General features: G+C 45.8%; 1 protein-coding gene and 1 long non-coding RNA gene across 2 annotated transcripts; one reads left to right on the forward strand and one right to left on the reverse strand.

Annotated features, from left to right (window-relative positions):
- Positions 1 to 8,491: 8,491 nt before the first annotated feature.
- Positions 8,492 to 36,155, reverse strand: RUBCNL (rubicon like autophagy enhancer). Its single transcript, XM_086711854.1, has 13 exons — positions 35,576 to 36,155; positions 32,422 to 32,504; positions 31,475 to 31,685; positions 26,871 to 26,972; positions 26,331 to 26,391; positions 25,618 to 25,750; positions 23,779 to 23,924; positions 22,244 to 22,308; positions 15,197 to 15,435; positions 14,161 to 14,222; positions 11,370 to 11,523; positions 10,642 to 10,732; positions 8,492 to 9,414 (listed from the first exon to the last, which is right to left on the reverse strand). The coding sequence occupies exons 1-13, from the start codon at positions 36,087 to 36,089 to the stop codon at positions 9,302 to 9,304; spliced, it is 1,974 nt and encodes a 657-aa protein (XP_086567980.1). The 5' UTR covers positions 36,090 to 36,155; the 3' UTR covers positions 8,492 to 9,301.
- Positions 36,156 to 46,559: 10,404 nt separating this feature from the next.
- LOC147584771 (uncharacterized) lies at positions 46,560 to 56,993 on the forward strand. Its single transcript, XR_015253192.1, has 2 exons — positions 46,560 to 47,067; positions 54,593 to 56,993. It is a non-coding gene; the product is annotated as an uncharacterized LOC147584771 (long non-coding RNA).
- The last annotated feature ends 15,096 nt before the right edge of the window (positions 56,994 to 72,089 follow it).

Here is a 72,089-nt window from a genome sequence, read left to right on the forward strand (position 1 = left end):
GCTGAACGCCCCTGAACACGTGTGGGGTGTCTTGAGAGAAGATGACATTTGAGTGGCACTTCACAGGCTTCAAATGCTTTCACATACAGGGTCTCGATCATACTTCACCACAACCTCTACAGGGGAGATTGACGAAAGGTGCACAGGTCTAGCAAGCAACAAAACTTGAATTATATTCCCACGGCAGGAGAAGTATTTATTTTTTGTACATCTGGGTCCCGGGAAGAGGGTGCTCTGAGTGAAAATTTGTTGGAGACTAAACTGTATATGATGAGAGTGTCCACATTTAGAGTCTGGAATGTGATTACTAATCCACTTCTGTCAGGTACTAAAACACACCTGTTTCCCAGGACGAGGTATGCACACTGACCTTACGTTTGCCTCCGAGGCTACTTAATGACCTTTTCCATAACAACATATCTTCTCAGTGACTTGCTGACTTGAAGTCTAGGTGGAGAAAAGTGACATATTTGTAGGCACCCTCTTACCGGGAGCCAGGTGTTCAAAAAACAGATATCCAACACTTTGAACGTTGGCCAGTCCCGGCTTTGACAGTGAAGGAAGGTTGGCTGGGAAGTGACTCTCTGTGTTGACCATGGCCACCAAGAGTGGCCCCCTGGATAGAATGACTGGTCAAGAAGGTGGTGTGTACCCCGGAAGGCTGGCCGGGGCGTAGTCAAAGTGTCACGTTAGCTCACAGAAAGCCAACAGTCATTTCCATGGGCTTTGAGAGTAGAAGCCACAAGTGTCAGTTTCTTACAAGCTTTGGCGTCAGAAGAGAGTAGTGTTCTAAGTTACGTCTCTATAGAGCTTTACGTTTAGCAGCTTTCACTTACATTCTCTTGATGCCCAAACCAACCCCACAAGGTGGATATGCTACCTCACTTTCTAGATAGAGAAGAAAAGACTCAGAGAAGTGAAAGGCCCTGGTCAATGTCGCACAACTTGAAAGCATCTGAGCCAGCCTTCAGATGTAGGTTTCCCACCTTAATCCTCCGCTTTGCATTCTCATCATGCCCATGGGCCAATCACCCTCACGTTCCAAAGACAAGTTGTCCGATGTAAAGGAAATTCTTAGGGGGTCGTGGGGGGCAGAAACATGGTTGTAGTGCAGATGTGATTTTTTTTAATGTTTATTTTTGAGAGAGAGAGAGAGAGAGAGGGGCACAAGTAGAGGAGGGGCAGAGAGAGAGACACAATCCGAAGCAGGCTCCAGGCTCCGAGCTGTCAGCACAGAGCCCGATGCGGGGCTCAAACTCACAAGCCATGAGATCATGACCTGAGCCGAAGTCAGATGCTTAACTGACTTAGGCGCCCCTAGACGTGATTTGCCAAATGATACATATTCTATATGGTAAAGTTTACAAAAGAAATTTTTTCTAATCTCACTCTACAGAGATATTCACCATTAAATAAATGTGGTGAATTTAATTCTAGTCTAGTGATTTTCCATTTTTACACATTGTTAAAATAAAGTTGTAAAAAAATATACACAGGGATGCTCCTGAGGGACAGACTAAGATGAAAACAACGAGATGATTATTGAATTCGGTAACAAAGATATTACTAGTGACCTTGACAGTTTGGGTGGAATTGTTGAAATAGAAACTCTATTGATTAAGTAGAGGAGAAAACAGGAGATGTGGAAATAAAGAAAAAAAATAAAGACTCTTCTTTCAAAAATGGGGCTGTGAAAAAGAACATGGAAGTGAAAATGGAGATGAATGTGAGGTCAAAAAATTTTTCCCTTCTGTTTATTCATTTATTTTTTGATATAAGGGATACTAGAGGCTAGTGGGTGATTTAGAGGCAGTAGACTAGCTTTTGCCATCTGTGTGATGAAACTGTCCCCCACCTGCTGATCCACTTGGCAACAGGCATCAGGGCTTCTTGTATTAGTCAGGGAAGACTGGGTTATGCTGCCGTAACAAGCATCACCAAATCTCAGTAACTGAATAAAATAAAAGTTCAGTTTCAATCATGCCAAGTCTAATGCAGATGCCATGATTATGAGTAGATCTCCTTCAAACAACCACTCAGGGGGCTAGGCTTTTTCCATTGTGTGGCTCTTCCATCATGCAGTCCTTTGCTTCCAGACAGCCAGAGAGGAACGTGGGAGGGAAAAGCCAAGGAGGACGTTTAGGGCTAGACTGGAAGTACTGTACATCGCCTCCACTTGTACTTCAATCCACATTGGCTCACCCAGGTGACACGTAGTTTAACTGCATGCCCGTGAAGAGGAAAGCCAGATGTTGGTGGATACGCCACAAGCCGTAGACACACCTTCCTTCTCGTTTTCTTGCAGCCCCATGGTGGATGGAGACCATTATCTGTTAACTTGATGTAATAAAGATTGTCTACCAGCTACTAATAAGCCATTTCCTGTTGGATGGTGACAAAGAAGCTGTCCTGCAGGGCCTTCCGCCTTCAGTGGGAAGGCAGTGTGCTCTTGTTGGACACTTGTGGAATCCATAGTAAGCAGAGGACAGGGGAAAGGGTTCCGATCTATAGTGAAGCCCTTCGCCAAAGGCATCTTTATGTGTCTGGCAATAGTACTTGCTCAATAAATGACCTATGGAAGGTCTTCATTCGTTTGTTTTTTAAGGTTGAAGTGTGCTCAAGTGGATGGGACAGAGGATGAGATCAATGTCAGAGGGGTAGGGAGGTGGCAGAAGGGGACGTGTCCCAAGCGGGCAATTAGAAGCTTCTCTACCTTTGCCTGGGGAGGTGATGGGACAGCTCTGTGAGTGGAAAGACAGTGCACGGGCCCCTGACTCTGGACACCAGGTCTGCTGATCTAATGCTTCCACACAGCACCTCCACACCCCAGGTTCCTCTTCTTACTGAAAGAACCTTGCAGACATGTCGGGGAGGAGCTGGGCGTTCAGTCCTGCACCAGGTCTCAGCTGGTTTCACATCAGCAAACACCACGCACGGAAAGCCTCGGTCACGAACCTTCTCGGTTGTCTCCAAAAAGGGATGAGGTCGAGAATTAACACCGTTTCATTTGTCAACATCCTTTAGGAGCACGCTTCCTTAAAACGAACATTGAAGGATCTCTCTCTCTGAATAAACAATTCCCCAACTGGTATGAAAAGGGGAATGGGGGTTTCCCTTCCACTTCACTGGAAACTAAAACAGTGCTTTCATGAGTGAGGCTGCGGTGGGTAGAATGCGCACACAATTGGAAAACCTCAGCACAACACAGAAAAACCGCCTCTTACACTTCCTCTCGGCTAGGGGCAGCTCTCCTCGTCAAGAGGACTAAAAATCCCAGAGATTGACCATAGAGCTTAGACAAATTCTGTACCTTCCTCTGCACTTCACCTCTCGTGCCGGGGCTGCCCCTCACCCTCGTCTTGCTGTGTTCCTGCCTCCATGCTGCTGCCCTTCCTGCACCCCCCTGCCTGGGGTCACTGGGCCCTTAGATCTGGGAGCCTGAGGCCCCGCTGTGGCCTTCCTCTGGCTCTGTCCCTCCCTACAGGTGATGGAACAAAGACCCAGGGGACATGTCCTTCCAAGGCCCGCCCCTCCTTTCAGATGGTGCTCTGGGCACCCCAGAATTTCCTGCCTTGTGGCCCCAGACCACTTACAGAGGACAGTCAGGACCTTTCCCTTGGGCCAGTCTCCTGAAGTTGAACTATGCTGTCCCCACCAGGAGCTCGGAGCAGCAGCTTGCGGGATGAAGCCAGAGACAGGATGAGAAAAAGGGCAGGTCGCAGCTAGCTCTGAGCCATCATGCTCCAGAGCACCAAGAGTCTCAGGCTTGTTTGTTTGTTTTATTTATAGAGTATGAGCAGGGGAGTGGCAGAGAGAGAGGGAGAGAGAGAGAATCCCAAGCAGGCTCTGCACTGACAGCTCAGAGCCTGATGCAGGGCTCGAACTCGCCAACTGTGAGATCATGACCTGAGCTGAAACCAAGAGTCAAACTCTCAACGGACTGTGCCACCCAGGCGCCCCATGGAGTCTCAAGTTTGAATCCAACCCTGCCTTCCTGGGTCCTGATGAAGGCATATTCATCACAGTAGGAGGATAAAATGAATCTTGTGCAATTTTTACGTAGTTAGCGATCTGGTATGTGGGCCTGAGGTTTGCTTTCTGGCACAGGCTCTGCAAATGTTAGCAGAGGCCTTCCTCTCGTACCTCCCGCCCAGACTCCTCAGTTTCCAACACATTGCCCGCGGCCTCAGTGTCTCCTGTGTTCTTCCCATGGCTGGGGTTCACGGGAGATGTGTGAGGCCCATTTGGGCCAGGGCAGGGCAGGATCCCATCTTTATCTGAAATGTTGAATTTCGTTCATCGTGAATTTTTTCACATTAAGTTTCTAAACTATTGATGATCTTTCTCGAGTCTTGAGTTTTCGGGTTCCTTTGAATTTTATGCCTGAGATGAATTCCTTGTTCTCCTCACCCCAGTTCTTCCGCACGTCTTCAAGCATCTTCCCTTTCCCATTTCTTCCATGGAAGCCCTTGTTCGGAACGTCATCACGACAGCTGGTCAGTGGACAATTCCTGGGCTCCCATCCATCCTCAACCCGGACCCAGCATTATCTTCCTATGTGGAGGTTCAGTGGTGAGCCTCTCTCTCTCAAAATCCTTCAGGGGCGCCCCAGGGGCTCAGTCGATTAAGCATCTGACCTCAGCTCAGGTTGTGATCTCATGGTTCATGAGTTCAAGCCCCACATTACGCTCTGTGCTGACAGTGTGAAGCCTGCTTGGGATTCTCTCTCTCTCCCTCTCTCTCCCTCTCCCTCTCTCTCTCTGCGCCCCCCCCCCCCTTGCACACACATGCTGTCTCTCAAAATAAATACATAAACTTTTTTTAAAAAAAGGGGGGGTGCCTAGGTCACTCTGTTGGGTCAGCGTCTGACTTCAGCTCCGGTCACGATCTCGCGGTCCGTGAGTTCGAGCCCCGCGTCGGGCTCTGTGCTGACAGCTCAGAGCCTGGAGCCTGCTTCAGATTCTGTGTCTCCCTCTCTCTCTGCCCCTTCCCCACTCGTGCTCTGCCTCCCCAAAATGAATGAATGTTTCAAAAATTCTTTCAAAGCTTCCCTGCCTCCTGTAGAATCCAAAGCCCATCATGCCCACTGGTCTCACGTTCTCTAGGCTCCACGTTCTGGGTCCTGCTAGCCTTTCTGGCTTCATCCTTAGGTAAATCCCTCAGTTTTGTGTTCGTGTACTCGCCCTTCCTCAGAGAAGTCTCTGGGCTGCTCTTCCTCTCCTGGGGCCTCTTCCCACCCTCCCGTTCACTGTGGAGTCTGCCTGAGCCTTCTGGATCAGTCTCCACGAGCGCTCGTGGTGTCCCAAGTGGATCCTGCCACTCCTGCAGTGTTTTGACTACACCTGCTCTCTGACTGCGATTTACCTGTCGCCCTGCCCCTGCTGGCCTCCCTAGGGGCGACTGTGGGCACCTTGACCGCTGAGTCTGCGCTGTGTTCCCCACCCCCAGGGCTGCGGACCGTGCTGCCAACTTCCTCTTCAGCGTGCACTCAGCCTGTAGCTACAGTTCATACTTTGACAAATACTCTGCTTATCTCCTTCGCAGCCTTTGCAATGGATCTTTCTCCACAGCGACATGGATCTTCTCCTCTGCCTGATGGTTACCCCAGAGATGCCTCAGACTTGAGCTGAAGTTGGAGCCCTGTTCTAGACGGACACTCTTAGCATCTTCAGCAAAGGGCTACAAAAGTGACCTGTTTTGGCCACAGCCAAAGTTATTCCCTAGGACACCACAACGACCTTTTATGTCACAAGTCCCTCTCACCCTCTGAGGTCCCCCACAGGGGACTGGGATGGGGCAGAGCCACTAGAACGTGTCCCGTTAGACACAGACGCCCATGAGTGTGGCCAGCAATGAGCCCCAATCCGCCTCTAGCCCCGGGAAGACAAGGGGGAGAGGAGGGGCTCGTAATCAAAGCCTCACTCAAGATTTGTCTGAAGGTATATTCCAACGTATGTTAAATCTGAAAATCAAGACGGATTAATTTGCTTTTTAACCTTAGGTATCAGCCACTTCCCTCACCCACCCCACCATGATTCAGACTAGCACCTTCCAAACTCGTGGCACCTAAGGGTGGCCGTTCTCTCCAAAGCTCTAGAGCAGAAGTAGGAAAGGTGGAGGCAGTGCTCGGTCGTCATCGCTCTGTTTGGGGATCTCTGTCTGTCCAGACGCCCACCGACCTACAGATGGTATGGTTTCCATGCCATCGTTATCTTTCAGAGTCCATTCTCTGTGTCTTGATGCCTGAAGGTCAGAGGTCCAGACTGGATGACGCCTCTCTGGCACCAGGAAGCGTGCCACTTAATCACCATCTAGCCCTCCTAACAACGCCAAACGTTGGTGCGTCGGCTTCCTAGGGCTGCGCCGACAAATGACCACAAACCAAGTGGGTTAAAACAATGGGCGTTCATTTTCTCACGGTTCTGGATGCTAGACGTTCAGAGTCAAGGTGTGGGTAGGGCTGGTTCCTTCGTGCGGCCGCGAGGGAGGACCTTACAGACTTACAGACACGTGGCCCCATGTCTCCTTCACGCGACGTCCTCCCTGTGATTTCTGTGTGTCTATCTCTGTCCAAACTTCCCTTTTCTCGTAAGAACACCCATCATTAGATTAGGGTCCCCTAACCCAGGAGGACCTCATCTTAACTACATCGTCAAACACCCATTTCCAAAGAAGGTCACATCATAGGTTACCTGGACTGAGAACTTCAACGTGGCTTTTTGCGGGGGGGCCGGGGGGGGGTATTGCTCTAATCCTCAGACTAAACTGAGATACAGAGTAACTTCCACAAAGGTACACAGAAAATAGGTGGTATAACTCAGTATTTAATCTGTCTAGATCTAATTATTACCACTTAATAATTGCTTGTACCAGGCCCTCTGCTGGGTGCTTCATTTTCATTTCTAATCCTCCTATCAACTGTATAGATTTATCATCCCCCATTTTACAAACAGAGGCACAGATCGTCGAAGTATCTCTCCCAGAGCCACATGAAGACAAAGCGGCAGACCTGGGACTCAATCCAATAATTCTCACCCAAGCCAACCCACGAGTACATCTTTGAGATGACTCATCCCTCCTCGCTCCACATCCTCTGGTGTAACTCCCTGCCTGCAGCTGAGAGCCACGACTGTAAGTGACACGTTACTGGAATTCTTCGAGCAACGGCGTAAAGGCCAAAGTAATCACTGGGATCCCAGCACTGCCACTCAAGGCGTCACGGCGGATGACAGCCTGATGAGAAAGACCAAGTCCTCATCTTCCTTCTGGCGGCCAGGGAAGAGTTACGTGGAAAAACTAGGACAATGAGTAAATCCTATTAAAAAGCAACATATTTCACAGTGAATCGCTTTCCTGCAGACTGCTGCCCGTGTGTGGAGGTGGCTTCTTTGTTCTAACAGGCACCTTGCGGGGAAAACCCGTCTAATACCACGTGGGGAGGAACCACATCTCAGCCAAGCCCATAGAATGGTTATGTATATTGCCTCGATATGCCTCAAAATAAAAAGTCAAAAGCATCACTTCCTGGCAGCTGCCGTGCCCTCTTCCTCAACATCAAAGATGTGTCTCCCACACATACACATACCAGTGCCTTACAAACACAGCAGCCCGAACACAGAGCCCTTCAAGCAATGCATAAGCCACAGAAACTTCCTCAAATCAACGCAAGAGACTGAGAAGGCACTCAGCCCCGTGCCACGAACTGAGGCTTGGACAGCACTTACCAGTTAGAAATTGGTTTCTTTCGCTTGTATCGTCTCCAAAAGATACCACATAGGTAGGGGCTAGGATCACGGGCTCTGGAGGCAGGCAGACTCGAGAGCCAACTCCAGCTGTCCCATGCACTACCTGTGGGTTGTTCCTCTTCTCTCAGCCTGTTTTCTTACTTGTGAAATGAAGATACTGACATGAATCTCACAGACAGGTGATATTAACATACCATGGGGGATCCTTGACTCCCAAGAGGCAATATAAACTATGGGCAGGAATAAAACACTGCTTTAAATTTGACCTTGTTTATCTCATCCCATGGACCTAAGTTTCTATTTAAAAGAGACCTAGCTTAAATAATGAGTGGGCGCACAGCTCTGGATGCATCTGGGATGGGAAAACAAGTGACAGAAGGAGAAGATACCAGATTGGTGGGAGACACTCATTTCTTTCATGTGCTCGATATTATCCCACTGAATACCACACACACACACACACACACACACACACACACACACACACGCACGCACGCACTGGATGGGATTAGGGGAGGACCAGTACCACTCTACTGCCTGCCTGTACTGTTTGAGAAGTTCATCTGAATACGTGTAGTTAGGGCACATGAACCCCAGGGGATATGACACTTGTGCTCCAGGCTGAAGATGTTCCAGGAAGGAATCCAGGCCCAGGGTCCTTCTCAAGTAGGAGAAAGAATGTAGCAGGTAAAACAAAAAAAACAGACTCCCATGTCTCAAGAAAGCAGAGTGATCCCTTTAACCTCTTAAGGTGATGTCTGTGGTTTTAATGTTATTACTAGTATTTTACTAGTAATTACTAGTGTTTTAATGTTATTACAGTATTTTCTGCAAACACTTTATGTTCAGTGTCATATGTATGAGGCTACATCCTAAAGGGCAGGTGTGAAGTTCTACTCATCCATGCCTCCCTTGACTTGGTGTGGGGAAGAGAGATAACAAAGGTGTGCACTTCTGAGAGCGCCACGTCCAGGTGACTGCATCAAGCAGGGCCTCCGGGCACAGCTCCGCAACTCAAGCTCATCTCGAAATAGATTTAACTGCAGAAACAACGTACACTCTCCATACGAACCCTGGAATGAGCCAAGTCTGTAACACTGATACAATTACAAAATGGCATTTAAGGCGGGAAAAACTTCCGAGCAAATAGATTGTGGGTCGCACTTTTGTTCATTGGAAGTACCAATCCATTTCACAATACAAGCTTTACAGGAAGAGGAACGGAGTCATCTGTCTTGTCAGTGATAATTCATAAAAAAAAAATAGGATCCTATATTAGGTATACACAACCACTCGAATACAATTTAGGAAGTATCCGAAAAACTCTTTAAAAAAAACAGTAGCAGCAAAAACATTGAACGTGTGTAAACAAAACCACCAGTAACAAGTTAATGCTTAATAACAAACAATCTGCATTCTTTTGAAAACATTAAATATATGTAATATCGGCCCTTCTTAATATACAATACTCAAAATCTAAAACAACATTATCAATAATAGACACAAATTGGTGTTACGAGGCATATTGAAGAGTCTTTTTCACAATGCTCGGGGCATCATGATGCCGCAGAGGGTAAACTTTCCAAAAGTCTTCTCCTAGCTGTGATCCTCGCACACCGGGGGCACCCAGACGACTGGAAACACCGCTTGTGAAAGCAGGCTCTACACCCTATGAGCACAGGGGACAGCTATCAGCAAAGGGGCTGTCTTGCTCGCTCACATATGTACAGATGGTCATCCCCATCCCGGGGAGAGAGGTGGTCTGAACCCAGAAACCAGAGTCATCCGACAAGAAATGAGGCAGGTTGAAACTAAGCGATTATGAAGTCCCCACTAAGTCATGGACCTGAGGCTGAGAGAGCCTGATGCTATAGTGCCCCCAGATCTGCCCAAGGACTGTTCCCTCAGCTGCTGACAGCTGAGGAGGTGGCCCTCACTGGAAATGGCCCTAACTGGAGAGAGCTGCCTCCCTCAAGGTCATCTCTGCATGCGGACACTGGCTCGCATCCGGTGGGTGACTGGTCAACCCTGGGTTTAAAGGCTTGGCTGGTCCCTGACCGACTATGTGACAACAGTGAAGGCCACCCTGCTCCAGAGTGCCCTGAGATGTGCTAAGCCTTCAAGGCCACCATATCCAGCTCAACTTGTCCCTCTGCCAAGCACTGTGGACTTCACACTCCCACGGGTGCTGAGCCTGACACGCCCCAGTGAGCCTTCTGCTTGCAAACCTGTGGCTGGGAGTTTGTCTGCTGGGGAGCCTCTCCTGCGATACAGCCTAATGATTCTGCCTAACAGGTTAGTGGAGACAGCACTGGAGGGGGTCAAAGAGGAGGAGCAGCTCTTACCAAGGGTAAAGGCAGAATGCATTGCCAGATTGCTCCCATGAAACGGTTTAGAGATCACGGGACTTCCTGGAGGGTTAACACATACAGTAAAACGGAGGTCTAAAAATCTCTTCTGTGAAGAGCCAGATAGCAAATGCATTAGGTCTTTTGGGCTACACGGTCTCCACAACAACTCCACAATCTGCCAGTGCAGCGCAAAAGAAGCCAGAGACAGCACCTCAGCCTTAGGCATGATTGTGATCCAATCCCATAACTGGGGCAGTGGCTGTGGAGTGCTTGCCCTGGTGTCAAAGAAGTGGGGCACGGGCCAAAGGGGAACCACTCTTCTCTCCAAACGCTGTACAGGAAGGCCTCACCCTTCATCCCTGCCCCACCCACACACTCCTCCCCATGCACCCCAAATTCCATTAGCTCCCATCCAACATACAAGCACACACCAGCACCATATACTTCAAACAACACTGGGCTTAAATTATTAAGTTGCCCTTAAGTTAATTTTGTTTCAGTTATTAAGCTGTTAGTAAGCTTACGTTATGAAGCTATGAAGATACCTGAACATCTTCTACACGTTTCGGTCTGAAATGGGAAGATGACCGCGGCACTCTGACAAAATTCACAAATGAAGCCCTTTCCTTGACACAGCTGTAAGAGAAGGAGCCGGAGGGTTACCATCCTCATTGGCAATGTTTCTTTTGATGGAGAAGCCAGGTTCCTACTTTTGCACAATTTTATACACGTCAGTTTTTAAGTGTCTGTAATTGCAGCCTCTAGAAGGAACAGGAGGCTATCTCACGCTATAGTAAATGGATTCGAACGGAACATGCGCACGGGTGTGTTGCACGGAGAAATGTCGCATCGAGGTAGTTTGAGGCACCGGGAAAGGTCATGATTTTACATGTGTGCTTTTAAATGATCTGCTTTTGTTTCTGAGGGCTGCACTACAATTCTTGAATTCATGTGGACACAGAGCTCTTGTGGCACTGGATCCCGAGTCCACATGGCTGTTACTTGGCACGTCAGGGCAGACGGGAGTCAAGGAAGGCCCCAAGCAGGGCTTGGTTCCCTAGGAAGGCACTTGGCTCAGGCCTGCATCCCAGCCCTGCCACCTGCCAGGGCTGTCACCGAATCGCTCTGAACCTCATCTCTCATCTGGGAAGGGCGGTCCCAGCACTTTCCGCAGGATTTGTGGGGTTAAAGGGGTGACATGTAGAACACCCGCCACAGGTTCTGATGTGGAAGGGACAGCTTGGGGACACACCAGTTCCAGGTGAACCCTTACCTCACAGCCGGCCACATGTGCGAGGGAAGCTTTTAGAATGTCCTTGAGCAAGGGCACCAGCAGCTTTTTCTTGACCCTGACCAGATCGTCCAGGGAGAACAGGTGGAGCTCATTAGTCAAGTGCCTCGGCACCTGCTCAAACTCCTTTAATGTGCTGCCAGAGAGGAAACAAAGAGTAATTCAGGCACCCACCCACACAGCGGTGGGGACACAAGGGGGGGGTGGGCAGGCAGTTGTTTCTGGCATTCACACTTCATTTTTTTGAGCTCAATTAAAAAAAAAAAAAAGCCCAAGAGCAAGTTAGCCTTACTCACCACCTTACATTTTGCAAGTCTGTTTGGAAGCCAGGAACTTAAAATTCTACAAAAGCGCATTTCAGAAAGCTGAACCAGCAGAAAAACACGCCTCTCGCAGCCTGCCCATGGGCAGGGTTTCGCTGAGCGAAAGACAACTGCAAATCTATTTTTCGAGAGGTGAAAACGTGTACTGAGGTAACAAGCGCTACCTTGTTCATTTCAGCTCAATTTCAACCATCAGCAGGTGGACCCTTGTCCCAGCCAGCAGGAGAATCACCGCTCACAGGCAGGTGTGGGACTCCCCTCATCCACGAGTCCAGCACACAGCCTAAGGCTCGAGCATCCAACTGTGAGCCGATCACAGCCTCCTGTGTGTCCCAAGGACACTCAGAACTGAACGTAACTTTCTCCGACTCCTACTCATCTCCTTCTGAATTTCCTAAATCAGTCGGTGGCATCACCATGCACTGCATTCCCAGGCCAGCCGCTGCCTACCCTGGATTTGACATTCCAGTAACGCCAGGCTGTGTTGAATTCTCCATGCAGCCGGGGGTGCTGGCCCCCACGGCTTCCTCTTCCCGGGGGATCCCTGACCCTTCTTCAGTCCCACTCGTTCTTCAAGCTCAGGCTTAGGAAGCCTCGTGGTCCTCTTCCCCACCCCACCCCTTCAGACACCTTTTCTGCATCCTCAGGGCACCCTGCGTATGTGTTTAACACACAAGATCTGTTTGTGCTTTTTCCCTGGTCTTAGCATGAGACCTTATCTGAAGCAGAGAAAAGAAAATTTCAAGAAATTTTTGTAGACAGTAATAATGGTGAGTATTGTTACATATAACAATATGTTACAGACAAGAAAACTGAGAGCCTGAGAAGTAATTAACCTGTCACACCAAGGCCATGAGGTAGGTACAGGTTAGGCCCAATGACTACCGGAGACATGCTCCTCCCCAAGAAATTTAATTCAAAAGCAATACGTTATCATTAAATAAAGATCAGAAACTGAACGAAGCTTTAAAACAAAACAGTATTTTAGAGACTATGATCCCACCTACTATAACAAATCATCTTAACCCCTTGAATAACAACCTCTTTTTCCACTTAAAAAATTCTATCTCTGTCAATGAATTCATGCCCATACCTCTATGGCCATGGCTTCCAGAAATTCCAGCTCTAGAAATTAATCCTAAGGACATATTTATGGACGTGCACAGAGATTCAGCTAAAACCTAGTTTTTTAATAACACAAGACATTAAGAACCTATCTAAATATCCATTAGGTATTAAAATCTACTGGGTTTAATATCTATAAGGATATTAAAAATCTATTTTAACATTAAGACATTAAAATCTATTAGATAAAAAAATCTATGAATAAGAGAATAATACTTAAATCAACACCACGTCCTAGTATAGAATACTATACAACCAATGACAGTTCGACATGCTCCTCTATTGGGGGTTTTTATTTTTTTTTTAAATTTTTTTTTTTCAACGTTTATTTTTGGGACAGAGAGAGACAGAGCATGAATGGGGGAGGGGCAGAGAGAGAGGGAGACACAGAATCGGAAACAGGCTCCAGGCTCTGAGCCATCAGCCCAGAGCCCGACGCGGGGCTAGAACTCACGGACCGCGAGATCGTGACCCGGCTGAAGTCGGACGCTTAACCGACTGCGCCACCCAGGCGCTTTTTTTTTTTTTTTTAATTTTTTTTTTTTTTTTATTGGGGGTTTTTAAAAGGCCATTGATAACACCCATGCTCATAGCAACACTATTCACATCAGCTAGAAGGTGGATGGAAGCAACGTTTCTGGTGATGAATGCGTAAACAAAATGTGGCAGATACATACAATGGAATCTTTTTCAGCCCTTAAAAAGGAAGGGAGTCCTGACACATGCTGCAACACAGGTGCTACCTCAAGGGCATTCTGCTGGGTGCGATAAGCCAGTCACACAAGGAAAGATACTGTATGACTGTACTATCATGAGGTACCCGTGGTTATCAACTTCATAGAGACAGTAAGTAGGATGGTGGTTGCCAGGTGCTACAGGGGCGGGGTGGGAGGGGGGAAGAGAGAGTTACTGCTCAATGGATGTAGAATTTCAGTTTCTCAAGATACAAAAAGTTCTGTGCACGGATGGCAGTGACGGTTGCAGAAGAATGTGCATGTACTTAAGGGCACGGAATTGTGCCCTTAAAATGGTTAAGATGGTGTATTTGGTTACGTGTATTTTATCACAATTGAAAACTAGAGTTATTTCATCCCTGTACTGGCCAATTCTTCTCACACGTTACATTCACTGCTAGTGAGCCAGAAGGTTTAGTGACTTTAACAATACGGTCTGCATCACCAAGGGGAGACCGAAGTAGGTGCTGTGCTAAGGGGCCCTGTGGACTGGGGGAGCTGGGACCAGTTGGCACACGGGACTGGCAGGTATGTGGGGGCGCCCAGCCCTCCTGGACCCAGGCCTGGCCTGTCCCAGCCAAACACTAGTACCTTTCAGCAAACCTGCAGGTCCTCAACAGCTTCTTGATATGAAAAAGTTGCTCCCGGGTTTCCTAAAGGAAGACACCAAACGGGGGGGGGGAAATGTTAATGTGATAAATGACACAGAAAATGTAGAAGTTAAGTCTAACTGTTATTTCTCACTTTGAAAGGCTACAACTCTATAAAATAAGTCTTTGAAGTAAACAGTCAATATAGCAGGGGTTCGTGGCTGAGTCCAGAGATCCGCAGAGGGCCCAGGATGGACCCAACTATTGTGGGGCCTGAAGCTTACATAACCGTTGGGGGCCCTCTTTGAGGAGAACACAAAACTATGCACAAAAGATGGAGATCCTGCCATTTGTGACAACATGGGTGAACCTGGGGGGCATTAGGCTAAGTGAAATAAGGCAGACACAGAAAGGAAAAAGCTGCATGGGCCTCACTTCTATGTGGAATCTTAAAAGGTCAAATACACAGAAGCAGAGAGTTGTTGAACAGAAGCTACCGGGGCGGGGTGGGGGGTGGGGAGGTGGGGCAAATGGGAAGACATCGGTCAAAGGGAACGAAGTTGGGGTTCTGTCGGATGAGTAAGTCTAGAGATCTAATAGATGGTATGATGACTAGAGTTAATCATAAGTGTATTGAATACTGGAAACTTCCTGAGAGAGTAAATTTCAGGTGCTCCCACCATACACACTCACACACAAAAGGTGGCTGCAAGGAGATAGATAGGTTAATTAGCTTGAGCGGTAATTATTTCACTTGTATTTGTATATCAAATTATCATGCTGTATACCTGAAATATAAACAATTTTATTTTGAAAATAATAAACAAATTTTAAAAGCTACGTGTACGTGCAGAACTATGCATAAATATAAAATGTGGTACGGGGTCTTGGAAAAGGCCCTGAAGCTGACGCTCCATCCGCTGGTGGTAAACCCTCCCCTTGGAGGGTCTGTCTGGGTGCCCTGAGACAGTGGCATCTGCCATCACAGGGCCCTCCGAGCCTCTGGCCCGGCCTCCCCCGCAGAGGCAGCCGCTCACCCTCACTCTGTCTAGTTCCTTGGCCTTGGCATACAGGCTGTGGCCAACGCTCAGCAAATTGAAAACCGGCTGGTGCCATAGGCCGTCCAGCAGCCGTTTGGAGAAATTGCTGACGTAGTACTTCCTGAAGTCCCACAAGGTGAGGATCCGGGCAGGGATGCAGGTCTCCGCGTAGGAGTGACAGCAGTCACAGAAGTACTTCCCCAGGTATTCGCAGTACCGCAGCCGCTTCACAAACTCTGCAGGGCACACGGGAGGGTGAGCACACGGGACGTGAGTGCAGCTCGCCTGGGCTGGCAACGTACCCTCCTCCACCCCTACTTCCCCTTCCCACCCCACGTTCAAGACTGCTGGGTTTGTGCCGCGAGCACCATACTCCACCTCACGGCACCTGGGAAAGATCCGGTGGGGACTGAAGGCCGTGGGGACTGGAGGCCACGCATTACGGCCGCTCATGAGCTTTGCTTTGTGGAAACAGTTGTCAGAAAAACAGAAACCTCCCCGAACACTCCTGAATTTGGAAGATGGGCATTGTAAACTGCGGTGGAGCCAAAAGAACATGAGATTCGGAGTGCGGAAATCTGGTGGGAGTCCAGACTCTGTCTCCCTCTGGCAGGCGGACTGAGGGCTGGCCGGAATCCTTTCAAGCTAGCTGTCCTGAGGCCATAAGAAGCCAACTCAGAACCAGATGCCAGGATATCTCACATAATGAAAAGTGCTTTGTAAATTGTAAAGCACAATATGTACACAGTTAGGGAGTGACACCCAAAAAAACTTCCTGGATAAATCAGCGAGAAAAAAAAAAAACACACAAAAATGCACAAAGGATGGGAATAGGCGATACAGGGAAACACGGAATGCAAATAGCCAGTAACAACGTTGAGAAACGACCTCGGTAACAAAGACATGTGTGTTAGCAGAGCGAACTCCTTGGTTTTGCATCAGACTGTCACAAATTTAGAGCATCCAGAGCAGTGAGGTGCCGGGGCGGGCACTCACAGGGCTGACAGGAGGCTACTGTTTAGGAGGAAAGTTCCATGATACACTTTAATTCTTCAACATGTGGCAGGAATCCTACTTCTGTGACACCAGACAGAAATGCTAACATGCACACGTGGAGACATAGAAAAGTGTTCATTATAGCACATTTATAGTGGAGGGGGTAGCAATCTAAATACACATTAAGAAGCAACTAGTTAAGGAAGTATGATGCACTCCACAGTGAAATGCCAGAGAGCCTACAAAATACATTTTAGCCCATGGGTAGTGAGCGCCCAGTTACAAATATGTATAATGTGATCTTGATTTTGTTTTGAAAAATACACAGGCACCGTCCAAGAGGATCCCCACCAAAAAGCCGATAGTGACTACTTCTGGGGGCGGTGGGGGAGAAGGGTTTTTGTTCTTCACATTTTTTGAATTTGGTAAAATGAACACACGTGGCTTTCAGAAATATAGCTAGCAAAATACACTGACAAGCAAAAAGCACAGAGACAAATGCAATACATACTTGGGTGCCTACCACCCAGTTAAAGAAGGCAACAATTCAGTTAAGTCTCCTGTGCGTCCCTCCCTCGATATCGAGTCTAAGATGAGCAAGTCTGATATTTACATGCGCCATTTAACTCATGGGTTTCTTTGTCATTTAAATACCATAAGGCATCATAGACATATTAGATGATACATCTTGTGAAGATTAAGTGAAACTGTGGATGGGAAAGCAGCCACCACAGAACCTGGCACACTGCAGATTCTACATCCAGCTTCCTTAAATACCAGCTTCAAAAACAAACAAGGCCACTTATGTCTTCATGAAATGTTGCCTGAAGGATACTTTATACACTATGTGCTTTCCACGAGTTAGGTACATGATTATTCCTATTTGCTTCTGCACGTGTATGTCCAAAAAATAAAGAAAGAACGAAAAATAAATAAGGCCCGAGTGACGGCAGGAGCAAATGTTTATCGAACGCTTACTCCGTGTCTTACGCTGGTTAAATGTCTTACATACACTGTGTCGTTCTCTGCTCAAAACTTTAAGAGGCAGGGACTATTACTTTCCCTATTTCGCTGATGAGAGCACAGCCGGTGAAGTTAAGTCACATGCCAGAGACACACAAACAGTAAGCAGGCGAGTGGGATTCCCCCTCACATCTGGCCTGACGCTCTAGCTTTTGGCCATTATATCCCACTCTTCCTCTGCTGCATTGGATGAGGGCAAGGGCGAAGAGCGAATAATGCCTTTGCGCCTGCCCAAATTATTCCTCTGACCCAGGTCACACCCAGGGTGATTCTTAATGATTCTTATTATTTACAATAGTTTATGTTCTACAAAGTTGCCTTGAATACCGAATTAGTGAGTACTGAAGGGAGTCCCAGAGTAAAATACAGGGCTAGATTCCTGTGAGCCTCTAGTAACAATATTTTTGCCAACTGATCAATATATAATCTTGTTTTTTGTGTGTTTTCTGATTAATGATACCTTATTTAATGTATTTTGTTAGGGCACCTGGGTGGCTCAGTCGACTAAGCGTCTGATTCCTGATTTCAGCTAAAGTCATGATCTCACGGTTCATGAAATCGAGCCTCCGCATCAGGCTCTGTGCTGACAGCGTGAAGCCTGCTTGGGATTTTCTCCCCCTCTCTCTTTGCCCCTTTCTCACTCCTGCGCACGTGTGCTCTCTCTCTTAAAATAAACTTAAAAAATATACATTTTTTTTTATTTATATCGTTGAATTCAGGGCCAACAGCACTATAACTCATGCCTGAATGAAGCTTATCTGATGCATGTACATTTTCCATAAAGCAAATCACAACCTTCTTGGGCTTAGTAACACTACACAGCAGTTTAGCACTACACGTGGGGGGTGTTTTAAACAGCGAAATCACCGACAAAAAAAGGCAAAAGTGTAAAAAAAGAAATGGGCGGGGGTTGCTAAATAAACCACAAGAAGACCTTGTTTACAGTACGAGAGATAAAAAAGAAGGCAGGGGCGCCTGGGTGGCGCAGTCGGTTAAGCGTCCGACTTCAGCCAGGTCACGATCTTGCGGTCCGGGAGTTCGAGCCCCGCGTCGGGCTCTGGGCTGATGGCTCAGAGCCTGGAGCCTGTTTCCGATTCTGTGTCTCCCTCTCTCTCTGCCCCTCCCCCGTTCATGCTCTGTCTCTCTCTGTCCCAAAAATAAATAAACGTTGAAAAAAAAAAATTTAAAAAAAAAAAAAAAAAAAAAGAAGGCAGAGCATCACCTTCTTCAGCTTCGGACGCAAACGTGTGCTTCGGCGCAACTCAAATTTCGGGCGACTCAAAGTTTTGGTGTTTTGTGCATATCCGTGCTTGACTATGAAAACACCATGAGTCATGATTTTGTGGTCACAAATAAATTTCATCGAGTAGATGATTTTGCAAATATGGAATCACAAATACTCAGGTTCAACTATAAATACGTGTGTACAGACGTCCCTCTGGGGTTGATGAATTATCATTAAGACCTTAAGAGCTCATGTTTATGTCTGACTTCTCAAATTTGAAATCTGGAGAAGTCTTTTGCATCGTGTGTACTTCCCGCCCTGGATTAAGATTTCTGATTTGGCAGATAATGAGTATTACTTCGCTTGTGATGGGGCCTTGATACATTTTATATAAAATGGGCAAAATGAGGTATACTCTGACCCTTCCACTCACCATTTCTGATCAAACTTAGCAAAATGGGAAGAGGAGGGGGGCAGAAGGGGACAGTACATGTTCCTTATGTAATTCATCCTCCCCTAACATCTACTTTCCCAACATTTCAATACCTAGTCGCTCACTCATCAAATTTCATTGAATATATACTAAGCACTACTGTATCCATACAGAATCAATTACGTCTACCTCTCTTGGTTTCTTCAGTCCGTTCATTCAAACAGAGCAAAACAACGTATCCTAAACCAGTGGTTCTGGGCCAGGAGTAATTTTTTTCTCCCTAAGAACATTCGGAGATATCTGGGGACAGTTTCACGGAGCCACTGGCGACCTCTCGTGATGCTACTGGATGCCCTACAATGCACAGGACGGCCCTGGATGACAAAGTCAGTGGTCCTGAGGTTGAGAAATCCTGCTCTAAACCAGATCTGCTCTCAGCTGAGGAAAAGGCAAGGTCACAGAAAAATAAGTAAGAAAGAAAAATTCCAGAATAGTGTTGTCCCACAGAACTTTCTGTGAGGATGGAAATGTTCTAAGCCCGTGCCCTCCAACAGACTAGTTACTAGCCCCATGACACTACTGAGCACTTGCAATGTAGCTAGCGTGCTTGAGGAACTGGATTTTTAACTTTATTTATTCACTCATTTATAAATTTTTAAAATATATTTACTTATTGATTTTTATTTTCTTTTTGATGTTTATTTTTGAGAGAGAAAAAGAGACAGGGCACGAGCCTGGGGAGGGGCAGAGAGAGAGAGGGAGGGAGACACAGAATCTGAAGCAGGCTCCAGGCTCTGAGCTGTCAGCACAGAGCCTGACGTGGGACTTGAACCCATGAACGGCAACATCATGGCCTGAACCAAAATCGGATGCTTAACCGACTGAGCCACCCAGGTGTTGCTGGATTTTTAACTTTAATTAAGCAGTTGAGCGACTGACTCTTGATTTCAGCTCAGTTCTTGATCTTGTGGTTTGTGAGTTCGAGCTCCACACTGGGCTCCGTGCTGACAGTGTGGAGCCTGCTTGGGATTTTCTCTCTCTCTCTCTCTCTCTCTCTCTCTCTCTCTCGCTCTCTCTCTCTCTCCCTGTCTCTCTCTCAAAATAAATAAACTTCCAAAAAAAACCATTTAATTAATTTAAATTAAATTTTAAATAGCCACATGAGCTAGTGACTACCATGTTGGATAGTGCAGTTCTAGAATAAAGTGGCTAAAGAGAAATGATAGCTAAACACAATGTATTAAACATGGTTAGAGTCTGGATGGAAAAATTAGCTATAATGACATCTTGAGAATAGCAGGTGAATATGGACTGGTATGAGAGAATATTAGAGAGTTGTTATTAAGTTTCCTTGGTGTGCTGTTCATCATCCTTACTTTTAAAACATGCTGAAGCATTAAAGGGTAAAACATCATGTTGTCCGTTCACTTTTCAAATGGTTCAGTGTGTGTGAAATTGGAGGAGACGAAGGAGACCTGACAACTAAATGCCATGTGCAATTCTAGGTCATTGGTAAAATCTGAATGAAGTCTGTGGTTGAGTTCATAGAAGTGTACCAATGCTAAGTTCTTAGTTTTAATGATCATATTCTCATTTTTATAAGATGTTAACATTAGGAAAAGCTGGGTGAAGGAAATACGTAATGCCCCTGTACCATTTTTGCAACTCTTCTGTAAGTCTAAATATATCTTAAAATAAAGAGTCAAAATATATCCTAAGAACTATATAGGAAGCTCGTAGGAAAAGTCCAAAATTGCCTACATTGGCTGATAATGTATCTACTCTCTGTGCCCTGGGTACCTCTTCAGCATGTGTTCTCCTGTCCTCATTACTCTCCAGTCACACAGGACTTCTCTGCCATCGCTGCAGGCCCTTTGCTCATGGTGACCCCTAACCCTTCCCAACACACACACACACACACACACACACACACACACACACACACACACGCGCGCTTCTGGGGCCCATCACTTCCCTGCAGAACTTCTCACTCCCAGCCCCACGAGCCCAGATTCAGTTCCTGTGCTGTAAATCCCACAACACTCTTGACTTTCTATTTTGTTGCAAACGTTGCTGATGTCTACGCTTTCCTGTAAGCAGGCTCCATGGGTGAAGGACCACGATCATGTCACCAGGGCAGGCATACATCTCCACAGTTGAACAAGCTTAGAAAATACTTAAAAAGTTGGTGGAATCACAGTCACATGTTCATAGTTTCTGACTTATGCTCTCAATCATGCAGATACCGAGGCACCAGGATATAGTGGTTAACCAAATAGACGTGGTCCCTACTAAACTAGCCGGGAGGCTGAGTCACTTAAAGAAAACTAGTTATAACTGTGAAGAATAGCGGGCCCAGAATCCCAGACAGATTTCTGTTTTCTATTTTTATTTCTTGAGGGGGAGGTCCCCAAAGTCTTTTTCTTTCCAACACTTTCCATCAAAGGCCAAGGGACCCTTTCCAGCAAAGCTTCTCTTCCCTGCCTTCCACAGGTCAGGCCTATGGCTACCCTCAGAAGCAGAACAAGAGATTCCTAGTCTGGAGTGGGCAATTTGCATTTCTGCCTGGAAGAAGCCTGATCTTCTAGGCTTTGGCTCACCCAGGAATGATCCCCTCAGGCCACCTCCTCAAACCCTCTCAGAGGAGTTTGGCTAGCTCCTTGATAGGCCATTCAATCATTCAACAAGTTTCTTTTAAGGAACAACCATGCACCAGGTGCTCTTGTAGGAGCAGGGGATAAAGCAGTGAATGAAACAGACAACACGTCTGTCCTCAGGGAACTTAGAATCTAGACAGGGACACAGACAATGATAAGAAAAACCAGTAAAATCTGAAAGAATATTTTAGCAAGATAAGTACTGGAATAAAAATCAAAAGGAAGGGTAATGTAGAGTACACATGGATGTTGGTGGCCAGGAGTGTGGCAAGGCAGACAGTTTCAAAAGGGCAGCCAGAGAAAACCTCATTAATTTTTGAATGAAGATGTGAGGGAAGTAAGGGAACCAGCCACGCGGATGTCATTCTAAGGGGAAAAAACCACAGATGAAAATCCGTAAGTCAGCAGTGAGCCTGCCTCCTTGAAGGAAAAGCCGGGAGGCCATGTTGCTGGAGCTGAGTGCCCTAGGGGATGAGGCCGAGAGGTAACAGGCCCACCAATAACCTTATAAGGCCCACTTATAGCCTTGTAAGTTACGATGGCTTCTTGGCAGAAGAGACGGCAACTCTCTTGAGTTAGATAAGAATTATGAAGTTCCTAGAACAACTCCTCATCAAAGGCATCTCTCATAAAAACAATGCGCTCTCCAACTTTGCTCCCCTTTGCCCCGTGACCGAACACTAAGCAGGTAATGCATTGTCCATACTTACTAGGTTCTATTGGAGTTCCACAGCCAGCACATAAAAAATTCTGGGCTGCTACCACGAGATCCCTCCTGAGTACAGAAAATGATGACGGTTACATTACAGAAATGGCCGACGGAGCATTTCTCAACTGATTAGAAAAGAAATTGACATCATGGTACTTGGCTTGGAGCCTTAATTTTGTCACTTTTCATCTGGAGAAAAAATAGGATTATTTGATAGAGTTTTTTATTCTAGAGTTGAGATTGGTGGGTCTTCTAAAAGCCCCAGCTACCACCAAAGCAGAAGTCAGTCTCATGAATAACTCTTCCGCAATGGGATCTTTAGAGACTTCTCGCTGTGAGGGCACAGGTTCCTTATCAGACAGAACTTAAGACATATAATGCATTGGAGAAAGTTCAGGGAGACGAAACACCAAGAAGTAATGCACTTGGGAAATTGACAAATGGATCCAAAGAAATTCAGATGAGTAAGAGGTAATAGAAGACAGAAGTATCGGACGTTTCTGGTGAGAGACAGTCTACTGGAGGGTTTTCTATTGAACTATTGATTTCACAACTTCACGTGTGATTTGGAAATACGAAGAAAGTTATAAAATTTTATTACAGTTTGGGGTCGGCCAAAAAGATCGAGGTAAAAATGTACAGAACCCTACCCATGTCCCTTAGAGAGGACATAGGGAAATGCTAGAGAGGAGTCACCCCTTGCTAAGGAAAGTGACCCCTTGCAAGTCCTGGAGAAGGAGCTCTTCTGCCCAAGCCGCCCCAGAGACCTTCCTGGCATTCTCTTAAAAGAAAACGTAACAGAGAGCCTAGAAGGCACTTCCATGGGACACGGGCAATCACCTTCACCATCCCTTCTTTACACTGTAGTTTGGGTGCCACATTAAATACAAGCCAAGAGGAATGGAAAGACTGTAACTGGTTAAAAAATGTCCCCCTGTCGGGGTCCCTGGACGCCTCAGTTGGTTAAGCGTCCGACTCTTGGCTTCAGCTCAGGTCATGATCCCACGGGTCTGTGGGTTCCAGCCCTGCATCGAGCTCCATGCTGACAGCGTGGAGCCTGCTTGGGATTCTCTCTCCCCACCTCTCTCTCTGTCCCTCTCCTGCTCACACTCTCTCTCTCTCGCTTAAAATAAAATAAATAAACTTTATAAATAAATAAATAAATAAATAAATAAATACATTTGTTGTATATGGTTTTTAAGGTTCAATATTAGCTACTTAAAGAATATCCCCTTTAAACCTACTTGATTTTTAATTGCTATATAATGTACATAACTAAGGACATAGTTAAACTCTCAACTTGTCAAACTTACCCCCAAGCCCCCCAAAACCCATGATAAACAGGGTGCTAAGAAGCTAATTCAGAAAAATATGCCCAACTTTTCCTATTCCTAAAACAAAACTTCCTTTGTCCCCTGGTGTGTTATTTTTTCCCCTTCCTCGACTTCCACGAAGAGGAAGCCATGGCTCCACGAGTGGGAGCCATCTTGGCTTGTGCTACCTGGATTGGAGGCCCAAGCAGCAACCTGGACTTACTTGAGTGGTGGGTGAACACTGAATATGATTTGAAATCTAGGGGGCGTCCAGTCTTCAGCCCCTCTGATCCTCGACTTAAGTTTAATTTCCTGAACTACATCCACGCTGGATTCAAAGTCTTTTCGGACACGCTCTTCATTCACAACCTGCACAACACAGAAGAGACTTTCAGAGCAACTTGAACAAGCACATTCCAGGAACTGAAATAGAAAGAACGTTCGCGTGTGTTTCCAGCATGAAAATTTGCCACGAAAAATTGAAACTGCTTTCAACTGAACTAAAGGAGCCCTCCCTGTATCTAAAGCCATCTGCAGACATGCTTGAAACACCACCCAGCTGAGATCACTTTTCCTCATGTTTTCAGTAGTTCATCTGTTTCCAGACTTCAAATTACTGGAAGTAGGTCATTGCGACCTGGAATGCTTTTATGCACAGCAGAAGCCTTACCCCTCTTAGTCAAGAGGCTGAGACCAATTCCAACCAGAACCCCCAGCTGTTGTCAGACTTCCCCAGAAGACAGCTCTTTTAAGACCATTTCCCTGCTTAAAAATGTCCAGTGGCTCCCCTCTGAACCACTCAAGTTTCTTACTAGCATTTAAAATTCAAACCTGTTGGGGCGCCTGGGTGTATCAGTCAGTTAAGCTTCAGACTTCGGCTCAGATCATGATCTCACAGTTCGTGAGTTCGAGCCCTGCGCTGGACTCTCCAGGCTCTCCAGCTCAGAGCCTGGAGCCCGCTTTGGATTCTGTGTCTCCCTCTCTGTCTGTCCCTCCCTGGCTTGCACATGCACATGCACACACTCTCTCTCAAAATAAATCGATAAATTTTTAAAAAATTATTTAAAAAATAAGAAATAAAATGCAAACTGGTTAACTTAGCATTCTATGTTCCCCCCAAATTTGATCGCATCCTTCAAAACTAATTTTCCAGGAAGATCGACATCCCCGTCCCAGCACACACACAGATACACACAAACACAAGCTATCCAACCACACCAAGCCACCCTGCTCAACTAACACACCATGCACTCCCGTCACCTTTGCTCCAGCTGTGCTATACCAAGAATGCCTTTCCCTGCATTTCTACCTGCCACCCTTCTCAAGTTCTGAGCTCTCCAACTGGCCTTCCCAAGCCCCCTGATACAAGTAAACACTGCCTCTTCCTCTGCGTGCCCAGAGTGCTTTTTTTCCTCCCCCTATTTTAGCTTTGCCAGAGTTCTCTTCCCGGTGCACCGCATGCTGTCAGAGGGCAATGTGTTCCACAGGGGACCAGGCTGGCATGACTCCTGCTCTTCCAATGACCAGCCCTGTTGAGCGGCTGGAACGAACACTTTAAAATAAACATAACAGGGGCGCCTGGGTGGCTCAGTCGGTTGAGCGTCCGACTTCGGCTCAGATCATGATCTCGCGGTCCGTGGGTTCGAGCCCCATGTCAGGCTCTGTGCTGACAGCTCAGAGCCGGGAGCCTGCTTCAGATTCTGTGTCTCCCTCACTCTCTGCCCCTTCCCTGCTTATGCTGTCTCTCTCTGTCTCAAAAATAAATAGAACATTAAAAAAAATTAAAATAAAATAAAATAAAATAAAATAAAATAAAATAAAATAAAATAAACATAATAGCAGCATCTACCTAATAGGATACTTAGAAGGATGAAAAATGTGAAATGCTGAATCCCCTGGTGCATAATAAACACTCAATAAATGTCAGATTCATCCTTTGTTTCAAGTGTCCCGGCAACACCCGGCCACCATACAAGGAAACGCATAAATGTCTGAAGTGAACGGCAGCCAAAATGAGAATTAAGGAACTTCCAATTCAAGGCCAACTAATTTTGGTACTTACGATTGAGCCAGCTGCATTCGGAGAATCTGCCAGCTGATGATTAACTTCTGACAACACCCAGCACTTCCGGAATACTCGGTACAACTCTTTGGCTATTCGCTCAGCAGAATTGAAGTTTGGCTCATAAGTGACACTGAAAGGTACAAGATGCAAAAAGGGGAAAACTATACTCATGAGCAGTATGTTAAGCGTCTTTGTATTTTCAACTATCCTTCCCACTCCAAAAACTCAGAAGATGTGTCACGCAGGAGACCAGGCATCTATACCCGTTGGATGTCTTATTCAATGCAGTTCCTCCGTGCTCAACAGAGCAGCTTTTATTTATTGAGGGTACCAAGACGAGGAAACGTGGTTAAAGAGCACTGGATTTGGAGTCCGAAGACCTGAGTTCAAGTCCTACCTCCGCTATTTAACAGCATTATGTCCTGAGGCACACTGGGTCTGAGCCTCAGTTTCCCATCTATAAAATGGGGTAAAAACTCTGCCCAGCCTGATTCAATGAGACTGTATACCAAAGTCTTTTAAACGCTATTAAATAAAAACTATAGAAAGCTCTATAGAAACTTTAGCGGTGATTGTTTCATTGCTAATTACTAATCCCTATCATTGGAACTGGCTGAACTTGGTCCAAGATGTCAGAGGCTTGGTGTTCATACTGCCTCAGAGGTAATGGCCCAGGGGTCTAGGTGCAGGGGGACACGGAAGACAGATACCTCTTAGAGGAGTTGCAGGGGCATCCACAGGTTTCTGTGATATTGTTAAACTCACCAACTTCTGCAAGCAAATAAAAGAAAGGGTATTAAAGTCTTTCGGTCTGTTTGGCTCATTCATACCCAATTTTATAAGAACACAAAAATAAATGCCTGCATCTCAGAAAGAACTCGGTATTCATTATCTTAATACTTCAGGTTCTCTGGGTTTCTATCATGAGACTACAGCTAAGGACCAGAGATGGGATTTCAAAATATACTCACCTGGGACTCCACGAGAATATGATGGAGGGGCCAGATACCAGACCATAATGAGTATCTGCTTTTGCGTTCAATTCTACAAGTCAGATGACAGACTGGTTATCAAGACATCCGAAATAAGAAGGACATCTTATTATTTTTTTAAATCAGGGACACAGTCTGATCTTGAGAGAAGTCTCTCTGAAAGCCACTACCATGCAATGTCACCTGTGATGCATGTCAATATGTGTGTGCAGGGGAGGGGAAGTACCGAGTCTTAGCTGGTGAGTTTCCAAATCTTACCTACGACAACAAAGTCATCGAAGTCACATTTACAGGCTTCTTTGAGCACATCACAGTAAGTGGGGGTCCCAGCCACGGGGCTGCCCTGTAACACAGCACAGCCTAGAAAAAGAAATGAAGGGAGTTTCACCAACAAGGAGAAAAGGAAAAACTGCACAACCTGTCATATTCAATGAACCAGAAACTGGGGAACAAAATGGGCCGAGAGTTTACTTTAAAAGAGTTTAAAAATCCAGCTTTAAGAATTAAAAAATGCAGGGGTGCCTGGGTGGCTCAGCTGGTGAAGCATCTGACTTCACCTCAGGTCATGACCTTGCAGTTCATGAGTTCGAGCCCCGCGTCGGGCTCTGTGCTGACAGCTCGGAGCCTGGAGCCTGCTTTGGATTCTATGTCTCCCTCTCTGCCTCTGCTCCTCCCCTGCTTGTGCTCTCTCTCTCTCTCTCTCTCAAAAATGAATAAACATTAAAAAAAAGAATTAAAAAATGCAGAGAGCTATTTTTGTGTTGTTCTTGCATTCACTGTGACTCAGGAAAGCAGACTGATGAGTATATATGATGAGGGGGTCCCTAAGAGTAAGCTGCCTACTTTTATGTGTGTTTGAAATTTTCCATAATACACAATTTTTAAAAAAAATGAAAGAGGGCAAAAATCAGCTTCAGGGTGACGCAAAGAGCATAAGCGACATAAATGTTGTGCTGGGTAGAAGAGTGTCCCCCCAAAATACATATCCACCCAGTGAATGTGACCTTATTTGGAAACAGGGTCTTTGCGGACGTGATCAAGTTAAGGGGAGGTCCTACCGGATTAGGGTGAGCTCTAAATCCAATGTGACTGGTATTAACATAATGAGGGAAATCTGCATCCAGACATTGCTAAACCAGGAGAAGGCCCAGTGGAGGCAGGGACTGGAGTGATGTGTCTCATACATAAACCAAGGACAGGCTAGGAGCACCAGTAACCACCGGAGGCTGGAAGAGGCAAGGAACGGGTTCTCCCTCAGAGCCTCCACAAGGAACCAAGCCTTTCAACAACTTCATTGCTGACTTCTGGCCTCCAAAACCGTGAGATGATACATCTTCCGTTGTTTTAAGCTCCCCGTGCTTTTTGTGGTATTTTGTTAAAGCAACTATAGGAAACTACTTCAAATATGTCTATGCTTTTCTTTCCCAAATGCTAGTGTGGGGTATTATCCTTAGAGTGTCATTGAAAAGCAAAAAAAAAAAAAAAAAAAAAAAAAAAGAAAAAAAATGGGGGGCACCTGGGTGGCTCAGTCGGTTAAGCATCCGACTTTGGCTCAGGTCATGATCTCATGGTTTGTGAGTTCGAGCCCCATGTCAGGCTCTGTGCTGACAAGTTGGGAGCCTGGAGCCTGCTTCGGATTCTGTGTCTCCCTCTCTCTCTGCCCCTCCCCCGCTCGAGCTCTATCTTTCCCTCTCTCTCTCAAAAATAAACATTAAAAAATTTTTTTAGGTGAAAAATGCAGACTTTGATCATAAAGGCGCTATTTGCAGTCCATTTAAGATATTAAAATATTGAAGGCTACCTAAATGACAAATATTAGTGCACTGATTTCACAAATTATGTTATTGACTCAAGAAATAGCATCCTGGAAAAATATGAAAACTGTAACAACATGGAAAGCTGTATATGAAATACTGTTCATGCAATCATATTATGAATACAATTACATTAATAGGAGTATATAATCACTACAAAACTGTACTCACTTGAATAAATGTGAGAGAAAAACACAGAGAAATGTTTGGGTTTCTATTGCTTAGGGAAAAATTCTAGCCCTCAGGTTACACAGAGGTTATGTGCGTGGGCTTTGCAGTGAACTGGCCAGGGTTTAAAACCACACTGTCCGATCCTAGCTATGTGACTATGGATAATCAACTTCTCGGCTTTGGTTTCCTTCTGGGCAAAATAGGGGCAACTTCCCCTAGCTCTCCGTGCTTCCTGGCACCCTTTTGACCATGATCCACAGTAACATACATTCACACTTGGTACAAACACAAAAATCTATACCACTGATACAAAATAATAATAATAAAAGTTCCAGGAAGCATTGCTCACTCTAGGTGAGGGGAACGCGGATACTTTCTATTCTTTGGTTTGTGTTTAAATGCTCTCAAGACCCACCTGTTAACTTGAAGAATACTGACCTACCTCGACGGAGTAGCATCTCTCACCATAAATGTCACAGGAGAGACACTTAATAAAGGATGCGTATTTTTATCGGGGTGGTAGAAACGTTTTACGGTTTCATTTCACATATTTACATTCACATTAAAAAAAACTGAGCTAGACACGAGCTTCCACTCAACCATTCAACAAATATTTATAAAATACCGATTTTGAGGAAGGCACCAAGCTGAAGGCAAATTCAAATAAGACAAATACTTACCCAAAAATGAGATTAAAACCTCATAAGGAGCTGAGACACAGACACACATAACTCTAAGAAAACACAAGAAGGCGGGGCTCCACACCGTGCAACTCCGGGAGGGACTGAGGCACGCACGTGGACAATTGTAGAAAGTTCTGGAGCACAATTTATGCTTAACTCTGTATGAATGGTGCCCCTGCCCCATGATGCAAATCTGGGAGCCTGTCACAGTGCTGGCGGCAGGAGACTGCTTTCAAAGGAGGGGAGGGATGAAAGGACTAACGGGAAGTTCCTGGGGAACCAGCATTCCAGGGGAGCCTAGACCAAGCTAAGGGAGGAAGGCAAGAGCTTGGGAGACATGTCCACTGTCAACTTTGACAGGCCAGGATTACTGAAGCCCGTGGGAAATGGCGGGAGATGCCTGCTGGAAAGGCACGGAGAAGCTGCATCCCACGAGGCTAAAAAGTCCGGGATAAAATGTGACACAAAGTCAGCAGGCCATCTTAGAGGAGCACAAGTCGTCCTAGGAAGCCAGATGTATGCAGGATTCGAGGAAAGGAAAGAGGCTGTGAGTAAAGAGACAATCAAAGGCAGCAAATGTGCCCTGAGCACCTAACAGCACTTCTCATCGAATGACTGGCCAGCAGTGGCTGAGGTGGTCCAGGTCAAAGGCAGGACTAGGGAACGACTGGAGGGGATGTCACGATTACCGAAAAGTCAGGGCCGATCTGTTCGCTAGAAGCAGGGCAGGGACACAGGCACAAAGAAGAAGAAAGAGTCAAAGATAAAGTACAAGAGTTACTGACACAGGAATCGTTTCTTTTCTCCCCAGGAGTGGCCTCAGTGGGGATGATGGTCCAAATCACACTCCCTCGCTCCCCTGGCCACGGCCGGCTGACCAGTTGGGGGCGCCCAATCAGAGCCCGCCCCCGCACGCGCCCTTCCCTGCGAACGTGGACCTGGGGTCCTTGCAAGACCGGGTTGAGCTGTGAGGTCCCAGCCGGCAGTCAGGAAGACCACAGAGCTGCAGAGCAGAAACCAGATACTGCACGAGGAGGAGAAGTCAGGCTGCAGGAAAGGAGAACAAATTGCACAACGTGGTAAGAGACCACGGGGCCCCAGAAAGGCCAGATCCTCCACACTGGTCATTCTGTGGTTCCCACCACTGGGTTCACTGAGTGCTCTGTACCCTCAATTTGAGCCAGGTAGTGCATTCAACAGCCGTTGATGGTACGTAGGTTTTGTGCCAGGCATTGTGCTACACGGTATTGCCTGGAGTGAGTTCTCCCCTCATTACGGTAAGGCTCCTGATTAAGACGCTCAAGTCAAGGAAATCAAGACGAAGGGCATCTTTTTTTTTTTTTTTTTTTTAAAGGAAGGGAGTTGTGAGGAGTAGATAACTAGTGTAGACACGTTAAGTTAGTTTAGTTATTTGCCAACCAGCTAAACAGGTCCCCGCAGATTGGAACAAACCTTGTCCGAGAGGGACGGGAGGGCAAACCCAGATCTGGGAGATATCAGGGGAGAATCATGGAAAGATACCGCAGTAGACAACATCTCCCAGGACGTGAATATAGAGAAAGAATCTAGGACTGAAGCAGGACTCCCATTTAGGAAGTGGTAGCGAAATGACACGCCCTAACTTCAGTTCTCAGCTGAGGTACCCTCCTCTCCAGGAAGGATTCCCTGGTTGCCACAGCAAGGGCCACTCCTCCTGCTCTGGGGCCCGCTGCGTGGCGCCCCTGCCTCCGCTACCAGGCTGACCCCACACAACAGTCCTCCGGTGTCTATCCAGCTCCCGCAGGGATGTTCCTTGCGGGAAGTAATAATGTATCTTGTTGCCTGCTGATTCCCGGCATCCAGGACCTCAGAGTCCTGGTTTGTGGAATGAATGAAAAGAGGTCTACTTGGAAAAAAGAAGCAATGGGTGAGAAGAGCTGGCGGAAGGCCACGTGGCAGAAACCAGGGAAAGAGGGAAGCCAGCAGCCACTGCCAAACACAAAGTAGGATGGAGTCCAAATCAGAACAACGCATCGATGTAACAACAGAGGGGAGCAGGATAATGCATGCCGAGCCCAAACGGCAGAGATGGTGAGGATGATGGTCATTCAGGACGTTTTAGACAAAAGACTTGAAGACATACTTCGGGGTGTGACAGGAAAGGAGATGTACGTCGAGAACACAGCGCAAAGTCTCTCTGATTTGCCCCACTTGCCTTCATAGCCACTGTCAGAAGAATCGGAAGACCCAGATTCCTGCTTTATGCTCGTATAAAAGGCCATTTCGGGGTCCGCCTGATCATTCCCGAGCGACGCGCTGGCTTCTTCTACGCTCCAGTTCTGTGTGTGCTGTTGACCGAGGATGGTACACTTTATTTCCTCCATGGCTGCTATCATCATATCCGCTACGTAAAAGTGGGCATTTTCCTGCAGAAAAATAATTATCAGTTAAATTGCAAGCATAACCAACTGTTCTTTATTGAGGGTGTATTAAATTGAAAATCAAGACGCCGTATTTAAGCAGAGTTAACGTATAGGAATATAAATGTTCATTCAAGGGGCACCTGGGTGGCTCAATCGGTTGAGCGTCCGACTTCGGCTCAGGTCATGATCTCACGGTCCTTCAGTTCAGGCCCCGTGTCGGGCTCTGTGCTGACAGCTCAGAGCCTGGAGCCTGCTTCGGAGTCTGTGTCTCTCTCTCTTTGCCCCTCCCTAGCTCACACCCTGTCTCTCTCTCTCTCTCTCTTAAAAATGAATAAACATTAAAAAAAATTAAGGTGTTCATTTAACTGAGTTATCACATAAGGTACAGCCCATATCTTCCAGACACATCAAATTTAGCCCACTGAGACCCAAATCAAGCTAAGTTGAATTTACTGTGATATACACCCCACACGGTGCATGGCCCAATGGTAGACCCATGCATCAATCATGGAAAACTTCCCAGCTGGGCACAGGGGCTGCCTCAGAGCCCTCCTTAGCTCCTGGTGGCCTGTGCTAGCCAAAGGCTGAAACGAAACCTATTTGCCACCCTTCATCAAGTGAAGTTTCCAGATTTAAATCAGAACAACACTATCTAAGGGATTTACACTCTGTGTGTGTGTGTGTGTGTGTGTGTGTGTGTGTGTGTGTGTGTGTTTTAAAGAAAAAAAAATGTGTTCACCTTTTCTACATCGACAGGGAGCAAGAATGCATCTGGGGAGAAGGAATTCAAAGAAGTGGTTCTTCTACCGACTGGAACAGCACCTGCCAAGGCAGCAAGTTATTAAAAATGGAGAAAAAGACGTTCAAGGAAAACAAAACAATTCTAGGCAGTGGCCTTTAAAACCTGTTTTTTTAAACATTAACGGAATTCTAGAATACATTAGGGGGCCAGAAGAAGACAGATCCTCCCGGTGGTAGGCTTTGCAGACATTGCCTTTATGGTGATCGTTTCTACAGGAGCCCATCGGAGCAAACTGGGAGGGATCCTCAGAGGAGGGATGGGAGAACCACTGGAATGGAGGAGACCAGTGAGGAGGAGAGGGTAGAAAGAGGAGGGGATCATGGAAACTACCTAAAAGAGATGGAGAAGGGCCAGAAGGAACAGTCTAGAAGCAGGGTCCTAAGAATTATACGATCACTTCTCCCATGCACTGCAACTGACCCCAAACTTCTTGTTTAGAGAGATAATCTGTTTGGAAAGGCCAGCATTGCTTCTCTAAAATGGTCTTCCTCCAGACCAATAACAAGAAGAAACCACAGAGGGTATATTCCGCTGATTCATCCATTCTGCACCCTGAAGCCACTCCATTACCGGCAGGAACACCATCAGAACAAAATGATTCCTGTCATGTGATTTCTTCCTGCAGCATTTAAGGCAAAGTCTTTCTGTGAGAGCCTCAAGAGCTCGGTTATCCCAACCTGCTAAATTAGAACAAAATGTTATAGACGTCTTGATGATCAGACAGCTCTCGGGGGGACACACAGAGATGCCCGCAATCACCCAATCCCCTGTCTCTTCTCCAAGAAAGGGACTGGTCCATGAAGGACGCTGAATCTCTTAGCTTCAGGATCCATCTGGGGTGGGTGAGCATTGTCTGCAAAGGACCAGGGAGTGAATATCGCAGGATCTGAGGGCCACCTGTTGCACTATGTCGTTCTGCTACTGGAGTGAGGAAGCAGCCATCAGCAACATCAACAAAACTTTATTTGTAAAACCAGGAGGCCAGCTGGATCTGGCCTGCGGGTCATAGTGTTAGGACCCTGAGTATAGAAGAAAAAGGACAGAGAAGAATCAAACAGTGCGGATTCCAGTTCCAGTTCTGTCTCTACCAGCTGGCTGTGCCTCTGCCTTGAAATGTCCTCATGCCTTAAACTGGATAATTACCTCTTAGGAGATTAAAGCAGATAAGGCATGTGAATGTGCTCTATAAATGTGCAAATCCTACGCAAGGAAAAAAGGAACTGTGGGATTGTTTCTTCCAGCCTCAAGAAATTCTTATAGGCTGGGGTTGGGGAGGGCCTTTCTCTACCACATTATCTAGAAAAGGAAAAGTGTGCTGCTATCATTCGTGATGCAGCAGTCATAGGAAAACTCTTGTGTCTTAGTAGTAAATGCCTGTTCTCTGCAATGCTGTCCCACAGCAAAGAAAGACCAGATCTCTCAGGACTTCCTTTTTTTTTTTTTTTACTCCCATGGGATGAATCCCCCTACCAAGGTGAAGATGGTTTTTAAAGGTACTTAGAGAAATTGCTGAGGGCTATTGTCTGTGGACAAAGGGGCCAGGGTGCCTGTTTTCTTTATGGGAGAAAGACAAACTCCAGGATAACTTTAAATTGTGGAACCAATTCCGGTAGAACGTGTCATTTTGCTCAAATCTGGTTCTTCTTTCAAAATGACCCTATTTTAAAGACCGTCCAAAATCTGCTGTTCTTAAGCGATGAATAATATGTTAAAAGACTGTCATCATCTTCAGCTTTTCAAAAGTGTTTCCAGTACAACAAAGAAACCCCATATTTTAGGAAAGGCGGAGGGGTGGTTCTTGCTAGTGAGAAATAAATAAATGGCTACATACAGACACACACACACAGGCAGGCCAGCAGTGTTCAGACTGCTAGGAAAGAAAGAAACTTCATTGACTCTTTGAACTAGGGCTCTAACAAGAATATAAATTAACACAGATACAACACGACGAATATATTTTTAAAATTTTAGATTGCCATTGGGGGGCCTGGGTGGCTCAGATGGTTAAGCATCCCACTTTGACTCAGGTTATGATCTCAAAGTCCATGAGTTGGAGGCCCACGTCGGTCTCTGTGCTGACAGGTCAGAGCCTGGAGCCTGCTTCAGATTCTGTGTCTCTCTCTCTCTGCCCCTTCCCCGCTCATTCTCTCTCTCTCTCTCTCTCTCAAAAATAAACATTAAAAAAACCAGAATGCCACAAATTGTAACAGCAATAAGAGAAGTTACTGACTCTTGAGTGGCATTTGCATGCATTATTTTAGGAATATGTGCATTACTTCATAGCAATGGAAGCCCTTGTTTTAGTTAAAAAAAAAAAAAAAAGGTTTTGTATAGTCTTTGGGGAAATTGCAATTAGTGTTTTTATTTTTTTATTTTTTTTTTTTAAATTTTTTTTTCAACGTTTATTTATTTTTGGGACAGAGAGAGACAGAGCATGAATGGGGGAGGGGCAGAGAGAGAGGGAGACACAGAATCGGAAACAGGCTCCAGGCTCTGAGCCATCAGCCCAGAGCCTGACGCGGGGCTCGAACTCCCGGACCGCGAGATCGTGACCTGGCTGAAGTCGGACGCTTAACCGACTGCGCCACCCAGGCGCCCCGTAATTAGTGTTTTTAAATCTGACTAGTTTCTAGTCACACCCTGTCCAGGTAAGTGTAGGTGAGGTGAGTTCATCTCCTACGAAAGCACTAGTGTGAAATGGAGCCCAGTCTGTCTGGAAACACATTCTCCCACCACACTGGATTGAGAGCACTTCTAATACTCTCCCTTGCCAGCAACTTCATGAGCTGGACGCTCCCAAAGGCACACACCATTCAAAGATGGCAGCTGGCATGGATTACCACTTGAGCTGAGCAAAGATGACATCTTGCTATGGAAGGAGAGTGGAAATATTTGTTTTTACCCTTTGTGACCATCCAGGCATCCAGGCAGCTGGGCTGAAGAATATTAAATGAGCTAATGCACTGGCCTCCAATCAGAGTGGAAAGCCAGGACTTTTGTCCTCATGAGAAAGACGGTAAGACAGGCTTTAGGCCAAGGCAAAGCCTGCGTGTGAACAGACAAGAATGAGGCAAGTCCCGACTGAAATTACCTTCATCAGCGGAAGCTGTCAGATGGGAAGGCTTCAAAAAAGCGCTGTCAGCTTCCGGACACGAGGAGGCAGCCTTGGAGCTTGTGAACACAGACATCTGAGGAGACTTTCCTGGGAGCACTGCCTGCTCTCCCTTGGAGGTAAAAGAGAAGTTGCTGCTCTTGTCACCGGAGCCCCAGGCAGAGTCTGCAGTATCCTTGGACAGCGATGTCTCCACCATGGAGTCCCCAAGGGACGACGGTGAAGGGCCCAGGGAACAGGCGGTATCCCTTCCAAAGTGGTTCCCACCGTTCCCCGCTGTCGGCACCTGAGGGGGCAAATCCTGTAGCTGCTGCTGCGCACACTGGGGGTTAATCCAGGCAGCTCTGTGCCTCATGAACCTGACGTCTGATTTGCAAGGAGGCTGGTCAGTGTCCAGGAGACTGGGCGAATCCTCAACATCACCAGGGTCACTGCTGACCCCTTCCCAAGGGTGCACAGGAGAATCCTGCCGGCCCATAGACTGTGACACCATCTTTCCAGGCTCAGGGTGGCGTGAACTCCGTTGGACTACTGGATTAGGGCCTTGAACTCACCATGAGGCCAGCTGAGGTCCAGAGAGCTTACCTGCAACAAGCAAAAATCATTCGAGGTAAATAAGAACTCAGTCCTAGTTGTAAACTCCAAAATCTTTTGAGGAGAAGAAACAAAAAATAAGTTTGTACTTCGCTCTGTACCATACAGTAAATTCCACTTGGATTGACAAGAAATAAACAAACAAATCAGCAATAAAACTGGCCGCAAACCCACGAGGCATGACATCAGGATAGGAAAGGGTTTTCAGGGCATAAACGAGGACTGCTTTTATACAAGGACACAGTCATATAAGCAAACTGCTGATACGACAGATAACAGTGAAAGACAGCCGTGCATTCTTCCAACGAAATTCAATGTCAAACCCGAAATGGGAATACCATTCGGAAGTAAAGACACACTTTCACAGTTCCTTATTTTTGTTTAGTCTGTGCTTGTATTTCAACAAGGCAGACAAGCGGCATGTGAAACTGAGGGCAACTCACAGCACTAAAAACTTTGCTTTATGGGACTTAGTTTATGATAAGAGAGAAGCACCCTGGTCCCCGTAGTCACTGGCCCAGCCCGCGACTTTCTACTGCTCCCACTGTCCTTCACACTGGGAGGCTCCAAGCAGCCCTGGAAGCACAAGCAAGGTCAGCAAGAGGAAGAAATGAAAGTGGTCTGCTTCGGTGAGCTTAGCGTAAGGGGAGAGTGGAGAACAGGGCTACAAGGTGGTGAGCTGAGGCTTGGGAGTCAGTTGCAAGGCTGGCTTGCTTTATTTATTTATTATTTATTGAGAGAGAGAGAGAGAGAGACAGAGAGACAGGGTATAAGTGAGAGCGGGCCCGAGAGAGAGGGAGAGAGAGAGGGAGAGAGAGAGAAGCAGGGCTCATGCTCACCAGATGCAGGACTTGAACTCACAAACCATGAGATCATGACCTGAGCCAAAATCAGATGCTTAACTGACTGAGCCACCCCGGCACCCCAGTTCCAGGGCTTTAAATACCACCGTTATGTATCCAGATGGCCTGCACCTGGATCCCTACTCCTGACGCCCCCCCCCCCCCCCCGGCCCCGCCAAACTATGGGCTACGATATTTTATTGCCTATTTGACATTCATCCAGGGGGCACCACAACCTGACACATCCAAAACAGACCCTGATTTCGCCCAAGTCTGCTCCTCCCTAGTTTTCCCATCTCAGGAACCACACCTCCCAGGTGCTAAAGCCCCAACTCTGGAAGTCCTCTCTGATCCTATCTTTCCTTAGCTCTCCATCTTTAATCCATTAGCAAGTTCAGCTCTATAGCTACTGCCCTAATCTAAGTCACCATCTTCTCCCACCCGGGCCTCCTCCCATCTTTCCAGTGGGTTTTGCTGCTTCAACTCTGGCCAACTTACAATCAAGAGGTACGCAGAGAGAGATCTTTTTAAGTGTAAGTCACGGGGCACCTGGGTGGCTCGGTCGGTAGCTTCAGCTCAGGTTATGATCTCGTAGTTTATGAGTTCGAGCCCCACACGGTGCTCGCTGCTGTAAGCCTGTCAGAGCCGAGGTTGCTTTGGATCCTCTGTCCCCCTCTCTCCGCCCCTCCCTGGCTTGTGTGCTCCCAAAAATAAAATAAATATTTTAAAAAATAGGCGTAAATCAGATGTCATTCCCCTAATCACCATCCACCCCCCCACTAGCTTCCCATCAACTCTGAAAATAAAATCCAAAATCCTTACCTCGTCCTTAAGGCATGACATGATCCCATCCTGCAGACCTCTCTCACTTATCTCTGTCCACCCTCCCTAAGTCCCAACCACTCACTAAACTCTTACGTGCTACAAGCTCTCGCCCACCCTACTGCTGCTGTTCTAGTCCCTCTGCCTGGAACGTTCTTCCCCCAACTGATCATACATCTGGCTCCTTCCTGCCCTGTTGCATGCTTTGGTTTATCAATTACTTCCTCAAAGAAGTCTTTCTTAACCACCTCTCTTAAAGTAGTTCCCCAGTTACTCTCTATCACATCACCTTGCTTAATTTTCATCCTAGTAGTCTCACTTCCTCATTTATTTTTTTTCCACTCCTGTCACTCCCCTCCCCCCCCCCACAGTCCCCCTCTGCTGATAAGCTCCACAAGAACATGGGGCCTTGTCTGTTCTCTGCCAGGTCCAATGGTTGCACGTGGGACCTCAATAAACTTATGGACTGAAAGAGCAAATTCAACGGTGGAAATAACATCGTGAGCTAGAGAGAAGACTTCCGTGGTAGATACAACTGCTCTATTACTGTGACAGAATTGTTTGTACAAGGATAGAAGTGAATCCATGTTTCCTGAAGATATGACATTTTTCTCAACATCTACAAATAGACCAAAAGAAGGTACATGTGAAAACTGTACTAAATTCCTTGGGTTTTCTTGATGTGGGGGCCCTCCATCCTAGGTCAAACCTTTTGAAATAATGTATATATACATGCATATATATACGTATGTGTGCGTGTGTGTATATGGTATACATATAATACTGCACAATACTGTGTGAGCTCCAAATCACTGCTCACAAAATACCATGGGATGTGGTGGCAATTGTCAGAATTCATCTGAAGTGCTTCGTCCTCCCTCTCCAGACCTCAAATCTCACCTGGTGCCCCAATTTCTCTTTGTCACACGTCTTTTCCCCTCCAATAATTCCGAGTATCACAATTACAAATGGGAACCATGCCTGTGTTTTTATGAAACGGCAAAAACACAGAAGCCTAGAGTGGATGAAGCACTCACATTGTGCCAAACCTGCCAATCCTACCTCAGTCCCAGAAATGACATCGGTAACCACTTCATCCCTTCCAGACTTTTCCCTATGAATTAACATACATACGGCAGATCAGAAGATGTGTTTTCTTTTCCCTTTTATACGTACACATGAGCTCACACTGGACAAAATCTATAATGAAACTTATTTTTCTCTCAACAAGTTCTTGAGGGTGTATATCACTCAACTATCTTACCACTTTCTATAGTATAAAAGGATCATAATTTACTTCGCCAGACTATGGACGGGAACGTATTTTTAGTTTTTGGCAGTTATAAAATATATAGCGATGAGCAATTTTGTTCATGTTGCTTTTTATTAGTTTTCTTTCGCTAAACTTTTAGTTCTGAGTCCATAGCTCATGATAACGTCATTGTTTCCAAGAGAATGAAGCTGTATGAGTCATATTCTATGATCAATTCTTTACATGTCATAGCTGTTCTTGTGGGGGGGAAGATGATTACAGATGTGAAATCACATAAAAAAATGTACAGCCTCAAACCAATGACAAGTGGCAGGGATCCCTGTGTGTTTTACAAACAGATTAAAGACAACGGTTCACAAAGAATGATGTTCTTTATGAGCCTCCCAGATACGGAATTGACTTAGCGGCACTGAGCAAAAACAGACTTCCTTTTCAAAAGTGATTTCCAGAAGCGGTGCTTGCTCCACTTCCTTCTAGAAAGGTGTTCTTGTTTCACACAAACAACCAGCAGGTGTTGGCTTTTCCAGGTTATAAAACGAGCACATTTTAGAGCTGGGATGGGCCCATAGAGATTCAAAGCCATGTCTAAAGACACGGCAGAGAGAGGATGACAAGCCAGGTTGGACGGTCACTCGGGAGCATGAGCCTCTCTGAGAGGGAGACTGACACAGGAGAGAGCCATGGTTAGAAACAAAGCACTGGCCCTAGCCCCGGGGGTCCACATCGCCATTGCCTGATCTTTGGGGCAACAGATAATTCATGAAATACCATCATAGGGTGTTTTGGCTCACTGTCACCTTGCTTGTCGTCTGGTAATCAATTAAATATTTATTGAGCAGCTACTACATGACTGGCACTGTTTTTGTTTTGGAGGCGCTGGAGCAAAAGAAGTCCATGCTTCTTCCAATAGCTTACATTCCGGCAGAGGGAAGACAGTGACTGAACCTATACATTCATACATTTCAGTGCCGACGGCCGGCAGGTAGTATGGGTTTAAGCAGTGGTTGACATCTTCCCAAAATGCGTCCCATTGTGATAAATGACGTCCTTTGAATTAGCAAGGCTTAGGTACAAAGCTAAAATCTATTTCCAAAAACACTTAAAAAATTTTTTTAATGTTTATTTTTTTTAAGAGAGAGAGAGAGAGAGAGAGAGAGAGGCAGAATGAGAGCAGGGAAGGTACAGAGAGAGACACACACACAGGATCCAAAGCAGGCTCCAGGCTCCGAGCCGTCAGCATAGAGCCCGACATGGGGCTCGAACTCACGAACTGAGAGATCATGACCTGAGCCGAAGTCAGACGCTTAGCCGACTGAGCCACCCAGGCCCCCTTCCCAAAACGTTGTAAAGGAAGATTACGAAGCTTACCATCATTTCTACTGTGATTTTCCTGTTGAGGGTGAGCACAGGCCAGATTACCACTAGTTAACATATATGCGGCAGCAAAGGTCCTAGACAAAAGAGAGATTCCTGGACTCCCCCTGGCAAGTCATTCTAGATGGGTCTCTGCCCATCAAAGTCAGTGGTTCCATCACGAACGACTGCATAATGAGGACAAGCTCAGAGCCACAATACTCACTGCAGAGATGCAGCTTTTGCCAAAGGGATGGACGACTCGGTTGGGCATGAGCCACCGTGACCTCTACAGTGACCTCATAAACATCTTTCAGACCATAAGCAGCCAGAATTTTGATGCAGATGAGCAGTTTTCGCTCAAATACCCCTAACAATCTTAGAGTGACTCCATGAATAGACACAAGCATGTCAGATTTCGGATTTAGGATTTTCTCTGCCCCAGCACTAACTACCAACTATATACATGATTAGGAGCACTGAAGACTGATCTTAAAGGTTACCTCCTCAGTGAGGTCTCCATGGTCACCCTATGTCATGGCAACTGCCCCAGGCAGTAATTCCTCTCCCCCCACCCCCCGCCCCACTTCCCACCTCTGGTTTTCTCCTTACTCCTTGGCATTAATCCCCATTGTATTTAGCCTCAAACACGAACACCCACTAGAATGGAAAATCTCTGAGGGTAACTGTTTTTAAAAAAAATTGTACTCTGGACACTGCTTTGTTCCCAGAATCTAGAACAGGGGCACATGATAGGTGTTCAACCAAACATGCATTGAGTGTGAATACAATGAACGAATGAACAAACCAACAGTACCTAAGAATGGTTCTGCTGGTTATTTCTGTCGCCTAGGAAAGAAAATCGAGAACAGATGTCAACCTTTAGAAGAAGCTGGAGATCACGACCTAAAATTTCTGTTCAACTGTTTCCTTAGGATAAAGGAAGCTAGAGAACAGAAATCACAAACGAGAGTTGGGGTAAAGGGTAAAATTCGCTTATGCCCACTTTAAGGCGGCTTACTGAGCATGCTCAGTAATAACGAAATGCAGGTGAGCAAAGAGCATGGACGGTGTCTTGTTCACAAAGCTCCCCGGTCCTCTCCCCATCTTTCCGTATCTACTTCCCTTCATGCTCTGCGTTTGGACAAATCCCCACCCCCAAGGATGTTGAGAAACTCAAACCATCACTTATCAAACAGAAGGGCGACTGTTTTCGAGGCCCAGTAACGCGACTCCAGAGCTTCCACAACGCGGTCCGCAATCAGAGTCAACTGCCGTTTTCACACAGCTGCGCCCTCACCACAGCACATGCTGAACTCTGTGTTCGAACACTAACAGCACCAGGAAGGAAGCAGTGCTCTATTGCAATGGCATATAGCAACGAGGCTGGTGGCATCACATGGACTCCTCCCTGCCCGCCTGAACTTTGGCAGTGACCCTTAACTTGGAAGGTCCGCCGTCAGGAGAACACGGAGGAAGGACAGAAAGCAATTATGACAAATGCGTGGGGTAAGGTCCGCCGGGGAAGACCCCACGAAGGCAAAGACCAAGGAACACGAACCATGTGCCTGAGAAAACTGCAAGGTTGCCTAAGACACACAAATGACTAACTTCCTGTGGTCACCGCGTAGGTCACAGTGACCACTCTCACGGAGCGTTTCAGGTGGTATTATGCCAATTTGGGAACGGACGTAAAGAACGTTAGGGGGCTTGCCCAAGGCCTCACCACCAGTAATTTACCAGGAGAACAAAAAAACAAAAGTCTGACACCTGATCCAAGGCTCCTTCCACTCCTATTTATGTATATCACTGGGGCTGAAGTTGGGATATTTTCAATTTCGTTAGCAATGTAAATTTAAGAACGTTCCTATTAAATCTGTCACAAAACAAAGGATTAAGAACCACACCACTATATTTGATTCCATGTCTTTAGAACAGTTGTGCCCAGAATGTTATGATTACACCTATTTGTGTAAAAAACAAAAGTCATTGTACAAACAGCTCCAACATTTATTTATAAACCTTATAGAGGCACAGGGATACTAATATGTAATGTAAAAATTCATGAACATAACATTTTGTTCTTGCTTTCCAATAAATCATCTTGTAACCTAAAGGTACATACTACCACTCAAGTAATATTTTACTTAAAACCTTTTATATAAAAAACAGTAACAAACAGAGGCACCTGGGTGGCTCAGTTGGCTAAACGTCTGACGTCAGCTCTGGTCATGATCCCAAGGGTCGTGGGTTTGAGCCCCGCATCAGGCTCTGTGCTGACAGCTCAGAGCCTGGAGCCTGCTTCAGATTCTGTGTCTCCCTCTCTCTCTGCCCCTTCCTTGCTCATACTCTGTCTCTCCCTCTGTCTCAAAAATAAACAAACCATTAAAAAATATTTAAAAAAACAATAACAAACAAAAAATTACTTACACACGAACATCACATAACTGAATAAGACTTACAAAAAACATTAAATTCAAAACTTTACCCGAAGTAAGCGTAGGGACCTGCACTGGAACAATAGCAAAGTTCCCATGTTTGGGCCAAATAAAATGGGGAGCCATACTGGAAAACCGTCCGGCAGTTCCTCAAATGGTCAAGCATACAGTTACCATTTGGCCTAGCAATTCCACTCCTGAGGATATACCGAAGAGAACGAAAGCATGTGCTCACGCAAGAACTTGCGCACAAATGTCAACGGCAGAAATAGTCACAGAAGCCAAAAGGGGCAAACAACCCAAATGTCCATCAACTGATGAACGGGTAAACCAAGTGTGGGGCTGCATGCGATGCGGTATTATCTAGCCACAATACGAAGTGCTAACACACACCGCGACATGGGTGAGCCCTGAAAACATTATACTAAGTGAAATCACCAGGCACAAAAGATATTTCATATTTACAGATGCATTTTTATGAAATGTCCAGAATAGGCGAATCCATACAGACAAAACATAGATGAGTGGGTTTTTTTTTTTGGGGGGGGGGGTGGGGAGGAGGGAATGAGAACATAAACAGTGAGAGCTAACGGGTACAGGGTATCTTTTTGAGGTTCTAAATGTTCTCAAATCAACCGTGACGGTGAGGACACATATCTGTGAATATATTAAAGCCACTAACTTGTACACTGTAAATGGGTGAATTGCAGGTTATGTGAATTCTATCTCAATCTCAATAATGCTGTCCAAAAAAAAAAAAAAAAAATGAGATGGGAGGAAGTACCCATCTCTCTTCAAACAAGGTCCAGGAAGCCTGGAGAATGCTGGTGTGCATGGGCAGAGGGACGGAAGGAGCACTCGCTCTAAGTCAGGCTGCAAATTAAGGTACTGAAAGCTGAAAGGGGAAACAGAGAGCAAATAAGAGGCATACTGAATACGTGTGCCTAAAGTAGGTATAGAGAAGAGAGAGGAAGAAGTGAAAATGCCACAGCAGAACTATCTAGAAAAAGAAAAGAGAAAAAAAAAAAAAAAACGAAACCAAGGACTGGTAAAGACAACATCATCAATGTGATGGCAACCAGTAACTGGGCACCGGTTCCCAGACCCTACACCCAGAGGTCAGACACCCACCCTTCTCTTTAAACCAGCACCGTGAGGGAGGTTCTGCTGGTCCCAACGAACAAACAAAAATAAACCCTTCAACACTTGCAATATCTGTCCGTGTGTCCCTGAGTTACCTCTCTGACCTCCTTATCTATTACCTCTACATCCCTACACCTCTATACCGTTCTGCACCCCTCCCCTACACTCCTCTATAGTCTTCGGCACTGCCATCTTTATTCAAAAGTACCTTTGGAATGAGACTTTCCTCATCACCCTTTTTAAAACTGCATCCCTAAGGTGCACACTATCCTCATTTACTGCTCTATTTTTTTTTTCCTCCAGAGTACTCACCTATTATCTTAGCCATCGTCATCGGCTCATAACTAACACTTGCATGCAGTTTAGTAGGTGCCTGGAACTGTTCTAGATTTTCTATACACACACACACACACACACACACACACACACACACACACACACACACACACTTGATCCCTCTAACAACCTATGAGGTAGATAGAACAACACTGTTTTCATTTTACAGATGCGCACCTGACGCACAGCCAATAAAGGGGAGCATTGCACACCCAAGCAGTCTTGCTCCCAAGTTCACATTCTTACCCGCAACAGCACAGGGATGAAGGAAAGACCTTTAAATCTCAGAGATTCAAACGTTTCTGGAGAATATCCAAGTTTATCAAGCACGAAGTAGCTGCTGGCAATGTCAGTGACCTTGGCCCAAATCTCCACAGAGACCGAGTTTAAACGAAGAGTGAGCCAGCAGGAAAAACAACACAAAACAAAGAACAGGTTTTATGTATGTCATAGGACAGTTCAAGTGATTTGACGGTTTAAAACACTCTTAAATGTGCATAAATAAAAGCTCAAGTCTCCCGACCTACCGTATGTAAAATAGCCGTCCCAAAAGCTGTCTTCTAAAAACAGCTTCCAAAGAAAGAAAGAGAGAATAGGGAGGTACTTTACATATGTTCCCAGGACACTTGTTTCCTGACCCACTATAGATTGTTGAAATAAGAGAATGTAGAAGAGCCTAAGGATTAAAAAGAATCCCACACTGCCCTTCAGTCTTCATCACCTGAAATCAACTAGAGCAGAGCACCTGTTGGCCATGGGTGCTTTTCAAGGTGACCTGCCCCCAAAACTTTGAGGTCCAATTTACATTTATCTCTTTCAGTAAATGTAAAACTAAGGATCCAAGAACAGAACTAAAATATTTTTTTAATTTTTCTTTTAGTGTTTATTTATTTTTGAGAGAGAGAGAGAGAAACCGAGTTGGGGAGGGGCAGAGAGAGGGAGACACAGAATCTGAAGCAGTCTCCAGGCTCAGAGCTGTCAACACAGAGCCAGATGTGGGGCTTGAACCTATGAGACAGGAGATCATGACCTGAGCTGAAGTTGGATGCTTGACCGGCTGAGCCACCGAGGCGCCCCTAAACCAAAATATTTTTTTAAGGAATTGTCAAACATTAGTTGTTGAGCAGATAATATTTAAGTGTGTAGATCATTTCAGCTGCTTCTCCTTTGTCATTTTCCAGCCTACTGTTAACGACAACAAAAACACCTGCCTCTGAGACTTCCTTTTACCTGCGGCAGTATTTCCCTTTCACAGTTCACACGTGAGAAATAAAGCATCATTCAATATAGGATTATTATTACTATCTTGTGGATGAGAACACTGAGGCCTAGGAAAAGGAAGTGAAGACCACACACAGCAACTGAGCAGCAAGCTCAGCACTGGGAGCCTGGAACCTTGCTCCAGAGCCCCCCAATCTCACCCTCATGCTTCTGTATGTGTAAGATACAACAGCACAAAAATTAAGGGGGGAAAAAAAGAGTCCCAATCAAATATAATTTTTATGCCAATCTGAGAAATTCCTCACTTACCAGCTGTGTGACCTTGGGCAAGGCACTTAACCTCTCTGTGCTTCAGTTTTTTTTACAGATTGTTGTGAGAACTTAACGAATTGTAACATGCATATCTCAGTCCGACAGACACTATTCCATAAAAGTTGGCTTTATCATCACCATAAGTGCAATTTTACAGACTTAGACTTCAATGTATGACAGCACAATTAAGGAGACCTAGTTTTATTTCCCAACTTTGCAAATGAGTCATCTTTCAAGTCTTTTTAATTAAAATGAAAACTCGGGACGCCTGGGTGGCTCAGTCAGTTAAGCCTCCGACTTTGGCTCACATCACGATTTCACAGTTCATGGGTTTGAGCCCCACGTCGGGCTCTGTGCTGACAGCTCAGAGCCTGGAGCCTGCTTCAGATTCGGTGTCTCCTGTCTCTGCCCCTTCCCTGCTACAGCTCTGTCTCTCAAAAATAAGTAAATGGTAAAAAAAAAAAATGACAACGGAAAAACAATCAGAGGTCTTGGTAATATTGGCTTGCACACCTTACTTATCTCTTTAGAAAGGATACAATATGACACACAGGCATTACTATTGCTCATGTTTATAATCTCTGGAAGGCTTGACAAGCTTATTTAAAAAGAACTGCTTCAATTTTAACAGTAATGCAACCAACCATGTGACTCTTTCCTTTCCATATGAGAAATACAAATCTAAATTTAGTAACAAGGGAAACTATTCAAATTTGGCAAAGCTATTCTTTGTGTGCCCTCAGACAGGTGGGGAAAATGTGTTCGCGAGCAACGCAGTCTTTCTTGACCTCTTTGCTTATCCTCCTCTAAAGACCATTCCCGTTAAAACGCTTATTCTTGCACGTTTATCCTTGGTGCTGGCAGTCTTCCCTGCGTCAGAAAACACGACCTCCAACTTCAGAAGGCTAAGGATGTTTTCAAAGTCATGAAGAGCATCTCAAATCAAATCTAACCCCCAGAGGCCACGACCGGTTTTCATCAACTTGCCTAGCATCTCCCTCCGGCCCTAAAGAAGATGAGGAAGGCACAGTTCCTGAACCCTGAGGTCACACTGATGCGCAGCGTCAGGCAGTACTGCTCGCAAGAGGGCCCAGAACGAAACACTGAGGAACAGCCACACCCGGACATCGTGGGCAGGTAAGCGGGAAAGTGCCCGCACTACCCTGAAGGTGCTGCCTTACCTCTGCTCCAAACGAGGTTCTGCTGGCGGCCAGGAGGGAGGTGTGCGCAGCAATGTGGTGAGACCTTAATTTATAGAAACCACACTTCTGCTTTTCAAAACCCTAGTCTTCCTCCAGTTACCGTCCAGTGAGGTAGGGCAGGGATCACCCTGCTGCTTCTCACACAAACAAGGTTTCTTGACTTGCCCAGACCTCACTGCTGCTACTCAGCCTTTCAGGACAGAGTCCCCGGAACCCAAGGCTGCAGACCCTCAGTCCTTTGCGCTCTCCCAACATACCGCCAGTTCAGAGATCCTTCCAAGTGCCATTGCAATAACACAGTAAGCACGGTTCCGGAATCTACCCCTTCCTTATCGTCTTGATTCCCATTCGGGCTACATAACCCCTCTTCCGGCGGTTCTCCACATTCTCCAGGCTGACGGTATCAATGTGGCAGGAGGGTGGCGAACCTCACCGCGGCCACCCGCAGGCTGGAGCGGGGTGGGGGTGCAGCGCCGCTTTCTCCGCCGCAGTGTCAGCAGGTGGACTTCTCGGTGGGCGCTGGGGACCACATAACCGGCCGTGCGCTCACTAACCCAGCTCGGTTAAGTAACAGAAAGTTTATGGGTTTGGGCCACCAGCCATCCATACATAGGGCTGGGTGTGTGCGGAGGGGGTCCTCCGCGGGCCTTCGCCATCTGTGCGCGCGCTTTTGGGGAACCGAGAAAAGCCTGCGCGCCCGGAGCGCGGTGCCTGGGGGCACGCAGGGCGCAGGCTTTGGGCTCACTGACCGTCGCCCGGCGCTGAAGTGTCTTCGAGGTTCCGTTCCTGAGCCTTCCGGATCCAAGCCGAGCACGGGATCGCCCCCTTTTGCCAGGTCGATTCCATAAAAACCCGCCACCCCTGCAGAGCAGCCCCCTCCTCCATTCGCCCAGTGGCCTCGGCACTGCCCGGCCCCTGCCCCGGCGTGCCCCCGAGCTCGCGCACGCCTCTCCGGAGCCCCTCGCCCCTCCCCCCCTCACCGCTGCAGCAGCCTCACCGCGCCGGCGTTACCCACCTCCGGCGCCCCTCGCGCCCCCGGCCCGCTCACCCCCGCTCATCCCCGCTCACCAGGTGCGCGCATCGCGTCGGTTCCCGGCTAGCTGGGCTCCGGGCGCGCGCCACCGCGGCGGAAAGAGGGAGCGAGGAGGGGGAAGCGGCGCCCTGACGCTGCCACGCCGCCGCCACCCCACCCCCATCGAAATCCCGGGCCACCGCAGCAATCCGAGAAGGTCCCCGAGGAAGCGAAGCGCCGCGGCCGGGCCTGCAGCCGGCGAGGAGACGCGGAGGACGCGAGCCGGAAGGAACTGCGGCCCCCGCGCTGCCCCCACCGCCGCGGCCGTGTCCTCGGCCGCCCACCCCCGAGCCGGGTGACGCGGGCTGGGACAGCCGGGGGCCGCTGTGCTCCCCTCCCCCAGCGTTCCCTCCCGAAATCACGCCGTTCCCTCGCTGGGGGGAGCGGGGGGCGGGCTGAGCTGCAAACGCGCTTTCTGGGGTTGAAATACCGAGATGCCCGCAGACTTGGCGGACGCGAATTCCCAGCACCCCACCCCCTCCCCCGGACAGCGGTATTTGGCGTTCAGCGCAATTGCCTGAGAGAACGCGTGATCCTGCCGAGTATTCGGGATTCGTCCGCACAGAGATCTACGCGCCCGACCGAGACCTAAAGCTTCCCCCGAGCGTGACCTCAGCGGGCTGCTCCGCGCGGAGCCCCACGACGCTGACTTCCCTGGCAGCCTCCGTCCTACCTACTCATCACCTAGTCTTCTGGAAGCGAGGGGTGCCGCGGGTTGCGTCCAGATCTAGCTGGACGCTGGCGAGAAGCTGCCAACCAAAACAGAATGTTGTCACGCTCAGACACCGAAGCCCTGACCGTTGGTAGGGCTGAGTGCACGGTGTCCCTTCGCCCCTAGGGAGGCTGAACATGCTCTGCCAGCGCCCTAACCTCTCTTGGGGGAAGAATCTCGGAGTTACCTGCCCAGGTAGCAACAGGCAGCGGGTGAGCCGATCTAGGATTACTTAAAAGACTCCCTTCTGCAGGGCAAGCCAACCGCATCGCACCCCCCCTTGGTTCTTTGGGTCACCTCCAGGTGTGGAACCAGCTCACGGGTATGTTGGGCTTTATTTGCTGGATGTTTCTTTGGAACACGCTTTTCCTGGCACAGCCTAGACTGGAGTGGATAAGGGGCGGCGTCAGGTAGTCTCTGATCCTATGTCAGAGTCTGGTAACACTAGCTGTCCATCACCCGACTTAACACTGAGCACAGCCTGTTTGGAGCCTAGAACCGCTTAGACCGGAAAGGACTCTGGACTTTTGGGGTCCTGTTTCAGGAATTCGGATTGGCTGAAGACAGACTGGGAAGGGCTTACATTAAACTAAAAAGAAAAATGTTGTATATGTAGGCTCGGGTACTTTTACAAATTATTTTTGAGCCATCCTATCAATATTCCGGAATATCATTTGTTTCCACAGATTCTTCCTCTGTTGTCTTAAAGAGGTTAAGTTACTTGCCCAAGGTCACACGGTTAGTAAAGCACAGTTAGGCTCTGAAGACCGATGTCTCTAACAACCAAAACTTATGTCCAGTTTTCACCATGCTGCACAGAAAAATAATGAAATCGAGGGGCGAAGCATGAGAATTTTCAAGCAATAATTAAAAGAGGAAAGGAATCAGGAGGAAGTGGACAGAAAAAATGTCATGCAAAGTAAACCAGTAAGTCTACTATTCAAAGGAAAAAAAAAAAACCAACCAACAGAAACCAAACTGTACTAGGTGGTAGACTGGACAAATCCAAGGCAAAGAAAGCATTCTTGTAGGGACACTAGGAGATTTTAGACCAAGATGGTAAGATTTGGTCAGTCCCCTTTGAAGTCACTTTGGAATCATCTTTATCAAAAGTAAATAGGCTGGCCTATGCCTTGTTATGTGGGCATCCTATAAACTTAAACATCCACATTCAACATCTAATCACAAATAAAGGAGGCCACATTCTGCAAGCTTATCTCTACAACTAAGAGAGTAAGCTCAAGGACAGGTGTTTCAAATAAGGAATACTGGAAATCGACTGTCCCCTCTGAGATTAGAGTTCTGGAGGTAGAATTTCCTAAGTCCTAAATGCTGAGTTTGGGCTTTCCAAGACTGCCCAATCAATTGTTCAATGCTGAGAAAGTCACTGATAATTACAAGCCAAAAACCACTCAGGAAAAGCAGGGGTTGGTTTTCTTTTTCATGGGGAAGGTCATCTTCCAGGTCACAGTGCCCTCCACGCCCTGGGGCCCCAGGGCAGTGAGCATATCAGGAACAACTCACGGCTTCATCTAACTGGGCTCCTGCCCAGCACCCATTGGTCACACACAAGTCTCCATTGTGGCCAGGACCAGCCTCATAGGGGAGCAGAAGCCTGGGAGCTGCCCTTCCAAACCCAGCCAGACTTCACAAGACGTGATTTGTGCCATGAGCAGGGACGCGACCCTGTTGTTGAGCTCAGCTAACGAAGTCAGCAAAGGAAAAATCAGTCTCCGTGCAAAACAGGAACGAAATGAGATGAACTGCCTCGTAAGCTACGAAAAGGAGTCTGCTGACATCATGACTTTCAGGGAAGAAGGGATGATGCTACATGTGAGGGAAGTCAGCATGTGACAAGGGGTAAAAGAACCAGGCTGCATTAGGCTTGTCTCAGTTTCTTTTCCTCCTTCCTGTGTGTCTGAAACCTCCATTATCCACAAAGGACAGATTTGTATGATGATGCTACTTACGTGAGGAACCTAGAATAGGCAAACTCATTGAGACAGAAAAGAGAGTAGAGGCTACCAGAGACGGGAGGAGTGGAAATGGGAAATTATCATTTTGTGGGTACAGTTTCTGCTTGGGATGATAAGAAAGTTCTGGAGATGGATAGTGGTGATGGTTGCACATTATTGCAAATGTACTTAATGGCACTGAATTGGATACATACAAATGGTTAAAGTAGTAAATTTTATGTTCTGTATATTTTACCATAATAAGGTATATGTGTATGTATGTATATACATGTATATAAATATATATTGAAAATACATAGTATATATGTTATATATATTATATACATTATATATATGTAATATTATAAACATATATAAATATATTTAAGATGTATCATCAGGATGTAATACTTCTTTGGAGTAAAAGCCCAAGGGAAAGCAACATGCTAAGATAAGAGATGCCTTCTGGCCCCGGAAACTCTTTGAATTTTCATAAGTCTTGCCCTATTTTGCTTTCCTTTAGGGTGCCAGAGCCTAGCTTTGGGTTTGTCGAGCTCCTCATTCAAAAGGAAGAGTAATCCTGCCACTTTACTACTTGCTTCTGCCGGTGATAGGTAGCTGGGGGTCTGTGAGGGCATGTTCAGAAATGCCATACCCTCAAAGAGGTTCTACCTTTCAGAGACAGAGGAAGCTAAAATATGTTTTGAAAAACACAACATTTAACTGAGTAAATTTAAAGATCTGATTGACTTTATTCAATGATTCATGAATCAGGCTCACAGAAGGGAGCTCTGTACAAAAAGGGAAGGTTTTTAACGGCAGAAAGGGGGTGGGACAAGGAAGCCATAAACAAAAGAAAGGATGATTTCCAGCAAGGTCACTCTCCTCTGAGGGACAGGCAGGGGGCGGGGCTTCTCACCCAGTCTAACCTCACTAGTGCCATCAGTTCATTCCAGACTGATTGGAGGGCGCTTTCAAGGCGTAGCTGAAACTGTAAGGAACTCTTGGTTTACTCTTGTGGGGGCAAATGACTCCATTTCGAGCCTGTTTCCCCTTTCGTCGCGAGCAAAAGTATTTTGTCACGAGCAAACCTTGATCCCCAGGGTCAGCCTGTTTTGGTGGAAATGGCAAGAGGAAGGACACGTGCCTTGGGTCTGACGGAAAACCAGTAAACCTTGTCCTTAGCCCCCCCTCCTCCTCTCCCCATCCTCTTTGAAGATGCCCTTAGTTAGCGGGACTAGTAGAACCAGAAGCTGCACCTGTTCTGTGGTCTCTTTTCACAAGAAATGTGGTATACGTAAAAATGTGGGGTCCCACATGAGTGCAAGGGTACCCAGTAATCTGCTGTTTGAACTGAAACAGTAAGCTGTTTGTATTCTGTCTTGCCCTCTGGATTGTCGACCCAGGGGACCTTACTCAGTTCTGAGTTACTTCCCCCACAACTCCCTCCCCCCAGACCTGGCCCTGTACTTCACATGTTTCTGGTGTTCCATGTATTTGCTAACTGTTCACGTGGCTTGTGGGGTGTGATTTGAATGCCATCCCTTGAAAGGGAAAGACATGAGGCTAAGATTATCCCATGTTTGGAAACACTTGAAGTGTCCAACATTTAGTTTCTTAGTCAACATTTAAAGTGTTCTTTACTATGATCTCAGCCCAATTTCCAGTCTCTTCTCTCACTCGTGTCTCAATTATGCTAAGGCTCTCAATGGCCCACCAATTGCTGTGAGGACATACTTCACTGTTTCCTACCTTTGTGCCTCAAGCCATCAACCACATTTTATGTTTTTCACGTCGTCTTCCCAGAGACGACCTGGTACCTCAGTATTTCTTGCCTGACATTTTGTTAGTCTTTCTGGTAGCCTTCTGGCCCAGTATAGATAATTCCTTATGTCATTTCCACATGGGCTGTTTGATAAGGAAAGGCTAAAATGCCTAGATTCAATCCTGTGTGGCTGGTAGGAATCTTTCTCTGGAACTTGGATACGAAAGAAAGAGAAAAGAAAAGAAAAAAGAAAAGAAAAGAAAAAAGAAGGAAGGAAAGAAAGAAAGAAAGAAAGAAAGAAAGAAAGAAAGAAAGAAAGAAAGAAAGAAAGAAAAAAGAAAAGAAAAGAAAAACCTTATTTTTCTAAAATTGTTTCTACATCAAATTAAGTTGACTTGGTATCCCCACTTGAAAAGGTAGCAGGAAAAAGGTGCCATGTGTTAGCGAGCCTTGCTCCCTCCCTAAAGTTTCTCAAGAGCTCAAGTGCCTATGTAACATTTCTGGTCTCTTCCATCATGGTCACTAGAGAGATCCTCATTTTTGAAATTTACTAATTTGAGCAGTGCCATCACTCTATACCAAGTGTGGGTACAAGGGTCCTTCACCAGGCTCTTAGGGATTCAGTCACTCAGCATTCAAACGCTGCCCCTTCAGAGAGTCTATCCCTCTCTCACAGACCCTTTCTGCCCTTCCCATTAAAAAACAAAAAGGCAGGGGTGCCTGGGTGGCTCAGTTGGTTAAGCATCGGACCCTTGATTTCAGCTCAGGTCATGTTCTCACAGATTGCGAGATGGAGCCCTGCATAGGACTCTGCGCTGACGGGCTCCCGCTGTGGGATTCTCTCCCCCTCTCTCTAGCCCTCCCTCATGCGCATAGGAACACACACACACACACACACACACACACACACACACACACGCGCTCTCACGTTCTTTCTTTCTCTCTCTCTCTCAAAATAAATAAACTAAAAAAAAAAATCTTCTCTTTGAAGAAGCCACTTCCCACTCAGGCAACTCCTGCCTTTCTGCTTACCATACCACACAATCCAACTAAATTAAATACACAATGCCTTAACTCTGCCCTGGGGTACTCCAAGCCCTACTGATCCTCTTAGGGGCAGGGAGATTAACACAAAAGTGGTCTCAATTCCTTTGGATTTTTCTGCAAAGCACTAAGAATAAAACAAGTGCATTTCTTAATAAGTTATCATAAACAATAAAATACAAATACTTTTCTCAATAAATTATTTTGCCACATTAAGTTACAATCTTTTAATGTGCCAGTAAAATGAATACCGAGGGAGACTAGCTCTCTGTCGCAGAGATGGATCCAACCAACACCTTCTCTCTCTCTCTCTCTCTCTCTCTCTCTCTCTCTCTCCCTCTCTCTCTCCCTCTTTTTTAAAAAATTTTTAATGTTGGCGCCTGGGTGGCGCAGTCGGTTAAGCGTCCGACTTCAGCCAGGTCACGATCTCGCGGTCCGTGAGTTCGAGCCCTGCGTCAGGCTCTGGGCTGATGGCTCAGAGCCTGGAGCCTGCTTCCGATTCTGTGTCTCCCTCTCTCTCTGCCCCTGCCCCATTCATGCTCTGTCTCTCTCTGTCCCAAAAATAAATAAACGTTGAAAAAAAAATTTAAAAAATTTTTAATGTGTATTTATTTTTGAGACAGAGACAGAGCGTGATCAGGGGAGGGGCAGAGAGAGAGGAAGACACGAATGTGAAGCAGGCTGTCAGCACAGAGCCTACGATGTGGGGCTCCGGCCCACACACTGTGAGATCGTGACCTGAGCCCAAGTCAGAGGCTTAACCGACTGAACCACCCAGGGGCCCCTTCTCTCTCTCTTTTTTGATTCATTTCACTAGCCATTAAGTCATTCAGCTTGACTTGATGCTCTAATTTCGTGCTGTCCTTACGAACTTCTATTTAAAAGTAGATGTGCCTGTCAATTTGCCTACAGGGAAAGAAGGTGCTGACCAGCCACCATGGGCGTTCTCACCGACTCCATTACCCTGAAGTTATATTTTTCATAGTAAATAGTCATAAATTATCATTCCTTCTTGCCTATTAATCTCCAGTGAGTTTGGTCAAATTAAATCAGATCCTGTAATAGGGAGAGGAATCGTCCCCCAAAGACGCCCACATCCTAATCCCCAGAACCTGTAATTATGTCATGTTACACGGCAAAGGAGAATGTAGATTGCAGATAGAATTAAGGTTGCCAAGCAACTGACTCTGACAGGAGAAGATTATCCTAGACCATTCACATGTCCCAGTGTAATCACAAGGGTCCTCATAAGTAAAAGAGGGAGGCAGGAGAGTCAGAGTGATGCAATGTGACAAATATCTGGCCAGCCATTGCTGGCTTTGAAGATGAAAGCAGACCGTGAGCCAAAGAATGAAGGCACCCTCTAGGAGCTGGAACAGACCAGGAAATAGATTCTTCTGCAGAGCCTCTGGAAGGAACACACAGCCCTGCTGACTCCTTGATTTTAAGTCAGTGAGACCCATTTCAGAATTTCGGACCTCCAGAATTGTATGATAATAAATTTTGTATTGTTTTAAGTTACAGACCTCAAGAGACTGATTTTGGTTGCACTGCAAAATCCAAACTCCAAAAATGCAGTTTTTGGAGCTACAATGAAGTATCCTTGCCAAGTAGTTTCCTGGATTCCATTGGAAATATCTCAGTTTTTTCCCTCTAATCATCAAAGTGCTTTGAACATAATCTAGGCTCTTAAAAGTATCTGTCGAATAAAGAAATTTTGACAAAATGTAGAGTCCGCAAGCCACGATTGGTCTACCTTTGATACTCTGGAACTTGAGGAATAACCATATCTCTCTCTCTAGCTAGTTGTGAACGAGTGCCTCTGCTAGGAAGACATTGGTAATTAACTTGTATGGACTGCACGTAGCAGAATTTGTGATGATAATACCCAGCTCTCTCGTCCACTTACCGAGAAAAATTAAAAAATCAATGCCAGTCTTAGCAGACAGCAGTGACTTCCCTCATACAGGAGGGAGCTTCAGTTCTACTCCGTGACACGAGGAAGCTCTTCAGGTTGGCTGGTGAAAGAGCTTGTGACATTCTTGTCAACATAGCTGACACCCATATCATGTACAACACGAAACACTAGGTCTTTTGGAAGAAGGAAAGACAAGTAGAGCATTTCAACGAATCATTACAGCAGTTGGTCAACTAAGAAGGGCTCCCAAGAGTCCTATTGTCATTCTTTGGTGTGGGAGCTGCTGTCAGAGTCCATCCAAGTGTAAACAAAGAGGTCTCTTGAGAAATGCCATTGGCTGAAAGCTACTGACTGAAGAACCCTCCTGGGGAGAGCTCTGCTTCTTGAGTTCAGCTGTGTACAGAGCTGATGCACTGACCTAGCCACATGCACATTCACTGGGCTCCAATGGGCCAGGGGGCCTCTTTTTAAATGTTTATTGTTTCTAATTAGCGGCTTTAAGACAGTCCTGTTTTAAGTAGCAGAAACACGTGCAACACAAAGCAGAAAAAGAAAGCCTGGCTGATTCCTGTTGCTGCTCTAAGTTGGGCTTGGGTGAAATACAAGAAGGGGAGGGTGAGGAGAGGAGGCTGGAGGGGAAAGTCTCAGGCCACCTTAAGGTGTTGGAGCTTTAGCCCAAGGGCAGGGGGAGTTACTGAAGGCTCCTGGACAATGGGACAGGAGGACGGTGGGACAGTGGGAACCTGCTGATGTTTGCATTTTCCTTCCTTGGTGATCTATTACGTCTTAAGTTTTCATGTGCACGGGAATCCCCTTAGTCTTGGGAAAAAAATGTAGCTTCTGACCCAGTAGTTCTCCGGTGGAGCCCCTGATGCTACAGCAAGGTCTTAGGTGATGCCGGGACTGCTGAGCCAGAGAGCACATTTTGAGTAGCAAAAGCCTAAACAGAATGCCTTGTGAGCATCTATCATTGATTTGTTTTCAGAGCCTGCAAGAAGGCAAGGGAGCAGCTGGAGGGCGGACACAAAGCTCTTTTCCGTTTTCAAATAGCTGTGTATTTTCCCGGGGTGACCTAATAGCCTGGACAGAGAACATTGTAGCGAAGTCCGTAGTCATTCTTTCTGAGCCCTTCCTTTGTTCTGGACGTTACTCAGACTCTCTGCGCTTTCTGCTCAGAACTCACTGTCTTGTCCTGCTCTCCATGTGCTTAGTTACAAATAGGCTTTGAAATTTCTTTTTCCTAATGTCTTAAGCAGGACTGACTTCTCGTTTCTTGAAATTGACATCAAGCCAAGAACATCAGATTCTCCAAAAATGATGATCATGCCTTGGTTTGGATGATTTAGAGATGTGAAGGAAGGTTGCAGAAAAATAAATTAGATGCCTTTAAACTGATATTGCAGAGAGAAACACGGGATTTGTCAAGCCTTTGTTTTGTCAATATAGCACACACCATTAATTAGTTATATAGTATAAATGACATGATAAATGTAAAGTACTGAGCATAATATCTAGTACACAGGAAGCATCCAATATATGGCTTTATAATTTTCTGTATTAAACTTCCTTCTAACCTCAGAAAGACAGTATAATTCACTCGTTAATGCTCAAGGCTTTTGTTGACTAAGAGATCACTAGAATAGAAGAGAGAGTTTGAATAGACTCAGATACATGGCTACTTGATTGGCAACAAAGAAACGAGTGCAATTCAGTGGGGGAAAGATGATCCTTTCAATATAAACGGTGCTTGGGCAATTTGACACCATATGGAATATAACTGAACCTTGACCTTTACTTCACACAATACACAAAAATTAATTCGAGAGGGATTACAGACCTTAATGTGAAAGATGGAAAAGTAAAAACACTTAATCTTTAAAAAGCACATAGAATGCCTTGGTGACCTGGAGGTGAGTAAAAATTACTTAATCGGGACATGGGAAGTACTAACCATAAAAGATAAGATTGGGGGGCGCCTGGGTGGCGCAGTCGGTTAAGCGTCCGACTTCAGCCAGGTCACCATCTCGCGGTTCGTGAGTTCGAGCCCCGCATCGGGCTCTGGGCTGATGCCTCAGAGCCTGGAGCCTGTTTCCGATTCTGTGTCTCCCTCCCTCTCTGCCCCTCCCCCATTCATGCTCTGTCTCTCTCTGTCCCAAAAATAAATAAACGTTGAAAAAAAATTTTTTTTAAAAAAAATAAAAAAAAAAGATAAGATTGGTATTTGAAATAATATATTCAGTAACACCTACAATCTAGTCTTTTATATTAGCTACAGTTTGTATTTATTAGAGATTTACAAAGTATTGTGAGAGACTCTTCAGATGGGCCCAAATACTCACACACACACACATACACACACACACACACACACACACACACACACACACACACACACACAGAGAGCCCTAAATTTTGTGTTCATTTTGTGGATGCGTTACAACTGCAAAATACCAGACCCTTTTCCAACTAATGATTTATAAAGAGAGAACAAAAAAGAGGCCTCAGCCGTGCTTTTAGAATCCTCCTAAAAGGACAGCGGCCTAGAAAGAAAACTGGCTGTCAGTGCAGAGTGCTCCTGATGAAGTTGTCAGCATCATTTGGGGTCACGTGACCTCCCAGCCACAGGAGCAATGATTTTGTCTTTCTCAAACCTTTTGCAGCAGGCAATGTGCAGTCAGACTTAAGAATAGCCTACTGACGTGAAAGGTTGGTAGTTCCAGGCAAGTCTTTAAATAAGACCCGAGACCACCATTTGTGCAATTTTACTCTGGATTATTATTCTATCAGGAAAGAGGATAATAAGGCGGATCTGAGTTTAGCGCGGGAATTCCCAGCCAGATATCCCAGCCAGACATCCCAGCCAGATGGGAACCTTCCCATCTCTTTGCCACTTACCAGCTGCACGCCTTGGGCAAGATACTTCTTGAGCCCTAGTTCCCTTCTTTGTAAAATGGATGGGATGCCAATAACGTGTAGCACATAGGGTTGGACATGCCAGACCCAGTGTTGGCATGGAGAAGTCACCTATTGGTGTGATAATCATAGCTCTCTCGTGCAGCAAAGCTACCGTCTGGTTTGGCCGTACACTCATATTCCTTAAGGACCATGCCCCAAACACTTCATGTTCAATCAGACTCTTCCTGACTCCCAACATCTAAGCTTCCAAGTGCCCCAAGCATATCATGGAAACTAATGAAAAGTAGGCCCCCCTCCCTGATAGACTGAGAGGCAGGTTTGAAGACATGGGAACTTCTTTTTGCCAGCCTTTTACAGATTATCGCAAATGAAAATGTAACTTGCCAACATTTGCCTTTGGTGTTGGTATATACCCCTCACAGATATGCTAGGGACGAATGGGGACTAATTTTTGGACTCTATCAAGGACACAAAGCAATAGTATCAATGAAGAGTGTTTATTTGACATTGGGAAAGATATTTAGGGTCTCTAAGTCTCAGTTTGCTTCTTTGTGAAGCGTGCTACATGATAAGAGTATCTACTTCAAAACAGTGATTATGAAGATTAACACAGAAATATGACACATAGTACAACCTCTGTAATAAATGCTTAGAACATTATTTATTAATAGTGCTGATCACTTCATTAAAACTTACTATCCCTATCTGTAAAAAAGAATACTAACACCTATTATATAGGATTTTATGAAGATAAATGGGATGATATTTTAGAGTTCCTAGGCCCAGCTGCAACATGGGGCAGGTTTCCCTACATACACCACCAAGAAACTCTCAGACACCAGCAGGGTGTCCAAGAATCCAACTCAATTCTGACACTCTGTACCCGGAGATGACATCACCTTCCACAGGCTAAGGGCTCAGTCCCACAAGACTGCCCTCAGCACCCACCCCCACTCCAGATGCCAGTCTCAAGCCCCAGGCCACTACCTGTGCTTCTGACCAACTGGCTACAGCTGAGAGGTTCCCATGACTTATTCCTTAGGTTCCATTTCTTTACTAGAGCTACTCACGGAACTCAGGGAAACATTGCCTCATATTTACCAGTTTGTGGAAGGATGTGATAAGGATACAAATGAATAGCCAGATGAACAGGTGCACAGGGTGATGTCCTGAACAAAGGACCTCTGTCCTCATGGAGTCTGGGGACTGGTTAGGTGGCCTGAGGAAGCATTCTGATTTCCCAAGTGTAGAAACTCTCTGAAAAAGACCAAAAAGCTATCCTTTTGGTTTTTTTTTTAACATTTTATTTATTTTTGGGACAGAGAGAGACAAAGCATGAACAGGGGAGAGGCAGAGAGAGAGGAAGACACAGAATCGGAAACAGGCTCCAGGCTCCGAGCCATCCGCCCAGAGCCTGACGCGGGGCTCGAACTCACGGACTGCGAGATCGTGACCTGGCTGAAGTCGGACGCTTAACCGACTGCGCCACCCAGGCGCCCCTATCCTTTTGGGTTTTTAATGGAGGCTCCATTACATAATCATGATTGACTAGGTCATGGGCTATTGGCTGATTCAACCTCCAGCACTCCCTTCTCTGAGGTCCAGGGGACTAAAAGTTCCAAACCTTTAATCGCATGGTTCATCCTCTCCTGGCAACCAGAGCCTCCCCCACCTTGCGTGGGTCCAAAAGTCACATTCGTTAATAACAAGACACCCATTTCACCTGTATGGCTCTGAAGCATTTTTAGGAAGTGTGGATGAAAACCAAATATATCTAAGAAATATTCGGCCGTCTGAATGGCCAAAAGTTGTATTCCTTAGAAACCATTACATTACAGATAATGTTTAAAAATATGTGTGGTACATTTCTTATAGATTATAAGAACTTAATAAATGTTAGTTTTTTTAAGTTTTGTTTAATGGATATTTATTTTTGAGAGAGAGAGAGAGAGCTCGAGTATAAGTGGGGGATGGGCAAGAGAGAGGGAGACACAGAACCTGAAATAGGCTCCAGGCTCCCCGAGCTATCAGCACGGAGCCCAATGCGAGGCTCTAACTCACGAACCCTGAGATCATGACCTGAGCCCAAGTCGGATGCTTAACTGACTAAGCCACCCGGGCACCCCAAAATGTTAGTTTTTTTAAACAAACTTCTGTTAGTTTCTTGTTTCCCTAACTCTACACAACACACACACACACACACACACACACACACACATGCATGCATGGTTTTCTTGGCTCCCCATTGACCCTATTGAATCAGGAGAAAAATCTATACATTGTTTCATGAACCTGTGTACTGCTTGAGGTCTTCTGAAAGGCTCAAGTCCAGTCATAGAAATTTCTACCATCAAACTTACTGAATAGATTTAAAATGAGTATTCTTTTAAATTCTTTTCCTTGAATAACATTATACTTGGTGGGGGAGAGAAACAGATGCTAGTTATCCTGTATCCGTTTCTTGCCTAATCCAAATGGAAGTTATAAATGACATAATATGAAACACAAAGATTCTCTTACAGTGTTGTTCTCTCCTCTCCAGTTACTGCCCTAAAAAGCCAGTTGCTTGTCATCTAAATTCTCATAAAACTTAACTGATCCTTCTCTATCAGATCTTGGATCATTTCCCTTTCAGTGAATCAGACATTCTTTTTTATAGACTTTCATATTTAGACTTATGAGTAACATGGTAATATGCCCCAATAAATATCTTTTTGTCTGAACAAAGAGGCATTTGTTTAAGCGGCTAAATATAGTAATTACTCAATATATTTATTTCCTCCCTTCCACATACTTCTAGCAAGAGAACTGTATACTGTGTCAATGGCATAAAGCAATAGAATATAAGTGATGTGTTTATTTGACCTTGGGCAAGATATTTCAGCTCCCAGCCTTAGTCTGTTCATCTATAAAGTGCACATGATAAGAGTACCTACTTCAAATAGAGCAACTATGAAAATTAAATAGACAAATATGAATCTTTAGCGCTGTCCTCGCTTTGCTTTATACAACTGATTATCTTTTAAAGATACCTGAATCATAAGAAAGAAAGTCTCCTATTTGCCCGTATAGTGCCATGTATTTCTCCATGTAGTCTCCATTTCCAGTGTTCTTCATTCCTTCATGTGGGTCCAGGGAGAGCTAGAGTAGAATGTAGGGTCATCAGGTCTGTGCCTTTCCTGTCTAAACCCACACGGTGTGTGCAAGTCAGAGCCGGCGCCAGAACTGAGGCCTCCAGACCTCCTGGGCAGAGTCCCCGCAACCCCAGCACATGGCCTTCCACCTGTCGGAGAGGGTGTTGAACGGCGTTGTAAACAAGCAAGCATCTTCAAGTTCCTCTCGGGCACCACTTCCCTCTGGGCGATGATGACCCGCTGAAGGAAAGGATCTCGAGCTGCCTCTCCAGCAGTTATCAGGGACAGTTCTGCAGATTTGGGGAAGCGTGTGGCCAAGGAAACAAAGTAAATAGTTCGCAAGATGAACACCTTTATCTTCCTGGCCTTATCTACATGTATTTTAATCGTATTTGTGAATGTTCCAGAAAACAGATTGGACACTTTGGGACTCACAATTCTTGAAAATGTTAAAAATGCGGGTTTTTTTTTTCTGATTTTATTTTTTTAAAAAATTTTTTTTCAACGTTTTTTATTTATTTTTGGGACAGAGAGAGACAGAGCATGAACGGGGGAGGGGCAGAGAGAGAGGGAGACACAGAATCAGAAACAGGCTCCAGGCTCCGAGCCATCAGCCCAGAGCCTGACGCGGGGCTCGAACTCACGGACCGCGAGATCGTGACCTGGCTGAAGTCGGACGCTTAACCGACTGCGCCACCCAGGCGCCCCTTTTTTCTGATTTTAAGTAAAATATATTTATTGTAGGCTAGTTGGAATGGAAAAATTACTCAATTTCTAAATCAGACATAATCCTATAACTTATAGACAACAATTCTTAATATTTTGGTGTATTTCCTTTGTCTTTTTGCATGTATATGTACATATATGGTATATATGTATATGTACATACACATATATTACAAAATAGAAAACCACCTGTATATACAGCATAATCCAAACATTTTTTAACTAAAAAAATCTTTTTAAGTTTATTTATTTATTTATTTATTTATTTATTTATTTATTTATTTATTTTGAGAGAGATGGAGACAGCACGAGTCGGGGAAGGGCGGCTAGGGCGGGAGAGAGAAAATCCCAAGCAGGCTCCATGCTGCCAGGACAGAGCCCAATGTGGGGCTTGAACCCATGAAGCCGTAAGATCATGACCTGAGCTGAAATCAAGAATTGGATGCTTAACCAACTGAGCAACCCAGGCATCCCTAATTTTTTTTAATGTTTATTTATTTTTGAGAGAGAGAGAGAGAGAGAGAGAGAGAGAAGCAGAACGCGAGTGGGGGAGGGGCAGAGAGAGAGGGAGACACAGAATTCGAAGTGGGCTCCAGGTTCTGAGCTGTCAGCACAGAGCCCGACGCAGGGCTTGAACTCACAAACTGTGAGATCATGACCTGAGCTGAAGTCGGACGCCCAACTGACTGAGCCACCCAGGCACTCTAGCATAGTCCAGATTTTAAAAATAAGATAGCATCAGCATTTCCACAATTCATGAAATGTCTTTCCAAAAAAACCTGATTTTGAGTGACTGTGTCATAGCCCATTGCATGGCTGATCCATAATTTATTTAACCAACACTCAATGCTTCAGATGATAAAATTATTATTCCATCACAGGGCTCCCTTTTATTGAAAGGAAAGAAATGCATCTCAGGTACTGCCTCACATATATTATCTTCCTGGGGACACAATTTCCTTTGTTTTAAAAAAATGTTTATTCATTTTTGAAAGAGAAAGAGACAGAGCAGAGGAGGGGCAGCGAGAGAGGGAGACAGGATCTGAAGTGGGCTCTGGGCTGAAAGTCAAGAGCCTGATGCAGGGCTCAAACTCACTAACTTTGAGGTCATGACCTCAGTGGAAGTCAGAGGTTTCACCAACTGAGCCAGCCAGGCACCTCTACAATTTACTTTTTTAGTGCAAAAGGCGGGACAAGCTCTATTTATCTAGACACCAAAGAACACCTTGGTGGTTTAAATATCTGGCATGGCAGATTTGTAAGAAATGACAGCAAATAAGGACTTTAAATCTTTGTTTTTCTCACCACTTCTGAGACAAACACTTGGTGCATTACCTTGATTCCTGTATTTACTTGTTCACTCACCTATCCCCGGAGGATCCTAAAGAAGTAAAAACCCTGCTTATGAATAAATGATTTGTCCCCCCAATACACTAAACTCCTACAAAGTATCACTACTCCCCTTGGCCGCGCTGAGTTGTAGACAAATGAATTCTAATTTGAGAGGAGATCTGTATTTACAGCTGCATGCAAGTGATATTCAAACGAATTTAAATGTAAACTCCTCCCATAAATCCGAAACGTGCCCAGCTCTTTGTTTTATTTTCAAAGGTCAGGTGTCAACTGATTTTCTTCCAGCAAAAATGTTTTTCTTGCATTGCACAGATTTGTCCTGAGCCAGCCACACTCCTGGCTTATGCCACCTGTCATTCCCTGCCACCCCAGCTGTGAGCTCTGCCTGGCTCTCGGGGATGGGTTTCTGAGAGACCTTCTGCTCACTGCTCGTCTTAGTGTGGTGGGATCGTTGAGAGCGACAGTCAAGAAGGAATCCTTGAGATGTGTCATGGTGCAACTTAGTAAGTTTATTCAAGTAGCATGGGGACAGGACCTGTGGGCAGAAAGGGCTGCACTTGCTATGTGAACCTGGGGGTTATACGCTTAGTGCTCAAGGGGGAGGGGACGTGGAGGGAACATGAGATCATTAACGTCTTCTTCGAATTTCTGCTCAGAAAACTACTTTCACAAGATTTCTCCGGTGTTCATCAGTCAGTTCGATATTAAGTCAGTTTGATGAGATATACAGGCAGTCATGAGGCCCTTTAAGAACGTAGCAACCAGCATATATTTGAGCCTTATTAAAACTATGCAGGCTATAGGCCCACTCTCTGGACTAAAGGTGAATATTTTCCTGCTTCTATTCTGACATGGGGCTCAATCCCACCACTCTGCGATTATGACCTGAGCCCAAATCAAGAGTTGGATGCTCAACTGACCGAGCCACCCAGGCTCCCCAGAGATGAAAATTCTTAATGACTTGCACTGGAATATGGCCTGTAAATATCCAAGCTCTTATTCTATAGAGAACCAGAAGGAGAATTACCGAGGCCGCTGTCCTGAAGCAGGAAGAGCATGTCGAAGATGTGGCCAGTCTTGGGTAAAAACAATCCATGTGGAGCAGCTAACACTAATCCTTTGTAAAGAGAAGTTTTATCTAGGGCCCCCAAAAGGGGAGGACTTTGGACTAGAGGTGGACATTTTTCCGCTTCTATTCCTCCTCATCAGGACCCATGTTATTAATGAAGCAGTTGAGGGCAAGAATAATTGATTACGACCACTAATAAGTATGAACATCTCAGTATCCTTATGCAAAGCACTTGGAAGGACCCATGTACCAAGCCATGCTAGATGCCAATGTGGGGGAGGAGGGTTATATGGACTAGATTTTAAAGAGAGCAAATGGAAATCAAGTGCAATTTTGTATGAGGGACGGACGAGAAGGACGCAGGAGGGGGCAAGGAAGGACATCCAATCACTTTGTGCTAGGATTTTTCTTTCTTTCATATGATGGCAGCCAAGGAGAGGACAAAACAGAACCACCTCCCAGCCCCACTCGGGGTGTGTTCCTGGGTTGCACAGATAAAATTAACAAACCCAGGGGCTCCTGAGTGGCTCAGTCGGTTGAGCGTCCGACTTCAGCTCAGGTCATGATCTCACACTCCGTGAGTTCGAGCCCCACATTGGGCTCTGTGCTGACAGCTCAGAGCCTAGAGCCCGCTTCAGATTCTGTGTCTCCCCCTCTCTCTGCCCCTTCCCCCGCTCATGCTCTGTCTCTCTCTGTAGCAAAAATAAATAAAAACATTAAAAAATTTTTTAAATTAACAATCCCAAACTGAACACCCTGTACTCACTCGTTGAAGAGTATCTTCACATTCATTTCTTGTGTATGTGGCTTTCCGGTCCCAGAAGCCGTGGGACCCTGTCTCTTGGCGGCTGCCCCCAGACAGTTTTCAACTGCTTTTTGCAGTCACCCAGTCTTTCTCAGCACAGAGCCACACGGGTGGACTTCGCTCGGGGAAGGCAAGGTCCTGCCACGAAGTCTGGCCTGAACACCAAGAGGTTGTCATCAACTTTGTATTTTATTTCCTCCTTTTTCCTCTATTTGATAGCCATCAAATGGTTGTGTGAAAGTAATCGCATCCTTTCTCTCTTGCTCTGTTTTACCGGGAAAGGACTATTTTGCTCTGCAAGGGGTAGAAACACAGAGGCACCTGGGGTGTGTGTGCGTGAGCATTCAGAGCTTCTAGAACTTACTCCTGAAAGTAAGAGTAAGTATTCTGCTAAGATCCCCCTTCCAAATGTACCAGCAGGATTCCCTTTTGTTAATACACACACACACACACACACACACACACACACACACACACACTCCTCTTCAGACCTTAGCAGCTGGGAGCAAGGGTAAGTGACAGAACCTGCTGATGTAACCCATTGTAACTCACTGCACAGTGGGCCAAACTACCCAAGCGCAGACTATGAATGAGCTCAGCACAGCAGGTGGATTTATGCGATTTCTCAGAACCACAGTGGAGGCTTCTGACTTGATGGCCAAAACGAGACGTGTTTTTTTTTTTTTTTTCTCTTCTTTCATTCTTTGCCTCGGAATGATCATTCCCAACATATAAATCAGTTCTGGGGGATACTGCTGAGTCAGAAAGCCAACTGTGGAACAACGCTAACAAGGCACACGGCTTTCATGACTCATTTCAATGCAGAGAATACAGTCAGGCCTGATTTACAAAACTGTTGCACAAATTGGCTTTCCGAAAGCTTTAGCTTGCATCCAAAGACTTCTTCATATCGCTATTTTGAAAAAGTTGCTATATTCTAGAATGAGAGTACTCAATATTCTTTCGGCAATAGGAATGTGCTTTAGAATTGGGGTACTTCACAGTGTGTTAGTTTGTCCCCTTTTGGAGGCCCTAGATAAAACTTCTCTTTACAAAGGAGAGAAAATTGTGACTTGCAGTTTCAGACGGGGTTTACTGCTGTGTTTTCCAGATTGCTTGGTGGTAAGCCCAATTCTGGCGTCCAAACCCTAACTCTCTCCTAGCTGCCTACTGCCCACCCCTCAACCAAACAAAGAACATAACATTAGTGTTAGCTGCTCCACATGGATTGTTTTTACCCAAGACTGGCCACATCTTCCACATGCTCTTCCTGCTTCAGGACAGCAGCCTCGGTAATTCTCCTTCTGGTTCTCTATAGAATAAGAGCTTGGATATTTACAGGCCATATTCCAGTGCAAGTCATTAAGAATTTTCATCTCTGGGGAGCCTGGGTGGCTCAGTCAGTTGAGCGTCCAACTCTTTTTTTTTTTTTTTTTTTTTTTTTTTTTAATTTTTTTTTTCAACGTTTATTTATTTTTGGGACAGAGAGAGACAGAGCATGAACGGGGGAGGGGCAGAGAGAGAGGGAGACACAGAATCGGAAACAGGCTCCAGGCTCTGAGCCATCAGCCCAGAGCCTGACGCGGGGCTCGAACTCACGGAGTGCGAGATCGTGACCTGGCTGAAGTCGGACGCTTAACCGACTGCGCCACCCAGGCGCCCTGAGCGTCCAACTCTTGATTTGGGCTCAGGTCATAATCGCAGAGTAGTGGGATTGAGCCCTATGTCAGGCTTTGTACTGGGCATAGAGCCTGCTTAAGATTCTCTCTCTCTCTCTCTCTCTCTCTCTGCCCTTCTGCCTTGTGTGCATTCTCTCTCTCTAAAAAAAAAGAAAAGAATTTTCATCTCCACTACAAATGTGTAAATGTAGAGATAAGAAAAGATCTTATGTTCTTTGTTTGGTTGAGGGGTGGGCAGTAGGCAGCTAGGAGAGAGTTAGGGTTTGGACGCCAGAATTGGGCTTACCACCAAGCAATCTGGAAAACACAGCAGTAAACCCCGTCTGGAAACTGCAAGTCACATTCCAAAGAAGGCCAGAATGAGAAAGGGTAAACTTACCAATAATGATTCTTGCTAGATGCTGCTGGTACAGACAGAATGACAAAAAAAGGAGCATGTGTTTTAAGAACAATTTTCTCATGGAAAAGAGTCACCTCCAAAGGAGAAAACATAAAAAGATAAATATGTTTTGTTTCTAGCCATGTAAAGTTCAAAGTTGATGAAACTCAACTCTATTTTTTAGGGATATATACATAAGCGGTATAGTCAGAGAAAGAAAAATGAAATAAACACAGAAGTCAGTGTAGTGGTTCTCACTAGGAGATGGGCTGGGGACAGGTTACACCTGGGCAGTTTGTGATTGTGGGTCACGTTCTACTTCTTGATCCAGGTGGCGACTATATAGGTGTTTGCTAGATAATTATTCATTAAATGACGCAAATGTGTTTCATACATTTATTTTTGGAGTACATGTTTTACTTCACATTTTAAAAAAAGAATATGGAAAAAATGGCGACATTAGTCATCCTAGGAAAATAAACTCTTTCTCAAGGAGGAGACTTGGGCGCCATTGACTGTTTATTGACTGACATACTCTGGGTTGTACTTGAATGAAATTCTTACTTGGAGATCCCTGAAAGCCCTTCATATTTAAAATTAGAGGCTGAAAGTGCCACTGACTTTGATGCTAGCTTCTCTATGGCAGTCCTGGGACCACAGGCAGCAAGGGCAGGAGCTGGAATGAGGAGGACAGGGTAAAAGATGGAAGAGTGGGACAAGGGAGGGAGAAGGCATAGTGCAGGCCAGGGAGGCCAGAGGCCTCAGTGGGATCCCAAAGTCAAGAAGGCAGAGCTACTGGTGGTAAGAACAAGGCTATGTATCAAAACTAGCCGTTCAAGCAGAGGTCTGGATTGTCAAGTTTTGAGAAGGAAAGCCTAGAGCTCAGGAGATGTGATGCTGGGTCTCCTGGCATGGACTCAGCAGAGCTGTGGACGGTGGGACGGGTGGGAACTCAAAATTACACGTACCTGCTGTGAAGACAGCAGCTCTTGGGATCCCAAATGAAGGCAGTGTAAGAAATGACAGAGTAAGCGAAAGGCAGGTTAACCTAAGGATTCAGTCATTCAAATACTTATTGAGAGCCTACTATGGGGCAGATGCTAGCCTAGAAATTGGAAATTCGGTGTAAACACAACAGGGTCTGCCTTCCTAGAACTTGTGTTCTAAGAAGCAGTGAGAGAGCAAGAGGGCCAGATGATAACTAAAATAATTGGACAGCCAAGCAGGTAATTCCTCGCAGTACTATTAAGAAAATAAGGCAGGGCCACAGGGAATGGGTTAGGGAAGGAGTGGTACTCAAGAATGTTGAGAAATGCTCTTCCGGAGGAGGAAAAAGTAGAAAGACCACAAGATGAGATGTTCCCGGCCGTCTAAAAAGGTTGTCAGGAGTAGAAATACAGAAAAGAAGAAGAGATGAGGCCTGTGATTAAGGTCCAGCTGTTGAACATGGCTCAGGTCCAGGAAAACCGACTACCTAGGAAAACTAGAAAGATCAAGAACAACCCAGTCCTCAAGGGGCTGAGGTACCTGCCCCATTATCAAAGGGAGGCCCGGGCTTGTTAGAGCCCAACAAAGAACATGACTCTGAGGGGGGGCAACCTGGAGCTTGATCCCAAGGAACATGTCAGAAGTCAGAGCCAGGACTCAGAGCCAGAAAATTCTCCATTTAAGACACACAATTCCATTTCCTGAGCCAATTGTCTTCTCCCCAAGGAAGCCTCTGGTTTGGAGCTGTCACTGTGATCTGTAACATATCACTTGAAGCACATCACAGCACACCCCTCTTCCAGTCGCCCTGGGGTGGTAATACACAGAGACAGACAGTGCAGAGAAAAGCCGCTCGGCCTCTACAGAAATCTGGAACATGTTTGTCAGTAGTCTACTTGTAAAGTCTCCTGGTAGGACAAGGTCTCCTAGAATACCGATCATCGAAAGCCATAGACTCAAACAGGATAAGGTTAGTGAACTCCTAGCTTGTCTACCTCATGGCCTGCCTTAGGCATCCCTCAGAGATATTGTGAGTTCAGTTCCAGACCACCACAGTAAAGTGAGTATTGTAATAAAGCAAGTCAAATGATCTTTTTGGGTTCCTACTGTGTATAAAAGTACTGCATTCTATTAAGTATGCAATGTAGAGACTTTAAGCAATGTACAGACTTTAATTAAAAAATACTTTGTTGCTAAAAAATGCTAACCATCGTCTGAGCTTTCATTTCAGCAAGTCACAATTACTGATCACAGATCACCACAACAAATATAATGAAAAAGTTTGAAGTATTGTGAGAATTAGCAAAATAAAACACAGAGATGGGCAAAGAGGTGGGCAAATGCTGTTGGGAAAATGACATCTATAGACTTGCTCAATACAGGTTGCCACAAGTCTTCAATGGGTAAAAAACGCAATGTCTGTGAATTGAGATAAGATGAAGCAGGCCTGTATTTAAATTTCGCCCTTAACTGTTCCAGTATGCATTCTGGAAGGGTCATTTGGCCCAACACAGCAGCCACGTCTGGTTGTTAGATGTCAAAGGCTAAAAACGGTTGAGAAAAAGGGCAAAGAAAACGGGAGAAATTCCTTCCTGTTCCTCCTCCTACAGCGAGGGTTCACGGAGCTTGTCCCTTCCTCAACAGGTGGCTAAAACAGGGGGCTCAATGATCTTCCTGGCCTGCCTCATAGTTTTGTTAAGAGATCACGTGGGGAACACTATAGATTAGCTGTAGAGCATTATGGAAATTTAAGGGATCACTATTCTTTTACAGTAGCACCACATTAAAATCTATTGGACCCACAACTCCAATGGTTCAATGGAAAAATAAGCTGCCTAAGTCTAGCAGGACAGGGAGTGGTGTGGTGGTAAATATTTACCAAACCACCATCCGGGAGACAGGGAGCCCCTGATTTGGTAGCACTTACAATTTCTGTGGTGTGAATGCTGCCACCATGGCTGATATTGAGCTACCAATGCGATATCACCCAACACAGAGTTGGGAAGATATAAGCACAATGGTGCAAGCTGGCCCTAGCACACCTTTGGCTGTGCCGAGGACTGGGGGTTTAGAGGTGGATGAAACACAACATATGCCCTCATAGACTAGTGCGTGGGTTGGTTGAGGAGATAGACCATCAAGCAAAGCATCTTGAGTAGTGTAATGAGGAACGAAATTACGTGCGTAAAGCAGATACATGGGTCTCTTCCCCCAATGGGATCTGTGTCCTCACAGGGAACAAAACCTCAAACTAACAAGATAAAGCTTTGATAGTGGACTAGTCATCAGCTGCAAGTCAAGGAGGGTCATGGGAAGTTCTACCTCTAATAGATAGCTTCCTACTTTTTCATGAAGACTGGCCCTAAATATAATGACACTGTAACAGATTACATTCAGTGATCTCATCTGGGTTACTGATAAGCATCAAAGGCTCTGAGTCAGAGAAAGGGTTATTAAAGCTCAGGCATCTATGAGCTGGAAGACCCACAACCCATCCTCTTAATGTCTAGCTTAACATGCTAGCTCCTCTTAATGTGCTAGCTCCTCCTGCTACACGTCTGGACTTTGGCTGGGGGACGGGCAGGAGGGCTGGGGAGGAAAAGCTTAAGAACCAAGAAGAGGTTCACCCCATTAACATCTTCTTATCCTCCTACTCTCTTGAATGTGCACTCCTACCGCACTCTCCTGGGCAACCCTATTGTCTGTCACCATTCAAAACTCAGCCGCACCGTAGGGTGCCTGGTGGCTCACTCAGTTGACCTTCCAACTTTGGCTCAGGTCATGATCTCACTGCTTACGGGTCCAAGCTCTGAATCAGGTTCTCTGCGGTCTATGTGGAGCCTCTTCGGATCCTCTGTCCCCTTATCTCTCTGCTCCTCCGCCACCATCCCCCCCCCCCACTCTCTCTTTTTCATAGTAAACAAACAAACATTAAAAACTCAGCCACACCTTCTTCAGGTGTGTGAGCATCACACAGTGCCTTTCCCTCAGCTGTTCCTTCTCGCTCTTGGATTGCACTTTTCTCTCTCCTCTTCCATCTCTTCCTGCGTAGGGGCTCCCTTCACATTCAGCCTTTTCTTCTTTTTTCTTTCTATTTTCTCTTTTAATATTGACTTCAACTCCCCTAATCTTCCTCTGTGCAAATCACATCATATTTACCTATCAAGACCTTCCCTTTCCCCTGAACACCAGCCTCCTGTTCAATGATCAGGTACACAACTCATTCTCCATGTACCTGTGGAACATCAATATTTTATTTTATTTTATTTTATTTTATTTTATTTTATTTTATTTTATTTTTTTAAAGTGTATTTATTTGTTTTGAGAGAGAGAGAGAGCGCACACACAAGCTGGAAAAGGGCAAAGAGAAAGAGAGACAGAATCCCAAGCAGGCTCCATGTTCATCAGCGCAGGGCCCAGTGTGGGGCTCGAACTCACAAACT

Source organism: Puma concolor, chromosome A1, assembly GCF_028749965.1.
Source record: "Puma concolor isolate L17-30 chromosome A1, mPumCon1.1.hap2, whole genome shotgun sequence".
Classification (NCBI taxonomy): domain Eukaryota; kingdom Metazoa; phylum Chordata; class Mammalia; order Carnivora; family Felidae; genus Puma; species Puma concolor.

What these genes read in the sequence shown, in the direction of transcription:
- RUBCNL (XM_086711854.1), bottom strand. Translation starts at nt 36,089, where the DNA reads ATGGTGTCACAGTCTATGGGCCGGCAGGATTCTCCTGTGCACCCTTGG. An exon ending in GACAGCTTCCGCTGATGAAG is followed by an intron (nt 32,505 to 35,575) that starts GTAATTTCAGTC and finishes CTGCCTTGGCAG; the next exon opens with GTGCTGTTCCAGTCGGTAGA. An exon ending in CGAATGCAGCTGGCTCAATC is followed by an intron (nt 23,925 to 25,617) that starts GTAAGTACCAAA and finishes TGTGTTGTGCAG; the next exon opens with GTTGTGAATGAAGAGCGTGT.